Source organism: Garra rufa, chromosome 8 (genome assembly GCF_049309525.1).
Source record: "Garra rufa chromosome 8, GarRuf1.0, whole genome shotgun sequence".
In the NCBI taxonomy this organism is placed as follows: Eukaryota; Metazoa; Chordata; class Actinopteri; order Cypriniformes; family Cyprinidae; genus Garra; species Garra rufa.
In genome coordinates, this window is record NC_133368.1 from 22,483,313 (window position 1) to 22,551,706 (window position 68,394).

Consider the following 68,394-nt stretch of genomic DNA (forward strand, 5'->3'; position numbering starts at 1 on the left):
CTCGGTTGAAATGCCAACTCCGCTGAACAGCTGGAAGAGTTCTTGGGCGATATTCTTCGCAGTGGCTTTGCGGAGGGGAATGGCCTCAGGATACCGAGTGGCGTAGTCCATCACAACCAGGATGTGCTCATTTCCCCGGGCGGACTTCGGCAACGGCCCCAACAGATCCATCCCGATGCACTCGAAGGGCACATCGATGATCGGTAGAGGGATTAGAGGCGAGGGGGGAGGTTTCCTTGGGGACGTCCGTTGACTCGTGGGACAGGCTTGACAGAACCTTTTTACTTCTGCGTCGAGTCCTGGCCAGTGGAAACGGTCCCGGATCCGCTGGATGGTGTTCTCTCGGCCCAGGTGGCCGGCCATGGGGTGAGAGTGAGCTAGCTCCAGGACCGCTTCAGTCTTGGACCTGGGTACCACCAGGAGATGTTTTTCCTCCCCCCTTCGCTGTGCGACACAGTATAGCAGGCCATTTTTGACAGTGGAGTGCGGGGAAGGATGAGGGGCCGGCTGGACATCGCGGCCATCGATGCAGCGAACTTGAGTCCAGCAGTGCTTCAGTCTATCATCCTCCCGCTGTTCTCGTAAGAAGGAGCCCCCTTCTGTCACCTGCTGGAACACATCATAAAAGACGTTAGGATTTTGAGAAGGGGAGTCACCTTCTCTACCACTGTTGGATGCTAGCAGGATGGGATGGGACCGAGGCTTCTGGTTAGCGCTTCGTCTTGGGCGGCTCCCTCTGGGGCTGGCAGGCTGTGTGGTGGTGGCTAGCAGGCGGTCAAACCCTAGCCAGTCTCTTCCCAGAAGCACAGGAACTGGAAGATCCTTCACGAGCCATTCCTCCAAAGGCCAGGAACCAGCCGTAGCTGACACGGTAACTCGCCGAGCGGGCACCTGCTTCGTTTCCCCGTGAACACAGGTAACTGGCAAGACCATTCTTGAATCCCCTCGCGGTGGAAGGAGGTGGGACCGTACCAGCGTGACCGCGCTGCCGGAGTCCAAGAGGGCGCGAAAGGTCTTCCCGTTAATCTTCACGTCTGCCTCTGGAGCTCCTGGTGGTAGGTCGGAGTGCATGATGCAGCCTGCCAGCCAACTCTTAGGTGGTGGTGCCGGTGCCTCTGTCGGCATGGGCTCGTCGCGAGTTGAGGGAGCCACCGGCCTGCTATATGGTCGCTGTGTGCCCTCCGGCGTGCGTCGCTCCTGGACCACCCTCCGGGGAAACGGCGGCGCTCTCTCCCCGGCATCCCGCTGTTGGGGCACCTCATGCCTACAGCATGGCGATGGGTTCGAGGCAGAGCGCGCAGCAGACGATCTATCACAACGCGCTCCACTACCTGCTCGGCGGTGGGGTTCCTGTCAAGCAATCAGTGACGCGCCAGGCGGGCGAGCTCAACGACCTGGGCGCGGGCGGGGAGATGAGGCTTATAATCCCATTGTGCAAATAGCTGGGTGGCACAAACGGGCGAGAGCCCCATTCTTCCAAGTATTTCTCTCTTAACATCGTCGTAGCGTTCAGCTGAATCGGCGGGCAGTGAAAAGTAGGCACGTTGAGCCTCGCCGCTCAGTAGGGGTGCCAACGCCCGCGCCCAGTCCTCTCGCGGCCATCCCTCAGCCGTAGCGGTGTTCTCAAACATTTGCAGGTATGCTTCGATGTCATCATGTGGCGTCAGTTTTGGCAGCAACCGGGTGGCGTGAGCACGTGGGTCCTGCAGCGGAGCACGTTGGGCAGCGGCGGCGGCGGCGTGGAGAGCCGCTACTTCCTGCTCTGTCTCTCCTTGCCAGGTAGCGAGTTGCTCCACAATCTGCTGCTGGCGGATGCTGACCTCGGTAAGCCGTTGTAGCAGTTGATCCATCTCCTGGGAGGAGCGCACGCCGACTGCTCTGGTAGCGGACACAGTGAGAGAAGAGGGAAAAAATAAACTGGGTGAGTATAATTGAGCTTCTTATCCCATGAAATCTTCACCAATCTCCTCACATTCTCCACCAGGCTGTCGCGGGGTGAAGAAATACAGGACAGAGTACTCGGTTTAGAGCCCCAGAGGGTGGATTTTATTTAACAAAGGTGCAAAAGGAATGAATAGATACGGTGGAGTGAAGTGGTGAGTTGGCGTGCTCTTCAATCGTCCGTGCAGAGTGAGACTTCGGTGAGGGTGCGTGGATCGTGCTTCAGCTGCTATCTGGGGAAGTAGAGAGAAAGGAGAGTGTTACTCTTGCTTCGGAGAAAGCTTCTCGTCACCTGACGGTGTTGCGCCGCTTATGAGAACAACGGCTGATGAGGCGCAGCTGAAGCCGATCCAACTGTGATGAGTGAGAGCGGGTGCGGCTTGTTAGTTTCCAGGGCGACGCTGATGTAAGCTCGGGACGCTCGTCACAATATATATAAATCACTAAACTCTCTAAACACATGAAAGGACTTTAAAGGAGTGTTTTAATTGTGCTTCTATGATTAACAGGTAATACAATGTTGACAATAAAAAAATAAAATAAATACATATATATATATATATATTTTTTTTGGTCAGATATTGGGTTTGCATTAATGTAAAATAACAAATGTAAGGGAAATGGGTAAATTTACCAAGTCTTTCTGGTTATTGCTATTTTGTTGTTTTTGATTGCTTCCGTTGACCCCTTTTGTAAGTCTCTTTGGATAAAAGTGTCTGCTAAATGTAATGTAAATTTAGCTCAAAGGGAATAAATTACGATTTTTACTGGTATTTATGACAGAATGACTGATCCGTTGAATCGGTCAGAGATTCATTGAACAGGCCGTTTAACAAACTCTGCAACTGTGCTCTGGATATTATTATCCTAAGTATAGTGAAAACCCTATTTATTTGCACAGTAACAAGATCGGCAGTTTAAGACATTAACTTGTAAGCACAAAACACAAGATACTTCTCTTTTCAATATAAATAAGACTTTATTGAACAAATCCAAAACATAATCAAATCTAACATATAAACACACATACTCGCACATTTACACAAGTTGCAGAAAGAGAGAAAGTGAGAAAAGAGTTTAATTCAGTGAAAATAAGGAATCCCAAGTTTCTAGCAATATATACAATTGCAAAAACCAACAATCATTTAATTATCCCTTGCATTGAGTTTCTCAATAAGGCTATTGAACTTTATAATAAATGCGGTTGCAGTTCGGCTAGAATCTGTAGGTTTACTTGCATTGCCTGTGTTGGGGATTCCCCGTTTGTTGTCGTGCTGAAAGGAGTTTCCCAGGTTGTTGATTCGCTAGAGGTCTAGTAGCATCTGGAGTGATGTCTTGGGGAAACCAATCGTTGGGTGTTGGCTGAAGGATGGGTGCGAAGTCCTGTACGCTGCTTTAAGTTTTGAGGTGGGCACAGGCATCAACTGAGACATGGCTTTGCGACAAAACTTGACACAGAACAGAAAACTCTGAATGGAAAGAAAAAAAAAACAACAACATTGAAAGAAAGAAAGATGAAAAGATGAAAAGACAAGACTAGGTGGCTTATCTCCTCAATGTGGAATTTGTCTCTTTGTGTTGTTTCAACACTGTTCTGATCGAATCTTGAATTGTCTGATTTTCTCTGATATCCTACAAAAGGTGAAGCTTTTGTTTTTATTAAAGCAATTTTTATTTATTTCTATATTTTTTGTTTCAACAAACAAACATGCAAATGTTTCACCCTTGCTTTGGGAGTTGCATGCAGATATTTGTGTTAACATAGGTGCAACAAAATCCGATCTGTGTTAGATGTGACCAAAAAATCTTTTCATTTCTTGATGCAGACTGTCACACCCCCGGACTTTCTTGTTGGTTTTTCCCATTTTCCCCCGCAGTTCTGAGTGTTTTTGGTTTCTCCCTTATTGTCTGCACCTGTGTTTGTAATTAGTCTGTCTATTTAAGGTGTGTGTTTTCCCAGTACTCTTGTCGGTCTTTAATGTTATATGGATGTTTTCCCCTGGTGTTCCTGAGTCTGCCTGTATTCCGTTGGATTTATTAAATATACGTCTTTTATTTACGTCGTTGTTCGTGTGTTCCTGCCTGCATCGTGACACAGACTGTGTTACGTGACAACAGTTCCCTTCCGGAGGGAACTCTACGCTGCGTCCTGGTTAGGACACTTTGGGAACTGCTCTCAGCGTGACCGGTTCTGAAGCTCTTATAAAACAACGACAATGAACTTGACATTGACCGGCGCCAGCCCATGACGTCATTAACAAGGCGCCTGCTAGTATAAAGGGGCGCTTGTGAATACATCAACCATCTTTTTGTTCTTCAGCCGTACCTTGTTCTAAGCTCGAGTAGAATGATGATTCCTAGAGTACAGTTCAGCAAGTGTGCAGAATCCGTGTCAGAGAAATCCGACACCAGATGACGCGCGCAGCCTGTTTGTTATGTGTTTGGGTGTGAGCACGCGCGCTCTGTTCTTGAGAGTGCAGAGCGCGTCCATCGTGAGAGTTTCTCTCTAAGGAAACTCCGCTCTCGTTTGTCCCCTTTTCCGAGGGAATCGGGACATTTATCTGCCCTACGCGGCTCGGGTCCCGTTGCAGCCGAGGCTGCACGGAGAACGAGCCCGCGGTGGTTACAGATGAAGCGCGCACACGAGTTGAGAGATGTGTAATCTCTCACGCTCGTCAGCCGCGGACGAGGGCGAGCTGCGGGCGAAGGATGTATTAATCTCTAACATCCTTTGATACAGCAGCAAGTGCTCTACTGGTTTTAGCCAGGTAAGCAGGATGTGGCTGTTATGGGCGAAAAGTGATTTTCTGAGCTCTCACAGCCTGCCTGCCCCGCGTATGATGAGCTGTTGTCTGTTATGAGCCGCGCTGCGGTCTGCTTTGATCTGCGGTGAAAGCACGTGCAGGGGGAGGTTGCTCATAGCAATTTATATGAGCAATTTCACCCTGACCATAACAGACCAGTCCCCACATACATCCCATTCCCTCCTGATCTATATATTAGGATCGGGAGGGCATGGGATAAACCATATTCAGCCGCACTCATCTATATCAGCATGTTAGTTATGCTGGTGCAGAGTGAGTGCGTGAGTATGGCGGGGCATCGATGCCATCGCCTGAGGTTATGCTTGCTGCCTCTCGGCGTGGTGGCGTCGACGCTGAGGGCATACGCGGCAGCGGGTCAGGCTGGTGCTGCCTGCACGCAGTGGCAGTGTTGCAGGCGTACCGGGCTGATCTGCTGGAGGATGAAGACCCGTGGAGATGGCTGAGCTGTTTTCACACCACAGGCTTGTAGGTGAATTTTGGCAGACATCGGGGAGAAAGATGAGTGCTTTCTCCTTGATGCGCCAGTCTCGCCTTCCGAATCATTCGGTACATCCGTCGTTACGATGTTCGACTGACTCAGGGAGGCGGAGGCGTGCTCAGCGGCTAATAGATCCTTTGGGGTCTGTTATTTCTCACCGGTCCTCATCTCCACCCAAATGCAGGGGGAGCCTGGCCCCTCCTGGCCTGCGGGCTGGAGGCAGGGCCAGGCGGTTTGTGTGGCCACTCGAGACCCTCCTCCTGGGAGGGGTAGGTCTCAGAGGAGACGTGATGTGCGTTATGGGAGATGGGATCGTAGGGAAACGATCCTCTCCCTTCTCCCTCACGTCGTGCGGCCGCCCACCCCTTTTTTCCCCTTAAGACTCTGGGGCTGGGCTGATGATAGATTGATAAATTCAATCCGTTGGCCCGGTACATGAACTGACATATAGGTGTATATGTATATGTACGTATTCTTTGTCTACCAGCTCCGCTTGGGTGAGACTTTAGTATTTGAGCTACTGAGCTCCTAAGGTCCCTGAGTGTCGAGTGTAGCCAGGTCTTCCCTCGTTTGTGAGTTAGTGTACCAAGACCTCCACTCGTAAATAACTCCTGTAGGGGTTAGGCGTTGTCAGGCTTCCTCTCATTCTGAGAGTTATCCCTTGAAGCCTCCGCTGCTTTCGAGCTCGGCTTAGGCACTATTTATACCTGCATATGCATGTCTACACACCTACTGGGTGTGGCAGTCTACCCCGTCCCGTGGTAAGAGTCCCTCTAGACTCCGCTCGTCTGAGTGTGAAGACCGGGAGGTTAGGGTAGGTTCCCCACCCTCTTTTTAAGAAGATAGGAGCAACCCAGGGTTGAGCGCATGGGCTGCCTCTCTTTGTGAGTCAGTGCACTGAAGGCCCCGCTCCCCAGGGCCCTGTCAAAAAGGGAAAGAAAGAAGTTTCTTTAGTGAGAGAGGAAAGTTTAGAAACCCCCCCCCCCCCCCTAAGTGTGAGGATTTTTTCAGGCCTCCTCTCTCTGAGAGTTGCGCTGACGAGATGCCCCTCTATGGAGGTTCTTGTCTAGGCTGATTTCTCACAGTTCTATCAGATTTGGGCAGTTCTGAGAGCTGGTAGGCTCTCGTGAGCCTCGCTCTACACCGAAGCTTACAGTGTTAGGTCCTCCTTGGCGGAAGCCCTGGTCTGGACCTCCAGGTTTCACCTTTTGAACCCTGTATAGGCGCTTACAGCTCTGTCCAGATAGCATTTAGGGGGTTGAGTGTAGTAGGTCTCCCCTCATTATTAATGAGCTCTGTTGGTTAGCACCTCCACTCCTAGACTTTCCTGCCACGGTGAGCGTTGTCAGGGTGCTGCAGGCTTCCTCTCGACCGAGAGTCCTTCTGTAGGAGCCTCCGCTCTTCGCTGCTGCTGATCAGACCTCCTTTCGCCTAGTGGCGTCATGATGTAGGTCAGGCGACTGGTCTTCCCTATGGTTTAGACTTAGAATGGTTAGATGTGTTCTCCTGCTTGAGAACCATCCAGTTGCAGCCTTCGCTCCCCTCAGTGCTCCGCTTACAAGTACATACTCGTGGTATTTAGCTGGTAGGCCTGCTTAGGCCTCGCTAACTGCTGTGCTCTGTGCTTTGAGCCCTCTGCCAAAGCTGAGTATTGTTAAGGCTCTCTCTTTCCAGACTTGAAGCCTCCACTCTACAGATTCCTGTGATGTGGGTTCATGTACTTGTAGCGTTGAGTGTAGCCAGGTCTCCCCTCAGTGGGTTTTTTGTAAGACCTCCACTCTCGAGCATCTCTCGCTAGGGACTATTAGAATACCGCTCACCAAGACCGAGTGTTGTCAGGCTTTTTTCTCTCTGTGAGATTCGTTTCAAAGCCTCCACTCTACAGGGCCCTGCTCTGAGCATTTGGGCCCTGCTGTGAGTCCCGGTATTCTCTGAGCGTTGAGTGTAGCTAGGTCTCCCCTCACTAAAAATATTTGGGTGAGATCTCCACTCCATAGAGCTAGGAGATTGAGCGTTGCTAGGCTTCCCCTCATCCGAGGGTCTCTGTGAAGCCTCCGTTCCCCTGAAGCTCCGCTCCGGGTACTTTCAGACGTGAGTGTAGTTAGATCTCCCCTCACTGTATATTTGGTGTAAGATCTCCACTCTGTAGAGCTGGGAGGTTGAGCGTTGTCAGGTGTTCCTCTCTTTCTGAGAGTCTCTATGAAGGCCTCCGTTCCCCAGAAGCTCCGTTTTTAGTACCTCCAAGCGTGAGTGTAGCCAGGTCTCTCCTCACTTAGAGCGTTGAGGCCTCCACTCGTAAAGAGCTGGCGGATTGAGCGTGTTGGGGCTTCCCCTCTGGTGAGGCCCCCGTTCTCCAGAAGCTCCGCTTCCCGTCTTTCCCTCCAGGCGTGAGTGTAGTCAGGTCTCCCCTCACGAAGGGTTATTGAGATCTCCACTCCTAAGAGCTAGTGGATTGAACGTTGTCAGGTTTCCTCTCTTCCTGAGAGTCTGTTGTGAAGCCTCCGTTCTCCAGAAGCTCCGCCTTCAGTACTTTTGGCGTGAGTGTAGCCAGGTCTCCCCTCACTGAAGAGGTTATTTTGAGACCTCCACTCCTGAGAGCTAGTGGAGTGAACGTTGTCAAGGTTTCCTCTCCCTAGAGAGTCTTCTGCGAAGCCTCCGTTCTCCAGAAGCTCCGCCTCTGTACTTACAAGCATGAGTGTAGTCAGGTCTCCCCTCATACAAGGGTTTATGTTTGAGACCTCCACTCTTACAGAGCTCCAAAGCTCCAGGCTTTGCTGTCGCCTGTGATAATTATATGGTGTTTCCCTCGCTACGCTCTGGGCACCTTCTCAAACCCACAATAGTGGTGAGTACTCACGCGAAGCTTTTGAGCACTCCTTAAAACCCACGTAAAGTGGTAAGTGCACACGCAAGTCCTTGGGCACTTTCTAAAATCCACATGAGTGGTAAAGATTCCCCCCTAAGGTTGGGTTCTTTTGTAAAATCCTGTATGGTATGGGTTACGCATTATCCTCCGTTCCCATTCTAGAGTTGGTTCTAAAAACCCCTGGGTTTTTCCAACTCCACTACAGACAGCACTACTTATAGGATCGAGTGTCGCTAGGCTTCCTCTCATCTAGAGAGTCTTCTTGCAGAAGCCTCCACTCTCCTGAGAACTCCACTTAAGTGGTTCTATTGCTTAGGCTCCTGGAGCCTCATGGATCACCTCCAGTGTTGAGTGTAGTTAGGTCTCCGACCTCCACTCCCAGAGTTCCCCGCAAGCACAGAGTGTTGCTAGGCTTTCTCTCGTTTAGAGAGTCTCTTTAGAGCCTCCGCTCCTCAGAACCCCCGTCTAGTGTGAAGGCTTAAGGGTAAGCTTCACTACTAGCGGTGAGTGTAGGTAGGCCTACTCTCGCTTAGAAGTATCAGGCCTCCACTCCTAGGAGTTCCGTGCTTGGGTGGCCGAGCCAGCTGTGACGTCGGCCCGAGCGATTTTCGCCGGTAGTGGGGAGTGATGTTCCTTCTTGACTCCTCAATCAGTCAGTTGTTCACTTACTCCTCAGCATGGCGGCGTTGGTATATCGTTCCCAAAGTGTCCTAACCAGGACGCAGCGTAGAGTTCCCTCCGGAAGGGAACGTCTCAGGTTACGTAGGTAACCCTAGTTCCCTGAGGACAGGGAACGAGACGCTGCGTCTCGTAGCCATGCTTCGGGCCCCACTTACGTCTCCATCAGACAAAAAGATGGTTGATGTATTCACAAGCGCCCCTTTATACTAGCAGGCGCCTTGTTAATGACGTCATGGGCTGGCGCCGGTCAATGTCAAGTTCATTGTCGTTGTTTTATAAGAGCTTCAGAACCGGTCACGCTGAGAGCAGTTCCCAAAGTGTCCTAACCAGGACGCAGCGTCTCGTTCCCTGTCCTCAGGGAACTAGGGTTACCTACGTAACCTGAGACGTTTTCCATAGTACTCCCAAGCCCATGTGGCTATATTTCACACAGCAGCATGATGGTTTCTCATGCAATTTCCATCTGCAGCATTCCCTAAATCCTTTTACAAAATTATATATGGTAGTTGGTAACCTAAATTGAGAAATGTGATTTCATGGCTGATGATGCCTTTCACATATTCCTTAAATTTTTAGCACTTTATAACGACAGTGCTATTTTAAATTTGATTGACAGGCCTGTCTTAAAGGAAATTCAAATACTCGCTGTTAGTCTATTATCCAGCCACATGGTGGTAAAAGAGTTCTTGGCAAAGGAAGGGGTTGGTAAACTGCATATATGAATGTGGATTATCAAAAGAGATGGGAAAAGTTAAGATACTTATGTTGACATACAATTATTTCATATATTTCTCTTTTAAATAATAAAATATTGAACTAATAATGAAAAGTTGGTATAGTTTCATACCATTTCCAACCCGTGGCAAGTTTTGAACCCAGCCCCATTTAGGTCTCAGTCGGGGCTTGGGTTTTTAATCTACATAGACCCATGAAGACCACTAATTTGAAGACGTCAGGTTTGAATTGGCAGGAAATTTCAGACGTTATAATTATCCATGTTTGGCTACTATGGCAGCAGATATGGCAAAGATTTGTGATTCTTATCTTGCTGTAGCTAGCTGCAACCATTAGCATACCTTGCAAACCACTTGAAGATGATCTACAGATGTTTATAGAGAGGCCAGAATTCTGCAATGTTTCTTTAAATGTAGATATTTTTAACTTTTACTTTTATATTTTTATTTAGATACTTAGACACAAAAACGTTGGGCTTGACTAATTTCATTGTATGGAAAGAAAATACCAAGAGATTTTTCAAAATATTATCTGTTTTGTTCCACAGAAGAAAGTTATAAATGTTTAATTTAGCCATATTTACATTAAATTCTAATAAAATAGAATCACTTGTAATTTGACCAAAGGCTGTGAGAAACAAGCTTTTTTGATGCAGTTTAGTTTGGGTTTCATGTTTGGCTGGACCTTGTCATTTGAAAGCATTCATCCCTCATATTTACAGTACATACATCTTACTATAGTATAACATAATTCAGTAATTCCTGGCAGGTGTTATTTGACGACTGATGTAAATAATATTGACGGCAATGATTTTGAAGACAATGTTTAGTGTTGTGGAGGAATTATTTTATTAATATAACCCCTAGTACCAGGAGTGCATGATACGCCTCATGCTCATGAATCTCATGCCACCCATATTGCTGAAGCTCCTGTACTCTCCAGGGCCAAAGTACCACATCCTGCCTCTGTAGTGGGGCTGCTCATAGAAGAGCCAGTGGCCATCCATAATATGACAGGAATTGCAGTGAGACATGCGGTAACGGTCCATGACGCTGTCACAGTCATCCATCATCTCGTACATCTGACCCATGAAGTTGTCCCTCTCGTAGATCCTCATTCTGTAGGATCCCCTGTACTGTAATAAGAGAGAAGTATGTTATTTTCTAGTTTATCAGGTAGAACCAAAATCTGATGTAAACAAATAAAAATAACTGTATTGTTCTGCCTCATAAATTAGTATTCTGAAAGGATCCTCTGTGTTTTAAATTATGGATTTTAACATTTCTCTCTATGCGCCTCTAGACTAGCTTTTTGCTTTATGATTCCAAATGAATATAAATTGAATATTTAATTTAGAAGTATTCTTAATGAGGAGCTGTGGATTTGAGTGGATACATTACAAAGCAGTACATTTATGGAGCTCACCATAGGGATCATACGGCAGGACCTGATGCAGTTGTTCATTCCAAACATAGACATGTAATCAGCATACTCTCCCCTTCTGAAGAAATACTGATTTCCCATGTAGTTGGGCTGATCATACATCATCCAGCATCCACTCTCCACTCTGCAAGAGTGACAGCGGCTCATGTAGGAGGAGAAATCAGCACAGTCGCCCATACAGTTATAAGAGCGACCCTGGAAGTTCCTCTCTTCGTAGAAGGTGACCTGGAAATTCAAAATTTATAATTTAAGTGATTTAAAGTTAAAATGAACAAATCAAATAATTTTTGAGTTAAACTGTGTGTAAATTGGTGCGGGACCAAGGTTTACCTTCATGGTTGCGCTGGCTGATCCTCAGTAGTTCCACAAAGAAGAAGCTGAAGCTGATTCTGCTTGTTGACTGACTGTCACCTGTGCTTTTATACTAGACTAAGACTAAAGACTGCATGGCCTCTATTGTTAGTCAATTCCTGACTGTGCAAGTTGGTTTAGAGCCCATTCTAGTTAAAGCTCGGTATGTAGATCTTAGTGTTTACATTGTTTGAACTGTAGAATTTCTAAAGTATATGTTGCTAAAATTAAAGAATAAAATGAAAAAAAAAGAGCTTTCATTCTGATAAATTATTTTGTTCTGACTGACTGATTGCATTTGGTTTGATTTTGGTTTTTAAAGAATATAAAAACTCTGTCAAAAAAATGAAGTACTTAGGAGTTTTGATTCAAACATTCTGGCTATTTGGATTGGTTTGTTTTTGTTTTTTATTGAGGTTCATATCAAAATTATGCTTATAGGTAGGGCTGGGTACTTCACTGGGTACACTGTTTTTTACTTCACTGGGTACACAGTTTTCACCAGTTTCAACTTAAAAACTTAAGTTTAGCAGCTGCCTTAAAAAGTTACATTAAATCAACTTAAAGGGATAGTTCACCTAAAAATGAAAATCTGATGTTTATCTGCTTACCCCCACGGCATCCAAGATGTAGGTGACTTTGTTTCTTCAGGAGAACACAAATTAAGATTTTTAACTCAAACTGATGTAGTCTATCAGTCAAATAATGGCAGTGAATGGGCACCAAACCTTTAAAAGTAAAAAAAAACATGCACAGACAAATCCAAATTACACCCTGCGGCTCGTGACGATACATTGATGTCCTAAGACACAAAACGATCGGTTTTTGTGAGAAACTGAACAGTATTTATATAATTTTTTACCTTTGATACACAGCCACTTCCAACTGTGCCGAGCACGAGCTCATCATCCGGCTCGTTACATGCGTACGCGCTCTGGCGTAGTATACGCAAACGCCGTAAGGGGAAATTGGTGAAAAGTCCCGGATGAGTTTGCACAAGCAAACTTAAATCTTTTAGCATTAAATCGGTTTGAACAATCAGGATAAGTGCAAGTAATTACCATTTTGAATAGCCGCTATACCCACAATCTCTGTGCACTGTGTAAAAAATAATGAGTGTCGTTTACATGCAACAGATCGCTTCCGGCATTTGCAGTGTTGGGGCTAGTTACTCAAAAAAGTAATATATTACATATTACATATTACATATTTGTCACGTAAAGGATAAGGGTCTGGGTCCAAATGCAGGGTAAGTAAGATATATTTAATAAACACAAAATAAACATAAACCAAAAAGCCAACACGGCACAAAAACTAATAACCAGAACACAAAATAACAAAACCAAGAACAAGATCAAAAGGCCAGGGAATCAAGAACACAAAAGTACATAACAGACACAAGACAATGCAGACATGAATGCGGAGTGAGTAGTGGGATCTCTTATAGTCCAGATAGTGATTGTAAACAGGTGTGCGTGTAATCAGTGCAAATGACAAGACAAACGTGAACGATTAGGGGAGTGCAGTGCCAGGGGAACAGCGACCTCGAGAGGCTGAGGGAAGACCCACAGCCCCGATCATGACAGTACCCCCTCCCTACGGAACAGCTTCCAGACGTTCCCAAAGTCTGGAGGGAGGAGGTACGGAGGAAGGCAACTCAGGGGGAGGGATGGCGGGCCAGGTCCGTGCATCGCAGTCACCGTCGTGCCAGAAACAGAAAGCGCAGCCGTTTCCGCGCTAGGAACAAAGCGCGCGGCCGTCTCCGCGCCAGGAACAGAGCGCGCGGCCGTCTCCGCGCCAGGAACAGAGCGCGCGGCCGCCTCAGCGCCAGGGACAGGACGCGCAGCCGCCTCAGCGCCAGGAACAGGACGCGCAGCCGCCTCAGCGCCAGGAACAGGACGCACAGCCGCCTCAGCGCCAGGAACAGGACGAGCAGCCGCCTCCACGTCAGGGACAGGACACGCAGCCGCCTCAATGTCAGGGACAGGACGCGCAGCCGCCTCAGCGCCAGGAACAGGACGCGCAGCCGCCTCAGCGCCAGGAACAGGACGCACAGCCGCCTCAGCGCCAGGAACAGGACGCGCAGCCGCCTCAGCGCCAGGAACAGGACGAGCAGCCGCCTCCACGTCAGGGACAGGACGCACAACCGCCCCAGCGCCAGGAACAGGAGGCGCGGTCACAGGAACGGAGACAACGGACCCTTCCGCCTTCTCACGGAAGAGCCACTCCGCCCCCACCGCAAAGCAGGAACGCCGTTGCGCCATCTCGGCCAGTTGGAGGTAGATTATCTCCTCGAACCGAGCAGCCGACGCCGCCTCAAAAGATGCCGCCTCCTCTGAAAGGAAAAAAAAATTACTCCCCGCTGGACCCATAGCTGATGTCTGCATTCTGTCACGTAAAGGATAAGGGTCTGGGTCCAAATGCAGGGTAAGTAAGAAATATTTAATAAACACAAAATAAACATAAAACAAACAGCCAACACGGCACAAAAACTAATAACCAGAACACAAAATAACAAATCCAAGAACAAGATCAAAAGGCCAGGGAATCAAGAACACAAAAGTACATAACAGACACAAGACAATGCAGACATGAATGCGGAGTGAGTAGTGGGATCTCTTATAGTCCAGATAGTGATTGTAAACAGGTGTGCGTGTAATCAGTGCAAATGACAAGACAAACGTGAACGATTAGGGGAGTGCAGTGCCAGGGGAACAGCGACCTCGAGAGGCTGAGGGAAGACCCACAGCCCCGATCATGACGCAGTGTCCTGCGTAGTGATGGGTCGTTCTTGAACGATTCGTTCATTTTGAACGAATCTTTAATGTGACTCGGGAAGAACGAGTCGTCTCGGGGAGTGATTCGTTCAGTCGCGCATGCGCAATTGCGCAACTATGAACGAACGACTCAAACGCGTTACACCCAACACTGGGCATTTGAGTATACTACACCAGAACGCGTACACATGTAACGAGCCGGATGATGAACTCGTGCTCAGGACATATTGACATTGCTGTGTATCAAAGGCAAAAAATGATGTAAAAACTGTTCAGTTTCTCACAAAAAAAACGATCGTTTCGTGTCTTAGGACAGCAATCTATCGTCACGAGTCGCAGGGTGTAATTTGGATTTGACTGTGCATGTTTTTAACTTTTAAAGGTTTGGTGCCCATCCACTCATATTATTTGGCTCACAGACTGCACAGCTTTGAGTTAAAAATCTTTGTTTGTGCTCTCCTGAAGAAACAAAGTCACCTACATCTTAGATGCCCTGGGGGTAAGCAGATAAACATCAAATTTTCATTTTTGGGTGAACTATCCCTTTAAGTCATTTAAACTCACAAGTTAAATCAACTAATTTTTATTGTAATAAGTTAAAATAACTTGTAGTTTTAAGCTGATTTAACTTTAAATTTTAAGGCAGCTGCTGAACTTAGGTTTTTAAGTTGAATCTGGTGAAAACTTTTTACAGTGTAGTTTGATACTTTTAAGGCACTGACCAAAGTTTCTTGATACCATGTCTTGCCATTCAGTACCATATTTTGATACCCAAGGGGTTAATCTCATCTCCAAGTGAGATTTGATTGGCCGATGGCTTGATTACTGACTCTGGTGAGGAATCAAGAAAAAAGCATGTTACATGACATTCATTCACCATGTAGCATCATTGCTGTATACTATGCTTTACTGATAACTCACTTTAAACCACCACTGAGTGTTTGTAATAACTTCCAGTTGCATTCTAATGTGTGGGCTTTAGTCATATAATGTTGCAGAAATATGTTATTTGTAGCCTTTTATATCAAGCTGATTGCTACACCTGCCTTTCAAGTGAACACACTGAATTGTTATGGAAATAACAACAAGTGTGTGGGCAAGTTGGTTAGAAATATATTTGACCTGAAATCATAGATATTTCCTAATCTAGGGAAAATAGGAAAAAAATATGTACCGAACTTTTATTTTATTGTCTATTGTTTCCGGCCAGTGACTCCTGAGCAATGTCTAATCCATACTATACATGTTTGGAAATAGTTTTGGGAAGTTTGGGAGCTTAAAATAAAACAAAACATTTCTGTGGACAACTTGCATTAGTGTCATTAATGATTTTCAAGACAATATTTATTGTTGTAGAGACAATATTTTATTAATGTATACACTAGTACCAAGAGTCCATGATACGCCTCATGCTCATGAATCTCATGCCACCCATATTGCTGAAGCTTCTGTACTCTCCAGGCCTGAAGTACCACATCCTGCCTCTGTAGTGGGCATGTTCATAGAAGAGCCAGTGGCCATCCATAATATGGCAGGACTGGCAGTGAGACATGCGGTAACGGTCCATGGTGTTGTCACAGTCATCCATCATCTCGTACATCTGACCCATGAAGTTGTCCCTCTCGTAGATCCTCATTCTGTAGGATCCCCTGTACTGTAGTGAAAGAGAAGTACATTATTTTCCAGTTGATCAGGTAGAACCGACTTCTAATGTAAACAAATAACTGTATTGTTCTGCCTCATAATATATTATCATCAAATATTCATAGATCTCACCATAGGGATCATACGGCAGGACCTGATGCAGTTGTTCATTCCAAACATAGACATGTAATCAGCATACTCTCCCCTCCTGAAGAAATACTGATTTCCCATGTAGTTAGGATTATCGTACATCATCCAGCATCCACTTTCCACTCTGCAAGAGTGACAGCGGCTCATGTAGGAGGAAAAGTCACCACAGTCGCTCATACACTCATAAGAGCGACCCTGGAAGTTCCTGTCCTCAAAGAAGGTGACCTGAAAATTTACAGTTTAACATTTAATGATTTCATACTTTCATCTTTATTGAATTCCACATTGAAAATGTTAGCTGGTATGAAGTTTACCTTGCCCATCATGGTTGCGGTGGCTGATCCTCAGTAGTTCCACAAAGAAGAAGCTGAAGCTGATTCTGCTTGTTGACTGACTGCTGTCACCCTACCTTTATACTAGACTAAGACTAAAGACTACAGGGCCTCTATTGTTAGTCAATTCCTGACTGTGCAAGTTGGCATAGAGGCTGTTAGTTAAAGCGTAGTATCTAGATCTTAGCACTCTGTCAAAAATCTTTCTGAAGTTAATGTTTGTTAATATTTAAAACCAGAGCTTCACAATTGACACTGAGAATCACTTTTTTTGGCCTGTAGTTCAGGTCAGTGATTTACAAAACCTTACTAATTAACTGTACAAAACTAAATAACATGTAATTTATATAAATTCTAATTTTTTTTGGTGTGTGTGTGTGTGTGTATTAGTCAGTTTTTAAAAACCCAATAAAAAGTAGGACTTTTATGAACTCTGTTAAGGTAGTGGTAGATTTAAATAGAAACACAATAAAAGTTTTGCATCCACATTAGGGCTGTCCCCGACTATGAATTTTCATAGTCGAATCAGAATTTTCGAATCTTTCTATAGTCGACCGATAGTCGAATCATCTAGGCCTATGTGTGTGTGTGAATGGGTTGGGAGGGGCACGACACTATAGTCAGCAGGAGGGTAAAACAGTTTTTATTTTATTTTACACACTGCACACAGCAACAACTTTTAATAAAGCGACCAAAACTGCCTGCCAACTGACAGACGAACTTATTTAGGTTTAAATAAAAACACAGAACGCGTCTTTTAGTTCTAAAAATGCGAGGCGCACAGCACTACCTTTTTTGCTAAGCAACGACCGAAACAGCTGTCCTGTCAGTCAAATCAAAGGATTATAGCGCGAACGCTCTAAAATCTTAGTTTTTTGCTGTTAAGTAAACTGTCATATTAGCAGAAACCCTAAATAATACAGCTCCTGGTTACCCACGATAGACACCAAAGGTTTCTCCTCCATTTCTTGCAGTCTCCGGACTTTTTAAGCAACGGTAAACTTTCGCCATCACAACAGAAGGCCCGCCTCTCCATTCATTCGATTGGACAATGGAAAAGAACGCGAATGACGTCGAGTTGATTTTTTTTTTTTTTTTCAACTTCAGGCGCTCAGAGCGCTCCTGCAAAAACGTGAGGCGCGGGGGGCGCATAAACAGAGCGCAGAACGCTCACTGCCAACAGAAAACCATTCAAAAGAGGCGCCTCCAATTGCAAAAACGCGTTCGGTGTGATCGCCGCCTAATCCCTGCCGTCAAGATGGTCCGCATCTCATCATGGATCAGGGCAAGTGAAAATTAAATCTGTCACAGGGGTGGTTAGATTTATTCACAAACACGTTAAAAATATTTATTGAACGCTTCTTTCTTTTCACTTTTGTTTTTACTGCATTATCATAATCAAAGGCTGTATATAACGTAATATAACCGTACAAAACCAGTAGTTCTGTGTGCAATTAGACATTGAGCACCCCCGTATTGCCAAAATGGTATGATGCTCGTTTCACCCGCGAAGATTCGACTGTGAGATCGGTGGTCGAATCAGGCTCCGCATATCGATGCATCGAATCTTCGACTATTCGGGGACAGCCCTAATCCACATTTAGTATCATACAGCAAATTAATTTTTTAATGAATTGGTTAAACAAAGATTCAGTAATAACAATTTGTTCATAAATGTGTTCATAAATCAACTTTATAAATGTATTAAAATTTAAAAAACTGAAATAATATACACTGCATAAGTATTCATAACTCGGTATTTAGCTGAAGCACCTTTACAGCCTCAAGTCTTTTTGTGTATGATGCAACAAGATTTGCACATCAACATTTGGCAATTATCTGCCGTTCTTATTTCTCTCCTCTCTTTACCTCTCAAGCTCTGTCAGCTTGGATGGGGCCTGATAGACATTTTCAGGTTTCTCCAGAAATGTTAGGTTGGGTTTAAGCCCAGGCTCTGGCTGGGTCACTCAAGGACATTTACAGAGTTGTCTATAAGCCACTGCTGTGTGCTTAGGGTCATTGCCCTGTTGGAAGGTGAACCTTCTGCCCAGTCTGGGGCTCTGAATGCTCTGGACTGGGTTTTCATTAAGGCTATCTCAATATTTTGGTGCATTGAGCTTTTATTCTACTCTGACAAGTCCCTCAGTCCCTGCCACTGAAAAACAGCCCCACAGCATGAGGCTGCTACCATCAGAACTTTGCTGTTGGGATGGTACTCTTCAGGCGATGAGCAGTGCCTGGTTTCCTTCAAACATGATGCTTAGAAAGCATCAGACCACAGAATCGCACAGTCTGAGGGTCCTTTAGATGCTCATCTGCATATGTGATCATGCAGCTCAACTAGAGTGACCATCAGGTTCTTGGTCACCCCTCTAGCCAAGGCCCTTCTCCATCAATTGCTCAGTTTGGCCAAGAGGTCAGCTCTAGGAAGAGTCCTGGTTGTTGCAGTCTTCTTCCATTAAGGGTAACAGATACTACATGCTTCTGTGAATGTTCAATGCAGCAGAATTTGTTGTGTCTCTGAGCTCTACATGCAGTTTTTTTTTTTACCTCACGGCTTGGTTTTTGCTGTGTAGTGTAGTAACATCTACAAACAATATGAATGCTCCTGAGCTAAATTTCAGCTGTCACAGACAAGGGTGTGAATACTTATGCAATAGAATAATTTAAGTTTTTTATTTTTAATAAATCCACAAAGATGTTAAAAACCTGTTTTTTGCTTTGCCATTAATGTGCTTATTGTAAGTGCCTTTGGCAGTGGACAGGGTTCACTCAAAAAATGATTTGTTGGATTTACTTAATAATGTTACGGTAAATTTATAAAAGTTTATTACTTAAAATGAACACATTTATTCATGTAAATTAGCTTATTAATTTAACCATTTGCTTTATAAGTGCAAGTGGAAAACCATTAAACAACAACAAGCATATTTCTAGAAACAAAATAATTTATTTTCTTCTCAAGGTCTTACAGTGAGCAACTTCTTCAAGAAATTGAAATCATTCTCAGTTCAAGGTAGGCAACAACATTCTTGTCAATAGTAAAAGTTGGTCCTAAGGTCTTTCAACATGATGCAGATTCATGCTGTATATGGCACTCAAATGCAGAGCACAAGCCTAGGTAACATCTCCATGCTTCTGAAGCACTTTACTCGATTCCACAATCTGATGAAGGGTCACAGACCAGGTTTGATTTTTTTGTAGAAACCACTCAGTTAAGCTGAGCAAACACTGTGCGATTTTGGCTATGATTTTGAAAATCCTAAAAGGCTCCTATAATCATAGGCTAAAATCTGTAGTCTTTGATTGTTAGTTTGACATGTTCACTGACAGTCGATTAATGGCTGTTGCGATCAAATTTCACCTCCAACGAAATTCTGGCAGTGTCAGAAGTTTTGGCACACAGTCCTGCAGTGTAACATCTCCTACGACGAACTCCAAACTGTTTTAATTTTTCAAGACAAGCCATGATCAGATTTAATGCTAGAGATTTCTTCTATCCACATAATCTCCGCTGCTCCCGTCCTCCGCTCACGGAATTCATCTGATATATTGCCTTTGCTATGATAAACACCGGTTGCGCCGCTGTTTTCATGTGGGTGTGTAATGCTGCTTACACTATTCTTCTTAAATACGCCAGTATTGCCACCGTTTATATAATTTTCATAATAACCAACATTTCAGCCCTGCGTGTAATGCAGCTCGTAGCCACTGAATGGTTATAGGTTGATCATGTAAAACTACGGACAAGTTATCTTGCGCTCCCCCATTTTTAACATGTTGTGCAGTCTGACATTAATAACAAATGAGATCCCACAGCGTAACATGATCAGCACGTTCGTACAGTCTGACAAGTACAATCCTAAAGGACTTTTAAAAAATCGCAGTGTGTGCCCGGCTTTACATTACGTCCATGTCATTACATGTGTTTTTTAAGTAATGTGAACAAGGATGTATAGAGTGAAATGCAGTCCCATTGGCAACTATCTTTGATGCACTGTGTGACACCTTTCTATCATGGCCAGCATTAAGTTTTTCAGGAGTTTGAGCTACAGTAGCTCTTCTGTGTGGTCAGACCTGATGAGCTAAGTCTTCACTCTCTACATGCATCAATGATTCATTGGTGCCCATGACCCTGATGCCAGTTTACTGGTTGTCCTTTCTTGCACCACTTTTAGGTACTAATGACTGCATAATGGAAACATTTCACAAGATTTGCTGTATTTGCCCCATCTTCTAGCCATCACTATTTGGCCCTTGTCACTCTGATCTTTACTCAGATCTTTTCATTTGCCTATTTTTTTCCTGCTTCCAACACATGAATTTAAGAACTGACTTTTCACTTTCTGCCTAAAATATCCCACCCCTTGACAGGTGCCACTGTAATGATATACTGTAATTAGTGTTGTTCACTGTACCTGTCGGTAGTTTAGTGGTGTCTACTTTCTGATTTCCCTCTCCAAGTGAAGCACGGCTACAAAAGGCAATGTCTTGTTTGACTGATTGTACCTTTAAAGTGTGGTATGATGACAGTCCAAAATGTTTAGAAAACTTTTGTGTTTGTAAACAGAAAAGGTTATGTACTGTAATTAGGTGTTACATGTCATTTATATAAGAATTGTTGTGACTGTGCAGACTGATTCTGACTTGTACAGTATTGAATATGTGATCATTTTCCTTTTTTTCTCCCCACAAAAATGGTTATTTACTTGATTTTTTTTTTTGTTCACTCTCATCTATAGTTTTGGTAACACTCTTCAGATATCATGACAAGTTGTACAGTATATGTCTATTACTTTTACTACATTTTACTGACATTTGGGTTTTAGATCCTATCGGTCAGATCACAACTACTTTGTCTTTAAATAAGCTATTTGACAACGCATGGAAACCAAATTTTTTAAAGTCTTTGGCCTGTTGGTTCCCAAAACATTCTACTTCAGTCAGGAAACATAGTGTTAGCTTTAACTCTTGAGGGACACACACAGCTCTATGTTCCAGACTGCATAACATTTCATTTCCACCATTAAAACATGCTTTGCACTGAAAGAACTGGGTGTCATTGTTTGTTTGTAACCGCTCATTATCATTTTTTACATTTTTTATTTTGTTTTGAATTTCTGTTTGTCTCATGAAAAGTTTGTTTGTGCATTACTCAAGTAAATAAAAGTGGCATTAATGATTTTCAAGACAGTATATTTAGTGTTCTGTAGAAAGAGTTTTATTAATAGAAACTAGGAAATTAGTACCAGGAGTCCATGATACGCCTCATGCTCATGAATCTCATGCCACCCATATTGCTGAAGCTCCTGTACTCTCCAGGCCTGAAGTACCACATTCTGCCTCTGTAGTTGGGCTGCTCATAGAAGAGCCAGTGGCCATCCATAATATGACAGGACTGGCAATGAGACATGCGGTAACGGTCCATGACGTTGTCACAGTCATCCATCATCTCATACATCTGACCCATGAAGTTGTCCCTCTCGTAGATCCTCATTCTGTAGGATCCCCTGTGCTGTAGTGGAAGAAAGCTCCTTTCAGTCCTTTAGTTTAGAAAAACCTATTTATGATTATATGTTAAATAAGCTAAAATAAAGCTTACCATAGGAATCATACGGCAGGACCTGATGCAGTTGTTCATTCCAAACATAGACATGTAATCAGCATACTCTCCCCTTCTAAAGAAGTACTGATTTCCCATGTAGTTGGGATGATCGTACATCATCCAGCATCCGCTCTCCACTCTGCAAGAGTGACAGCGGCTCATGTAGGAGGAGAAGTCACCACAATCACCCATACACTCATAAGAGCGACCCTGGAAGTTCCTGTCCTCAAAGAAAGTGACCTGAAATTCAAATGTAACATTTTAGTGAATCAAATAATCAAATCAAATAATTCTGGAGTTAAACTCTGTGGACCAAGGTTTACCTTCATGGTTGCGCTGGCTGATCCTCAGTAGTTTCACAAAGGAGAAGCTGAAGCTGATTCTGCTTGTTGACTGACTGTCACCTGTGCTTTTATACTAGACCAAGACTAAAGACTGCACAGCCTCTATTGTTAGTTAATTCCTGACTGTGCAAGTTGGAACAGAGGCCATTCTAGCTTAAGCTTGGTATGTAGATCTTAGTACTCAAAATTATTATAACATACAAGTATACTGGGCAAAACGAATGTGGTTCTGATAAATTCTTAAGAAATGATAATAATACTTTACAAGAATGTTAAATTTGTTAATCTTAGGCTATGCTTTAGATATCATGACCTAACAGTGAAAAATATTTAATCTGTGTTAATTCTAAAATCTTCCCACCATTTTTAATGCATAATTTAAACATAAACATTATGTAATTTTAATGTACATTGTTATTGAAATACTAATAATTGTGAACTCCACAATAACAGCATAAGATGTATCCTTTGCCAAGTATGTCAAACTTGACTGTGCAGTTCTTAGCATTTGAGCAGGAGAGTGAAATAGTTTGAAAGTTGCAGTTTGTGGTCAGTTTTTGTATAAATGTTTGTGACCAACTTTATTGTGATGAAAATTTGATTTTAATTCAGAAATCGAATGTTCATTTAGTTATCACCAAAGCAATCTTATAGACTGTTATGCCGATTCAGAATCCTGTCTGAAATCATGTGCATGACTGTCAAGTCATAATATAATAAGGCAGCTGGCTAAGCTTTTAGTAACCGCCTATGTTTGTATCTTTATCATGTGGCTGTTGTTTTAGATTGAGAACTTCTGTCTATATAGATTTGGATTTTTTTTAAATGAGAATGCATTTTGGAATCATGCTTAGTTGTTTTGAACCTGTCTCCTTAGCTCTGTTCATGGGATCAAAGTAAGGAGACAAAACCAAGTAAGTAGCCAGTCTGTAACCCGAAATGGCACATAACTGATGCTAGTTTTTAGGGTTGGTGGTAAAATTGGTGGAATTCTTTAAGATGCAGTATAGTGTGTGTTGCCCATATCACAGTTATGTAAAAGATTACAAAAGAATTTCATTGGAAAATTCAAGATACGTTTAATTAGAAGGAAATGGAGACTGACTGGAAGTTGTGCTTTCAAACAAAGTGTTGCTAATACGACTCATTGTCTGCTCTCTGGGTGCTGACATAAGATAACATATTGGCATATTGTGTTCCCTTTGATAAATTTTCTGTATTTTGTGATTTTTTTGCTTTTTCAAAATATTTTTTAAAAACTCTTCATTTTACCTTCATAAAACCTACAGAAACCCTGATATGCAGACTTTAACCATTTTAGGATTTTGTACAATGGAGAGACTAATTAAACAACAACTCACCTAGGTTTAGAGCAAGGAAAATTTATATTTGGCCCCATTGACTAATTTGTTCTGTTCTGTTCTTTTTTTAATGATGTAGCAAACTTGAAAGCTTGAAAGTTGAAAGCTAGTTTGCTTGTTTAGTTATCTTTGAAAATGATTCAATATATGTGGAAGGAAGCAACTTTATTTAGCTTTTTGGCTGCACTTTAGATAGAGGCAAAATGTAGTGTCCTTTGAAAGAGACCTATTATGCCCCTTTTTACAGGATGTGATATAAGTCTCAGGTGTCCCCTGAATATGTCTGTGAAGTTTCAGCTCAAAATACCCCATCATTTATTATATCATTTTGAAAGTGTCTATTTTGAAAGCAGAAACACACTGTTTTCGTGCATGCCACTTTAAATGCAAATGAGCTGCTGCTCCTTGCCCCCTTTTCCAAAATAGGACTGTGCCTTTACAGCTCATAACTCAGATACTTTGCCTAAAAAAACACATGTTTGGTATTGATTATCATGTCTATCACGCTGAAATTATGCATTTTAAACCATATTAGTTTAAACTTCTGATAAACGTTTTATTGAGCACACACATCCAAAGCACACAGACAGAAAGCGGCTGTCATACAGCATGTGAGTACTTTACTAAAGTTCTTTTATTGTGCTTAAACTGTCGAATGCACATAAGTTCATGTTAAAAACACACATGAGTTACAAAAACAGTCTGTGAAGGTAAACAGCTGGGAAATAAATCACGTTTATATTAGATCTGTGTGGCAGTAGTGTTATATACAGTAAATAAATCAATAAATCCACTGCTCTCTTGTCTCCAGTTAGGCTGGGACTCTAAATAGTGTTCTGTGCTCATCTGTTCAGCCAACGACAGAACAGTTAGCATGCTTTGCTTGAATTTTTGCCATGGCGTTAGAACTTGTACCATGTTGTCGCTTGCGAAAACAGAACAGCGGCACCGTGGGTGGAAACATGCAGATTAAGGGCCGGGAATATTATAATTTAGATTTTAATGTCACAGGGTGAAGTGAAATTTAAGCGGCTTGTTTTTTCACCAGCTTGCAGAGAAAGGCTTCTAAAAAAATTTACTGGTTTGTTCTTTTTCACATTTTCTGAGGGAAAAGTCAGATTTTTATGATATGTCACCTTTAACGTATCCATTCCATATTCTCTTTGGTCATTTTAGTAATGGAACATCCTTAATGCTGTTGGCCACAGTGATTGCAAATCATCTGGGCTACCATGTTTGAAAGAAAATTATAAAATAAAAATAAATGTTTAATTGATATACATTATTGTATATAAAGGTATTGTGTAAACTGAGTAAAACTGAGAAAAAAATTTACATTAAACAGCTGTTGTTTTCATTTCAAATACCTCTTGTGCATCTAATAAACAACTACTGCTCACATGGTGTTAACCTTTGATAAATTGCTAAGTAATGTGGTTCATAACTATTTCCTGATGCTGCTCTGCGACACCTCTCTCAACACATTCACAGAAAGGAATGATGATAGAGAAAATGTTAATATGTTCTATAAATCTTTTAGATTTGGATTGTCTCAAGGCATCTGTTGGACTGTCGCCAGTGTGTGAAATTTGGATGTGATAGGTAATGTTAATGTGAAAGCTTGCAATTATGTCCATATCCAAGTTTTAAGTTCTAAGAAAATTGAGTGTGGCATGTTCAAACTCAAATTTCATGGGTCATGCAGTGTAAACTTTAATTTAAAAGAGAAAATAGGTTGAATGTTCTAGTCTCCAGTGTCTTCTACCAGGGGCACATTTTTAGGGGGCAAGAGTGGCAGCATTGACTAATTTCTCATTCATTTAACATTTACTGTATATGTATAAAAAATTTTTTTTAATGATTCACATTCACTTATACTTGTGGGTTTTTTTTTGGCATTAATTATTTTCAGAACACACTGTTGAGTTCTGCAGAGAAATGATTTTATTTCGTTGTTTTTGTTATTAGTGCCATTAATGATTTTCAAGAGAGTGTTTAGTGCTGTAGAGAAATTATTTTATTAATATAAACTCTAGTACCAGGAGTCCATGATACGCCTCATGCTCATGAATCTCATGCCACCCATATTGCTGAAGCTCCTGTACTCTCCAGGCCTGAAGTACGACATCCTGCCTCTGTAGTTGGGCTGCTCATAGAAGAGCCAGTGGCCGTCCATAATATGACAGGACTGGCAGTGAGACATGCGGTAACGGTCCATGGTGCTGTCACAGTCATCCATCATCTCGTACATCTGACCCATGAAGTTCTCCCTCTCATAGATCCTCATTCTGTAGGATCCCCTGTACTGTTGTGGAAGAGAAGTCATTTTAGTCCTTTAGTTAAGATAAACTAATTTATGTTTATATGTTAAATAAGCTGAAATAAATCTCACCATAGGGATCATACGGCAGGACCTGATGCAGTTGCTCATTCCAAACATAGACATGTAATCAGCATATTCACCCCTTCTGAAGAAATACTGATTTCCCATGTAGTTGGGATTATCGTACATCATCCAGCATCCGCTCTCAACTCTGCAAGAGTGACAGCGGCTCATGTAGGAGTGCATGTCAGCACAGTCGCCCATACACTCATAAGAGCGACCTTGGAAGTTCCTGTCCTCAAAGAAAGTGACCTGAAAATTCAAATGTAATATTTTAGTGATGTAAAGTGAAATATAGCAAATCAAATAATTTTGTGTGGAAATTGGTGCTGGACCAAGGTTTACCTTCATGGTTGCAGTGACTGGTCCTCAGTAGTTCCACAAAGGAGAAGCTGAAGCTGATTCTGCTTGTTGGCTGACTGTCACCTGTGCTTTTATACTAGACCAAGACTAAAGAATACAGGGCCTCTATTGTTAGTCAATTCCTGACTGTGCAAGTTGCCATAGAGGCCATTCTAGCTAAAGCTTGTTATGTAGTTCTTAGCACTCACATTTATTAAGACCCCAACACTTAGGAAGTTGAAACATTTCTAGTACTCTGTATTAGTGACATAATTACAAGTACAAATAACCAAAAGTATTAATTCTCTAAACTAGGAAGTTCTAACTTTTATATTCAGAGATTCAAAGAGAAAAAAATAGCTAGGCTAGACCTTTAGTCACTGACCTCTTATGTAGTTTTATAAAATACAGTGCTTCTACTGTTCTCAGTATTTTAAACAATCCGTAATTAATGCCTTTGCCATTTATAGTTTGTTTTGCAAATGTATACAGTATTTGCAGTATTTAGTAATATACAGTGTCCCTTTGCCAAGTTCTGACCTAATGGTGTTACTGAACAATTCTACCCATAGCAACTGTTGTCTGCAATTTCATTTGCTTTTAGCTGTTGCTCTCTTTTAATGCAAGACTAAAGAGTATCCATTTGTTTGGATTATTTCTATGAAATTGTGTATATAAAATTGTCCTAAATGTTGTTGCTGGGTGATTCATATCAACAACACAAGGTACCCACACAGAATGCAAGCATATTTCTTGTTGTTTGTTTCTTTGTTCTTTAATTTCCCTTCTCTAGTTTTAAAAAAATGTTGTGGATTAAACTGTGTGTTAAAGCCAGCTAAACAAATTTCACAAAAATAAGAGCACTTACATTTGCACCTATTTAAATTAGTTAGTAACCTAACATCATTTCATGGATGTACTGATTTAGGTCATTGTAGTGTAACGTTTACAGTGCCATAGTGACTTTGTTGCAAGAAATGTTAGAAAAAGTTCTGTTCACTTAGACTGGTATATCATCAAATTAGGCTTTTTTCTTTTACACTGACTGTGAGAAGCTTTTTATTTGCAGTTTGTAGTTTTAAATAACATTACTGTAGCTAAACATGCTATGCAATGTCACAAATAATTTCAACCTGCGTAAAAATATTAGAAAACCTACATAGGTTCATGAAACTTGTTTTAATTAGTCCATGCTGATTATCAATATTTGCTTTGTGTACATTTTGATAGCCTACAGGGAAATGCTTTTGATTTACATATAGGACTGTTAATCATAATGAAAGATTGTGTGTGTCTGGGTCTGTTTGTACTGGTTTAGCCACATTTACCTGATGAGAACTAAATGTCCTCATTAGCTTAGTGTAAGACCATTATGCCTATGAAATGTCCTCATAACGATAGCCATACCAACTTGTGTGTGTGTGTGTGTGTGTGTGTGTGTGTGTGTGTGTGTGTGTGTGTGTGTGTGTGTGTGTGTGTGTGTGTGTGTGTGCCTGGTATTCATCACGTTGTGGGGACCAAATGTCCCCACAAGGATAGGAATACCAGTAGATTTTGACCTTGTGGGGACATTTCTCAGGTCCCCATGAGGAAACAGGCTTATAAATCATGCACAATGAGTTTTTTTGATGAAGTAAAAGTGTGCACAATCTCCTGTGAGGGCTAGGTTTAGGTGTAGGGTAGGTGTAGGGCGATAGAAAGTACGGTTTGTACAGTATAAAAACCATTACGCCTATGGAATGTCCCCATAAAACATGTAAACCCAACAAGATTAGTGTTGTACATTTATATTTACTAGGATCAGCCAAAACTAGTAGTTAATGAAGAACTGTATATTTTTCAATTATGCAATCTTTGTAGTAAATAAAGTAAACAAAGAAAGTGTTTAATTCAAATAATTTATTTCTTTTAGATTTTTTTTTTTTTTAATATTCAGATGCATTCAGGTCTTTTAAGATGAGGATCCCTGATTTTTTCTCATAAATAACATTTAGTCATTCTCATAAACCTTAAACTCTAGTCTGAAGTACCTCATACTGCCCTTTTGAGGCCTTTAGTTGTGTAACTCTCTTCACACCAGTTTTTTTTTTATTTGCCAGCCATCACCAGCATTTATGATCATTTTTTTTTTACAAAACTTTCATGCCCCCAGAATATTTTGTTGTGTGAATATATGAACTTGCAGTATGTCAAAAAATAAGATTAAAACAATAGATTCTATACTTTTATGCAAACACCTTTTTATAGCTTAATGAACTTTAATGTAAGTTTAAGAATCACATTTTTGTCAAAGACTATATCCGGATCGGTGATCAAGACAGAGATGGAGTAGATCACTTCTATACCTTTCAAGTCCTATACCACTTCCTTTGTCAATATTTCATTCAGTAATGTGAGGCAGTTTAGATTTGTTTGCTGTTTAATGTTTGATGATAGTGTTGTTTTATATATGCACCTGCTTACATATGTTATCGCTTATATCGTTTATGCTTCTTCGCCTGTGTTTTGATCAGGAGATTCTGTACTCTTTCAAAAAATGTGTAATAGCACATTTACTATATAACACTGAAAACACAAAATGTAAAAAAAAAATAGAGTAGAGTAGATAGCGTTGTTTTATAAATTACAGAAAATTCTATCAATGGCGGGGAATGAGTTAATAATAGTTATAAAAAAAAGTAACCAAGAAAAGTGTATTTGCCTTCAGCATGTAAATTATTTTGTTAACTTCAGTGTGTTTTTGTTGTATACTCATTTTCACAACACAGTGTTTGCTTTTGTAGAGAAATTATTTTATTTAAATACTGGAACCCTAGTACCAGGAGTCCATGATACGCCTCATGCTCATGAATCTCATGCCACCCATATTGCTGAAGCTTCTGTACTCGCCAGGCCTGAAGTACGACATCCTGCCTCTGTAGTTGGGCTGCTCATAGAAGAGCCAGTGGCCGTCCATCACATGGCAGGACTGGCAGTGAGACATGCGGTAGCGGTCCATGATGCTCTCACAGTCATCCATCATCTCGTACATCTGACCCATGAAGTTCTCCCTCTCATAGATCCTCATTCTGTAGGAACCCCTGTACTGTAATGGAAATTAATTTTTTGTCACTTTTGAATTGAATATTCCTTTAAGACAGTTGTCCTGAGTGTATTGACTTAATCAAAACACATTAAAATTTTCATGGAGCTCACCATAGGGATCATACGGCAGGACCTGATGCATTCGTTCATTCCAAACATAGACATGTAATCAGCATACTCTCCCCTTCTGAAGAAATACTGATTTCCCATGTAGTTGGGACGATCGTACATCATCCAGCATCCACTCTCCACTCTGCAAGAGTGACAGCGGCTCATGTAGGAGGAAAAGTCACCACAGTCACTCATGCACTCATAAGAGCGACCCTGGAAGTTCCTTTCCTCATAGAAGGTGACCTGAAAAATCAAAGTTATTTGTTTAATGCTTTATAATTATATCTATTCAATTAAAGTAATGTGAATTAAATCTAATGTAAAATTTACCTTGCCCATCATGGTTGCGGTGGCTGATCCTCAGTAGTTCTACAAAGAAGAAGCTGAAGCTGATTCTGCTTGTTGGCTGACTGCTGTCACCTGTGCTTTTATACTAGACCAAGACTAAAGAGTACACTCTATTGTCTATTGTCTGTCAATTCCTGACTGTGCAAGTTCAAACTGAGTTCATTATAACTAAAGGTTATTATGTAGATGTTAAAATATATTTCTAATTTTTCTAGCGTTTCTTATTTTTATTCCAAAATAAAAAAAAATAAACACACAGATTAAGTGGCATTTTCTTGTTAAATGCCAAAATATAGTATAGCATAGTGTAGTAGTGTACTGTATTATTTAATATTAGTAAAACAAATAACCAAAGATAACATTTGACTATTTAAATGTCAGCACACTTAAAAGTCATTAAGTAATGTTATTAAAATGTCTAAAATATTTTGTACCACATTTAAAAAGTGTTCACTGCAACTACTCACAAACAAAGCTGACAATTTTCAGATTGTTTTACACAGAAGAAAATTAGCTGTTACACTTAAAAAAAAAACTTTTTTTACAAGTACATTTTACAATTACAAAGAAATGGCAAGTAATGTTGAATTAAGTGTAAAATGTGTATATGTGTATTTAATGTATATGTTTTTAAATAGTATTTGCAATAATTATTAATAATAATTACAATAATTATCTTTGTTTTATTTACAGCTTACAGTTAGTGTCTTGTGTGGCCTTGTTTGTTTTGCCCATTTGAATAGCTGAGTGTTTTGTCTCAGTGGGAGAAATAAAAAATGTGAGATAAATCAGCTAATTAAAAAAACTAAAAATAAATGACATAATAATAATAAGAAGAAATTCAGTAGAGCAGGTTCCCTAAAATAACATTCAACATTCCAGCTACTAATTAAATCCTGGTTCCCTGAGATAAGGGAACGAGCGTTGCATTGCACATTATGGGGAAACACCTGTTTATCCCAAATACCTGATTTGTTCACGTTGGTGTAGATGCACAAACAAATGATGCTTTAACCCATCAATTGGGGTAGAACTGACTGCTATTCAAGTTGTCTCTGAGTGCCTTTTTGTGAGAATCTTTCGATTGATAGCAACAGTCACCAACTCGCATGCAGCCTTATTGCTTGGCAGGCTACGAAACACTAATTTCTTTATCTCAGGGAACCAAGGTTAAGTTAGTAATGCTACATTAGTCTCTCCCTTTACGTTGCACAATAAAAGAAAACAAGTGTCCAAAGGGGTAAAAGTGTCCAAAATAAACAGGGTATCTGGTGTCCTCGAGTGCTGGGGATTCCATGAAGGAGGGGCAGTGTTCAGTAGGGAAGGGTCCAGGTAAGGGGCGGAGTCCAGCGGCCGCACACGCTCCCCGTTGCAGTCCGGGGCGCGAGGGGTGGCGGCTTCTTTAGCGGCAACATCCTCCTCTGCCTACGTGGCACCTCCAGAGATTCACGGCCCGGCATCCTGGCCCGTCAGCCGTCACATGCGGTCATCGTCCGGGCCGCGGGTCCGGCAGCTTGTCTCTTGGCGGCGCTGGTTCCCTTTACGCCCCTTCCTGGACCCACGAGGACACCACCGTGCATGCACGGGGAAGAGACCGGTCTCCCGAGGAGAGGCGCGCTCGGCATTTAAACAGCGGCGGTGATGAGGCTTCATTCAATTCAGGTGATCCTCATCACACGCCGCCAGCCCGGGATGTTTTTGCGCCCCTTCTCTCCCATACACACCCACTCCCGTCTGGAGCCTGGAAAAGGGTGGCGAATAAGGGACGGGGTGATGATGATAATTAGGGGGGAGGCAGCCGACTCGTCACACATGCTATAAGCAAGTGCAGAACAAAGCCAGTCTGCCAGCCCCGCCCCGGTGCGCACATAGTGAGGTCTTCTACATACATGAGCTGAATATGAGACGCAAGCCACCAGGCTAAAGCCAAAAGGAGGGAACCAGGTCTTAAGCAGCAGTGCCACAAGTTGGCCGACTGAAGTGGCTTGAAGGAAGGAGTGATAGGGCCCTATGGACTATAGATAACTTCCAGGTCACCACAGTATGAGGATGAGGTGAATTCAATCTCCAAGCTCCCCTCTGAAATGCCACATATACTTTGAGCATGAAAGGGATGCGTCCATTATCCAGCAATTATTTCAGAAAGGTTAATATGGAAGACACAAGAAGACAATGGTATCGGCCAAGAGGCTCCCGATACCAGCTGAATTAACTCAGGGAACCACATCTGATTCCTCCAGAGTGAGGCCACCATGAGGACCAAACATCTGACTTCCCTGACCATCTTATGACCTATGGAAGTAGGGCAATCAGGGGAAAGGCATACAAGTGAGTGCTGAGATCACACTGCTTTGAGAAATAAATTGGGCAGTGAAAGTTGTCTTCTGAGGCGAAGAGATCCACCTCTGTTCTCCCGAAGTTGGAGCAGATCGTCTGAACCATTTGGGGATGTATTGTGCTGGTGCTACATTGCCCCTGGACAGCATGTCCACTCTTTGGTTCAGTCTGCCCTGCATGTGAACTGCTTTCAGCGAGAGGTTGCACTGTGCCCATAAGAGGAGGCATCTAGCCAACCTGTGGAGGAAGTATGACCTGAGACCGCCTTGGCAATTTATAAAGGCTACCACCATCATGTTGCCCAAATGGACCAGGGTGTGGTCCCCCTAAACGGTTTTAGGGCTATAAAAACCAGCATTATCGGGTGGGACGGTACATGGGCTTTGAGCCAATATTGGAGGGACAGCATGTGAAACAGGCCCAGAGGAAACACAGAGGAGGGGGATGACATCAGGCCTAGCATCCTCTGGAAAACTGAGGGGATACAAAGTCCTGAGTCTACAGAACGCCACTAGCTGCTAAATTTTCAGGTGTGTTTCAGCATAATCCATGCCCGCATCTGGGCTGAATCGATAATTGTCTCCAGAAAGATGAAACGCTGAGTGAGAGAGAGATGGTTGAGCAGCAGCTACCTGTGAGTGATGAGTTATTGTTACGATCTGCCTAGCATAAGCCAGTCATCGAGGTACATTGAGTTCATAATGCGGATTTCTATTTGTCTCAAAGGGGAAAAAGCCATGTCCATGCACTTCGTAAAAAGTGCACGGTGCCAGAGATGCCAGGTCCAAATGGTAGGACTATGTATTGATAAGCCACCCCTCGAATGTGAATCTCTAAAAATCTGTCTGTGATGAGGGGCTATCTGAATGTGAAAGTAAGCATCTTTCAGATCCACCGATACAAAACAGTCTCCAGGGCATATTTGTGCTAAGATCTGCTTCAAAGTCAGCATCTTGAACATCTGTTTCATAAGCGTGCGTTTCAGATGCCTGAGATCAAGGATGGACTGGCAGGAAGAGATGGAAGAATCACACTGCCTGTGATGACTTTTGTGCCGCTGTAAAACACTCACCATACCCATCCACAGCAGTTCTGAACAGTCTCTTGGGAGGTGATCTTGTCAGCTTCCTTGATCTCGATTAAGTTTAGCCAAAAGTGGCACTCCAGCACCACTAGATTGGCCATGGCCTTGCCAGTCACCTACACATTGGCCTTTGTAGTGCACAGAGACAGGTCAGTCACTGTGCGCAGCTCTCTGAAGATGTCAGAACTCTGGCCAGGCTCGTCTATGGTGCAGAGAAGTTTGGCCTGAAGAGCCGAGTTTGCTGCTTCAGAGAGAGGGTGTCCGAGTCTTTGCCGGAACAAGCCCACTCTTCCGCATCTGAAGCCGTCACCGACATGGAGTCATCAGCGACAACTTACTCCTCATACCCACCAAAGGAGATCAAGTCCGATGGTTAAGACCTGTTGCCCTGCTGTTTTTTATCCTCCTAGGCTTCTGGGAGAGAAGAAACAGGGGAGAAAACCAGGGAGAACTGCCTTCATGAGGCAGATCCATGAGTGATCCACGAGTGAAGCAGAATGTTCTCATGTTTTTTACAATGAGAGCACTCTGTCCCAGTGAGTGCAGCCTCAGCGTGAGCGTTGCCCAGGTAAGCGATGCACTCAACATACCTGTCTGAGTCATGCAGGAGTTGACTGCAGGAGCCACACTTGTGGTATGACATTTGAAACAACGTCGCTAGGAAATTTGCACCCCTTTTTGACAGGTTGAAGCGGCATGTATTCGTGCAGCTACACAAACGTGAACAAATCATGCTTCAGTATTCCGAGTAGTTCCCATTTATTTTCATAGTATTGAAAAAGAGCAGCCGCAAACTTACTTTTGTGTGCCACAGAAGAAAGAAAAAGGTGAGATTTTGGTTAACTGGTTAACGCAGACAAATTTTTTACATTTTGACATAAGACTCTGTTGAGTGAACAATTTTGGCCAGTGCTGTAAAAACTCAGTACAGTACAGATGTGTTCATTGGTTTACCAAACTCTGAATCAACAAGTATTTTGTAGTCTTTATAATGAGGGCCTAAAGGGGAATGTTTTTTAGAATGACAGATGTTTCTGTGTCCGATGTAAAAAATTAGATATTTTGATAATAGATATTTTAGGTGTTATGCTAAAATGGAGCAGATAGCCATAAAACAACTGACCACACTATTTAAAAAAATGCTGGTGTGCTTAATGAATAAAATGATTCATAGATAAAATGTCTCCGCTCTGAGAGGGAGACAGTCATGGGGCAGCCGTGGCCTAATGGTTAGAGAATCGGACTTGTAATCCAAAGGTCGTGGGTTCGAGTCTCCGGTCTGGCAGGGATTGTAGGTTAGGGGAGTGATTGTCTATTGCTCTCTAAGGTGAGATCCTTGTTCACTTCTTACTGCTGTGTGTGTGTGTGTGTGTGTGTGAACAAATTTCAAGTATGGGTCACCAAACTTGGCCACACATCATGTCCTGTCCTGTCCTGTCCTTTCTTTCCTCTCAGCTGTATATGAGGTTTAGGTGCTCTGCTCAAGGTTGCAATATGCTGGTGGTTTTTGAATGATTTTTTTAAAGACATTTATAATCACCTGCTGTGGACGATATAGTGATTTTAAAACTAGCTGATATTTTAATGTTTGAGATTATTTAAAGAATTAAATGTTGTTGGCTATCATCTTAAACAGGCCTTGAATTATCAGTTATATGTTTCAAACTTCATTTATGTTATTTCATTTATTTATTCACAAGTGAAGCACTGGTGTGTTTTTGTGGCCATTAATCAGGCAAATATAGGTGATATTCATTTTCAAAACACAATGTTTAGTTACAAGTTATTTTATTGAAACTTGGAACACTTAATACCAGGAATCCATGATACGCCTCATACTCATGAATCTCATGCCACCCATATTGCTGAAGCTCCTGTACTCTCCAGGCCTGAAGTACCACATCCTGCCTCTGTAGTGGGGCTGCTCATAGAAGAGCCAGTGGCCGTCCATAATATGACAGGACTGGCAGTGAGACATGCGGTAACGGTCCATGGTGCTGTCACAGTCATCCATCATCTCGTACATCTGACCCATGAAGTTCTCCCTCTCGTAGATTCTCATTCTGTAGGATCCCCTGTGCTGTAGTGGAAGAGAAGCCCTTTTAGTTCATCACCCAACCAAATTTATGTTCATATGTTACCTTATAAGCTAAAACTGAGCTCACCATAGGGATCATACGGCAGGACCTGATGCATTCGTTCATTCCAAACATAGACATGTAATCAGCATACTCTCCCCTCCTGAAGAAATACTGATTTCCCATGTAGTTGGGACGGTCGTACATCATCCAACATCCGCTCTCCACTCTGCAAGAGTGACAGCGGCTCATGTAGGAGGAGAAGTCACCACAGTCGCTCATACACTCATAAGAGCGACCCTGGAAGTTCCTGTCCTCGTAGAAGGTGACCTGAAAAGTCAAATGTATTCTTTTAATGTTTTATATCTATGAAATTAAAGTAATGTAAATTAAATCTAATGTAAAATTGTTGTTGGAATTAAATTTACCTTGCCCATCATGGTTGCGCTGGCTGATCCTCAGTAGTTCCACAAAGGAGAAGCTGAAGCTGATTCTGCCTGTTGGCTGACTGGTGTCACCTTTGCTTTTATACAAGACCAAGCCCAAAGACTGCACAGCCTCTATTGTTAGTCAATTCCTGACTGTGCAAGTTGGCATAGAGGCCAACATAGGACAAACATACATGCTTTTGTTTTTAGTATTTTCCTGTCAATTGTTCTTCAGAATAACTTTGATCATACCTTTGTGGGTGTAATGTACTACAATTCTTGTACAAATGTTGTAGATTCAAATGTGAATGTCAAGTGTGTGTTAACTTTTTTTTTTATTGTGCAGTGAATTTTATGGAATTAGCACATTCTGTACAGTATGTGGGCTTTTCTTCAACTAGGGGAAAGTTGTAGAAAAAAAAAATGTTCAAAAGTCACATAACACAGTCTCATAAGTTTAAATAATTTGTCTAGTTTTAAGGTCTGTAAAAGGACAAACTTAGATTACAAGAGAAATTGTTAATATTTTACATTTTTTCCGACCTGCAGTGAACAAATGTCATTTCCACCACATCTCAATATACAGGTGTTATTTAAAAATAGAATAACTTATTGTCTAAGATCATTTTATGATCTCATAAATTGTGGATACATTAATGTGTGATGACAAGTTTTTAAATATTTATTTAAAATGTGTGTGGTGGTGGTTGAAATGACAGGGTGTTGTGGTAATGACAAGGAATTAACGTAAATGTTCTTTTTCGACACTATCTGACTCAATAAAAAAAAAAAATTTCCTCTCTTGTCTGATCTTCCCTTTCTAGCCCGTACTCATCTAACAACGCCTGTCATACGGTATTTTTGAGCACTTCCTATGTTGATCTGCCTCCTTAGGATGAATCACTTGTTGTATTCCCAATTGTAAGTCGCTTTGGATAAAAGCGTCTGCTAAATGAATAAATGTAAATGTAAATGTAAATGTAAATGTAGGGAAGTGTCATCCCAATGCTGGCACATGACTGTTTCTGGATTGAAACATTTGCAGTCATGCAAATCTACTCTCGCAATCCATATCGATTGTACTTTGTAACCATAAATGTAATTTCCACCACATGCTGTCATTTCCACCACAGATAGCAATGTGGTGGAAATGACATTTCTGTAGTTTTTTGTGAAAAAATGGAAGATAGCTTCACTGGTTGGCTTTGAATTGATACTTAGCATTTCATGTATGTAAAATACTCTTATTTAACTTAATATTTTTTGCTTTTTAATAACACCCTTGACGGTACAGCATGTGGTGGAAATGACGTTGAATAAATATATTAACTGATCAGGCAATATTTACTCTGATGTTTCTTCATTTGTTGTTGATGAAAATTTTCATTCCCTCCATGTCCAACATGTGCTCTAATGTCACTGAACATTTCCATAGAAACCACCTAAAAAATCTTTTACACAAACTTTTTAAAGATACATTACAGTGTTGTGGTGGAAATAACACCAATACTGTGCGACAGATATATGTTGTATAAAAAGTAATATTGATAGAGGTCTCACATTAAATACTATAATGTATTTTAATTATTTCACTATGCTTAATTCAAGTACATTAATAGTTACTAGATAAGTCATAGTTTTAAACTGCAGCATTGTTGAAGTTTAAAAGTCTGGGTGTGCGACAAGGAGAAAACTGTGATTTTGACACCTATAAGGAGGTTGAAAAGTAAGAAAAATTATAATAGAAAGGTAGTAAAAAGTTTTTAGGGTGATTCTGTTGTTAGCTTGACAAAGGAAGAGGAATTTGTCTAAAATTATATGTATTTTTAAAAATATGACCAAATAACGTAAAAGTGCCCCTAGTCTAAGAATCACCCATGTATTACAATGCCCTTCATTAAAATTGGCACTAAAAAAGGGGTACTTTTTATTCCTGTTTGCACCAAACTAAAACCCTGTTTGCTTGGTGTTCTGAAGAGCAGAGCATTGGTAGCTATTCCTTTGGCCTCAGTCACTGCAGCCACTCTCAAAGTGTACCTCCCTGTGTCTGAAGGAAGTAGGAGATAATAATAATACTTTTTATGTATGATGAACATAGGGAACATGAACATGGTCTTCCTCAACCACTACTGGATGTTTTCGGTTGAGGGCAGAACTTCATAGGTTGCCCTAAGCAGGAAGTTGATTCTACTTGTCTCCATTTCCCACGGTTCCTCCAGCGGATTTTCCTCTTCTCTATGCTCTTCCAGTCTGTCCACTTTTTCCTACTGGGCTTGACACAGACCCAGACTCCCCTGACACAAACCCAAACCTCCTCTTCCCTGTTGAATATGGCTCACAATATTGGTGTGCTGGATTGCTGATTTTCCCTGTTGTTTGGTTTCATTCTCTGTCCTGATTTTAGATGCAGTTCTGCAGTCTATATTGATCTGTCGCAGGACTCTGAGAGGGTCATTTCTAACCCTGCTTTGGTGCATTCAAACTTCTCTACCAGACTTGGAATAAACAGTTTTAGAATGTAGTGTGCGTACAGAGCAATGCTACTTAGACATCTTGGAACAACTAACCATTTCCTCACATAAGTGCTTATAATTCTCTCTATCTTCTCCACTTCTGTGAGGAGAATGTCAACTATGGTTGGAGAGGCCAAATCAGTCTGGGCAGCAGGCCAAACTGTAGGTACCAAAGCTTTAGCTTTACAAGGAGCATAGACTTATCAGTGATCTTAAGACCACTGCCTACATCCTGCTTTAGCTCCCAGATTTGCTCACTGTCCTTGAGGCTTAGCTGTCTTGCTGTGACGTAGCTTCTGTTGGTCATGTCTTCATGTGATATGACTCTGCAGCTCAGAGGGCCCTGAACTTCACATTTGCAACACAGTGAAATGTGAAACTTCTTTGCATAAGCTTGTACTTCCATTCTCCTAATGCCCATTTTATTCTTGTTTACCTACACTGTAGCTATTCTCACACATGGAAATAGCTTGCTTCTGCATTGAAAAATAATGTGAATCAAGGACTCAAATACAGGGCTGACAACCGTATTCTGCTGCAGTGTTTTGTAAAAAAAAAATATGAATTGGACTTGAATTATTCAGGTGTGGAGCATTTCTCTATAAACAGAAGCTGAGTTTGTTATGAAGTTGTGTTCAAATACAACTCTATGATCATCCAGTTATTAATATCAACAATGTAAATATCTTACATTGTTTTTCTGATGATGAAAGAAGGTCTTACGGGTTTGGAACAACATTAGGGTGAGTAATTAATGAATTTTAATTTTTTGGTGAACTATCCCTTCAAATAAATCATGAACTTGATATAAGTACTAATTAAAGTGTCTATGTCCATAACATAACAGAAGCATCAGGTTTATTATTTTGTGTGCACAATTTACTTAAAACGAGGAAACGAATTAGTAAATTATGTGCACAATTTAGTAAACCGAGGGAACAAATTAGCAAATCGTTCCCACAATTTACTTTTTTTTTCTTGAATGGTATATGTGGGGCTCTGTAAATTACAAAGATCTGAATAAGTAGATACTCAAAAGATTTTAGTCAGGTTTTTAAAGTGGATAGAATTCACTGTTCTTTTACTTACAATGAAATGGTTTTAATCACATTATAGTCATAAGAAGCTTTGAATGAAGAGTCAGCAAAGGGAGAATGTTTGTGCATCATATTTATTATGATGTCATAGTAAATATGAAATTTTAACTGAATGATTCTAGAAGAAGCAATGTGCATGGCATGGTATTATTTAATTTATATATCCAGACATAATATTATTGGATAGAATGTTATTGTAGGATCTCAGCGCGAATCAGACAATTCAGGCGATTCGATTAGAAGTTTTGAAACACTTCTACAGACCCAAATTCCACAAGAGGCCCAGCATGACAAGACTCCTGTCGTAAAATTTGTCATTTGACACCCTGGCGCCAGCCAGCTTGAAGCAAACCTAATCAACTAACTAGGAGCTTTAAACAACTTTCAACATTAACACAAAAGAACACTTGTTGATAATCCTAAGGAAGGAGATTGTCAATTTTGGGCAAGTAACCAAGATTAATGATCATAGAGATGCACGTCATGAACATCACATTAGGAGAATCATTAGAGATTTCGGTTGGTGGGCTGTAACCCACACATTTGTCTATTATGTTTTAATCACTCACTGTGCATGTCCTTTTTGATAACTATTGAATAGCTTAATGGTTTATATTGGTGTTTGGTATGCCTGAGCTTGAAGTTGCATTCTTGAAATGTTTCTATAATTCAATTCTTTGTAAAATGTATTATAGTCTATGTATTATAGAAATCACGTCCAAATTTGACTCTGCAAAGAGCGGGAAAATTGGGATCACGTGACTGATAAGATAACATTGTGATTTATGTTTTGGGAGGAGAAACCAGCAGTACCCCGACTTAGGACAATGTTTTAATTGGTCAAGACACCATTTGGGATGTGTCCAAAAGCTGAGTTTAAATACTCAGGACACCATCAACTCTCTCTCTCTTACTTTTTGTGCTTCGTGCCGCCGCGTTTCGACGCTGCTGTTAGCGTTCGTTGAACGCTCCCCGGCCTGCATGTCAGCCGGTCCTCTAAAGGAAACATGAGGAGATCATTACACTTCTGTCTTTTATTCTTTTATTTCTTTTCGTTGAGAGTTTCGTGTTCTAGTTAAGTTTTGCTGCAAACCGTGACCCAAACGTCTGTGCCGACCTGAACTCTAACCAGCGCACAACTCCGCATCATCAGCCAATGCCCAAGACATCACATCGAACGACCACAGAACTTCCAACCAATCAGCAACCTCGGGAAATCCCTTTCTGGAACGACGTGACGAAAGGAATTCCCTTAACACAAAGGCAACGCAAGTACAACCTCCAGACTCTAGCTGAACTGGTGCATTTGATATAAAGTTTATTAACCTCTTTGAGAGACTTAATACGAGGGTTAATTAAGTGATTGATGGTTGTTCAGGTCTAAGCAATTGCACATATTGCTATAAATTTGGGACTTCATATTTTCACTCTTCTAAACATTCTTTCCTCACTTTCCCCACAAATCGTGGGACACATTATCTGTGTATTTACCGGAATCGCTGAGTGAAAGAGGCTGAAGTTGACGTGCCACTGGTCTCTTATATTAACGTTGTTCGGAAGCCTGTGTAATGATGTAGCTTGACATCTATCAACTGAACAGGGTTTTCTCCACTTGTTTTCGTGTTGTTGTTGCTTAGCAATGGCATGGACGTGATGTTGTCGAGGTTTGACAAAAGGAGGGTGGGACGGTGGTTGCTGCTCTGGGTGGTGACTGAAGGCGGTGACTGAGTAGATCGGACGTCATATTTTTACGGAAGTTACAGGGGCTCGTGAAAAGGAACGGCTACTTTATTCAGGCTGTGTGCAGTTTGCTGTGGACTGACTGTTTTGAAACTTATATGGTAGTTACATAACCCTTAGACCTCAGTTATCATGAAAAAAGCCAGGAAATTTAGATTTTGACAATATGGGACCTTTAAACTGCCGATCTTGCTACTGTGCTAATATAGTGTTTTCACTATATTCTGGATAGTAATATCCATTGCAGAGTCATGTTGTACGGCTAGTTCCATGAATCGCGCGCCGACTCTAAACATCCGTAAAACAACGACTCTGTTCAAATTCCCTTTTGAATCATAATCGATTCCCTTTGAGCTAAATTAATTATGTACATTATCATTACATTATTTTATTAAATTATTAAAGTATTTGTAGTATCTGTATTTTCTAAAGGTTATTTTTATGGTGGTAAATTGTAAAACAAATTTATTATGAAAATAAAAAAACATGTAAGTATTCAGAAACTGCATGTTATTTAAAGTCTTCAGCATGCATTTTACAGTTTTATTGTTATAATAGTATAATTTATTATTTTAAATATACTAATTTATCACTGTTGTTGTCAAAGAAGATGGATTATGCTTCCCGTTATAGTATTATAACCAGAAACATTATGGATTAGGCTTCTTGTCCATGGTATCAGTATTAAAAAAAATTCATAGAAACAGTAAATTGAGAATAATTTTAGACTAATTTTATTGAAACACTGGAACACTAGTTACAAGACTCCATGATACGCCTCATGCTCATGAATCTTATGCCACTCATTTCTCTGAAGCTCTTGTACTCTCCAGGCCTGAAGTACCACATCCTGCCTCTGTAGTGGGGCTGCTCATAGAAGAGCCAGTGGCCATCCATAATATGACAGGACTGGCATTCGGACATGCGATAACGGTCCATGATACTGTCACAGTCATCCATCATCTCATACATCTGCCCCATGAAGTTCTCTCTCTCGTAAATCCTCATTCTATAGGATCCCCTGTGCTGTAGAGGAAGAGAAAAGTTATATTTAGGTTTAACAGGCTAAGCATCTAAGTTTGAATGTAAAAAGATTAATAAAGTTATGATAACATTTGCAAATACATCCAAATGTTTGTGGAGCTCACCATGGGGATCATACGGCAAGACCTGCATTCACTCATTCCAAACATAGACATGTAATCAGCATACTCTCCCCTCCTGAAGAAATACTGATTTCCCATGTAGTTGGGACGATCGTACATCATCCAGCATCCACTCTCCACTCTGCAAGAGTGACAGCGGCTCATGTAGGAGGAGAAGTCACCACAGTCGCTCATACACTCATAAGAGCGACCCTGGAAGTTCCTGTCCTCGTAGAAGATGACCTGAAAAGTCAAAGTCATTATTTTATTAATTTAAACTTTTTAATAAGGAAAATTGTATGCTTTATATAATATCATTAAACACAGTTTTTATTTATTTACTTATTTATTTTTAGTTTGTGAGTTGTTGTAACTTTAGATTGCGTAACTTACTCTGCCCATGGTCACAGTAGTGGTAGTTGCTCCTCAGGACTGAGTGGATGTGCCAGTTACACTGACGCAGTCTGTTTGAAGCGCTCACTTTTATACCAAAGAATATGTGCCCTGCATTGTGAGTTAGCTCCTGACCCAGCAAAAATACATGAAGGGCCTAATGCAAAGTGAGATCTATAGGGATATTTGTCAGCATGAGTGGTACAGTTGTGAGTGGGCCACGCAGTTCCCTTTTTAGATGTGAAACGATAGAGAATTCACTGTACATGTAAATTACATAATATTTAAAAAAAATTGCTTATTTACAGTTGTTGAGTAGTAGGGCAATTTGCACAGTATGCTTTAAACAAAAAATATTTTTTGCCTGTCTTGGTTTTTTTTTTTTTTTTTTTTGTAGCCAAGTTTGGACACCCATCGGAAACTGGTAGTGGGACTTTCTGTCATATTTCTAATGAGTGTCAATCAATTTATATTATGATATGCTGTATATTCTGTAATTCTGTATTATGTAAAGAATAGTGTACATCCAGCTGGTTGTTATTGCAGAATATACCTTGGCAGGGTTTTAGGTGGTGTTACAGTATTTAAAAAGTTTGGTCTCTTACACTGACACACTGTCATTTTGCACATTATTGCAAAATTATTTGTTATATGTATTATATTTTATTTCTCAGAGCAAGTTGGACAAAAATTAATGAATGCGACGTGACTAAATAACTAAATTAAAGACGTTTTGTCAACAAAAACAAAACAATTTGAGTTTTTTTTTTTACTTATGGTGTAGTGTTCAGACTGAAAATTAGTTGGTTTGATCAACCCAAGTACTGAGCTTTGAGCTGTCACCATTGTGTGGTTGAGCAAGACAATTACCCAAATTCACTCTAGGGGGTTTCTTTAAGTGTATTGTACTGTCTCTAAAAAAGAGACATCTTGAGTAGTTTGACAAACGGTTCCCTACAAGTGCTGTCACATCCTCAGAGGGAGTAAAGAAGAAGAGCTGTCTTCTAGGGGTGCCCAAGTACTAACCATTAATAATAGTTATTCTTTGTCTTAGGTATTTTATTGGTGTACACTGATCAGCTGCCTAATATCATGTAGATTCTCTTGTGCTTCCAAAACAGCTCTGGTGCATCGAGGCATGGACTCCATATGACCTTCCTCCACTGCTTCATGGTCTAGTTTTGATTGTCACGTAGGCACTATGGACAGTAGACAGGGGTCATCATGGGCACTCTGACCAGTCTGCAGCTGCCTAGCCCCATATGTAAACTATGCGATGCATAGGGTCTTTGAAACCTTTCTATCATGGCCAGCATTACGTTTTTCAACAAATGGATCTACAATACTGTAGCTCCTCTTTGTGATTAGACCAGATGCGCTTGCCTTCACTCCCCACATGCATCAATGAGTTTTTGGTGCCCATGATGCTGTTCACCGGTTGTCTTTCCTTGCAAGGCTGTACATACACATTTTGAGAATCAAGTGTATGTAAACTTTTGAACAGGGTCATTTTTATAAATTCAACTATTATTTTGTATAATGTACACATACTTTATGTGAAATGTATTATTTGGGTCAGTACTAAATAAAAACATGCATTTTGTATGATCCCTCTTGACGAATGGGGAAACACAGGAGAGAGCAAAACAAAACACTGGTCACGAATTAGAAGTACAAAAATGGAGTACAAAAAGCTGTAAAGAAAACTTGGTACTCGTGAGACTTTTGGTTGATTATTTTTATGTTTTATTTTACAATCTCCTGGCAGAGAGATCTGTATCATCTGTATATTTTGCAAAAGCGTTGAACCTTATCACACATTAGATGATCAACATAATGAGATGTTACTGGAATAATTCAGATGCATGTTAACCAACATTTGTCAGTACAGCTTCTTCAAAAAAGCAAAAGCTGGTTTTGTCATACATTTTGTTTAAAAATCTAACATGGAGTAAGTGATCTTTGATATTATACTGTAGATCCTAGGCACATTTGAGATAAGTGTCGCAACATTATTTGAAACCCATGTGTTGTCTTTCTTGTAGCAAGTGTAATTTCATTCAACAGGACTCCATGATGCGTCTGATGGAACAAATTTTTACTGGGCCTAGACCCATATTATTAAAGTTGTTGTACTCCCCAGGCCTGATGTATATCATTCTGCCTTCGAAATTTGGCTGTTCATACAAAAGCCAGTGGCCATGTGTGACATTGCAGGACTGGCAATCGGGCATGTGAAAACGTTCCTGGACTGACTCACAGTCATCCATCAACTCATACTTTTGTCCGACAAAGTTCTCCCTTTCAAAGATTCTCATTCTAAATGTTCCTTTATGCTGCAAGGAAAAAATGTCATTATTTAGTAATTCAATTACATCAATTTACTTCACAAAATATATATATATATTTTTTTTATTATTACCATAGGGATCATTCTGCAAGATCTGATGCAGTCACTGATGCTTGCACTCATGATCTGCTGGTTATCAGGATACTCTCCTCTTCTTACCAGCATTTGGTTACCCATGAAGTTTGAGCGCTCATAGACCATAAAACAGCCGCTTTCCACCCTACACGAGCTGCAGCGGCTGAGGTATGAGGTCACCTCAGGGCAGTCACCGCTGGTCTCGTAGTTACGACCATGGAAGTTTCTGTCCTCATAGAATATTATCTAGGAAGCATAGTGACAAAAAGACATGCTTACAATGGATAAGCCACTCTTTGTTCTTTACTTTGCTTGTTAATCCATTGAAAGTACATTGTCCTTATATTACTCCATTAACAGCTGACATTGTAAAATCAATATAGATCTTATTTCAGATGGGATTTGGTCTAAGTATCTTACTCAAAACCACATTTGCCTTCTTCAACATAGTTATCTCTTACCTTTCCCATGATTTTGCATTGGTTTCTTTAGTGCCAGTGTTACTGTGTCGCTTTTATACTCAACTTGATTGCTAAAAAATCTATATCCCATTGTTTGAACTTCTTACTCAGCAATTCTATTTTTTCTAAACTAGTCTACAAGTAGTTACCAGAACAGTTTGCTCCCTGTGCCAGCTGTGTCTTTTCTTGGTTGTAGGCCAGGGGGAGGAGGACAACTGCTGATGTGTCATTTACTGTACAGTTAAACAATAGAGACATTTCAGCAATAAAAGATATTTTGTAAGGGTTTTTTTTCTGCCTAAAACTGACCTTGTCAAGCATACCAGTCCTGCCTTAGGGAAAATGGTAACTGAAGTTCTACTAGTGCCATACTGGGTTATTTTAGCTTATTCTCTTAGCTGTTATGTCTGTGTTTGTTTAAATATTTAGTTTGAGACTAGGAAAGTAAACTAAAAACAGAAAGATTCAGTTATGAACCAGAGACCATGGATGTCCATAAGTTCAAGTCTAATGTAATCTTTATAATTTGGTTTGTTTGGGTAATATATACAGCAGAATTAACAAAATCACCTGATACCATGACAAAATCAACAAAAAAATTAAATAATTGCAACTTTTTATCTCACAATTCTGACTTTTTTCTCGCAATTCCGTTTTTTTTTTTTTCTTAAAATTGATCCAACTTGCAATTCAGACCTTTTTCTTGCAAGTTGTAAAGTCAGAATTGCAAGATATAAAAATCACAATTCTGACATTTTCTTCTCAGAATTGCATGATATAAACTCATAATTCTCATATATGACTTTTTTCTTGCAATTCTGACTTCATTACTCCCAATTGCATGTTATAAACTTGCAATTCTGAGAAAACAATCACAATTGCAAGATATAAATTTTGAGAAATTCTGAGAAAAAAAGTCAGAATTGTGAATTTATATCTTGCAATTCTGTCTTCATTTCTCAGAATTAAGAGATATAAACTCGCAATTGTGAGTTATAAAGTCCAATTTTGAGGGGGAAAAAACTGATATGTTCTCGGAATTGCGAGTTTATATCTCACAATTCTGACTTAATTACTCGCAATGGCATGTAATAAAGTCAGAATTACGAGATATAAAACAATCACGATTGCAAGATATAAATTCACAAATTCTGAGAAAAAAGTCAGAATTGTCAGATAAAAAAAAAAGTTGCAATTACATTTTTTAATTTTTTTATTCAGTAGTGGAAATGGGCTTCCATAGTTTTAAATAGTTGATTTCTATCAATGTCTTAATAAAAAGATCTAGTTCATTTATGTGTGTAGAACAGGTTCATTATTCTGAAGTGTGTTTTACCGTATGACACACTATCTTTACATTGTGGTACACAAGTATTTATTACATGCATGCAGATATGAAAATAATCAATGTCTTTTTTCCCCATGTCTATTTTTATGTTATATTTTGGGTGATTTTACCTTATTTGACTGGACAGGAAGAGAGGAGAGAGATGAACAGGACTGGGAAAGGACCTCAACATCTTAGGTTGTGAGGCACATGTTGGAGTGCTTCCCACAAGGCTATTGCTCAGATGCCCCAGTGATTTAACACAGTCAATATGGCTGCATGACATCTAACTAAAATTATTAATATATAAAGCTTTAGAATTATGGTTTAGTATGTATAATGATTGATGTTGTAAACTGAACTGATGCTACAAATGTTTATTTTCCATTGTTTTGCATAATTTTGGTACATTGTCACTAATGGCAGACCTCAAGTGGTAAAATCACAGGCCAAGACAACAGAATAAATGCATGGTGAGAAATTTATTATTTATGCTTGTATTATCGTTTACGTTTTTCAGACTGTGAATTTAACACAAGTCCATGATTCTTCTAACAGAGCTGAATCTGACGTTGCTGTATCCCATATCCCTGAAGCTCCTGTACTCTCCAGGTCTGAAGTATATCATCCTTCCTCTATAGTGGGGCTGCTCATACATGAGCCAGTGGCCGTCCATCACATGGCAAGACTGGCAGTCGGATATGCGATAATGGTCCATGAAGTTATCGCAGTCATCTGTCAACTCGTACATCTGACCTCCGAAGTTCTCCCTCTCATAGATCCTCATTCTGTAAGGTCCCCTGTACTGTAAGATAAAAAGAAATGTATTGATTCAATCTGATTCAATACTATTATAATACTAACTGTTATCATTACTGTTTTATTTTTTGTTACCTGAGGAACCATGCGACAGGACCTGATGCCATCACTCATACCCATGCGCATGCCATCAGCATACTCGCCCCTCCTCATAAAGAACTGGTTTCCCATGTAGTTAGGACGGTCATAGACCACAAAGCAGCCGCTCTCCACTCTGCATGAATGACAGCGGCTGAGGTAGGTAGACATATCAGAGCAGTCACTGCTGCACTCATAGGAGCGACCCTGGAAGTTCCTGTCCTCGTAGAAGATGATCTACCAAGAGAAAAGTGAATATTAAAATCTAAATCCTCTCTCTATAAGCAATAATCTTTAACAGTTGAAAAAACGTGTTTTTTTTAGCTTGTATTACACACCAGGTATGTCTATTAGCGCTTGTTTATGTAGCAAATGTTGAATATGATTACAACTAAAACATATTTATGAGTTTGACTGTTTTCACTTAATAATGTTTATCTTTGCATTTAATGCATTTCTGGAAGATTTAGCTGTTTTGGCAGGTCAGCTTAAGGCCACCCAATACATACCTTGCCCATGTTTGCTAGTCTTCGTGGGATTCTGTCCAGTTGCTGTCTGTCTGACTGCTGCCTTTTATACTTTATAGGCTGATAATGGTTTTTGTCATTCAAATACCCTGGAACCTGATGATCAAGCAGGTCTGTGTCATTTCTGTTAATTTAAATTGTGCAATCACAGCCTACATGAAACAAATAGAATGAAAGACAAACAGAAACAGAGCGTGACAGAGAGACAGCAAATGAGAGTGAGCAAGAGATTCACGTTGAGCTAAAGTTCCAAGTCTGAAGAATTTCTTTAGGTAGCAACCATTTTCCGAGTACGTTTATTGAAGTAAATGTAAATAAATGTCACTTTCATGTCAAACAAAATGATGCTTTATGTAATTTTTGCATCAGGTGATCTGCAGGTACAATCTGCTTTTAAATGATTTTAGTTTTCACTTTACATAACTATAGCGGTTTTAACAATTCTACCACGAGAGGTCACCAGAATTAAAAAATAATGTGAAGCAAAACTTTATGTACATATTTTTTATATTCAGTCTTTAATGTGTCAGCTTTGACAAAGTACACCTCATGTTTCTTTCATATAAGTCCCTCTTTTCCCATTCTGTACTTTGAGCATTTGATTGCAGTAATAATATTGGAAATTTCTAGTTTATTTAATGGTTGATTAGACATTATGCAGATATGTTTTATCAAACTCTGTCCTTAACATGTGAAGAAAACTTTTTTAGGGGTGTTTTTTTAGGCACAGTTTTGAGACCTGTACCTCAACCTCTGCATATGAAATGGGTTATTAGTAATGTTCAAGAGAGTGGAATGGGTTAAATGACGACTGTGTCTTGCACTCACAATTTTACAAAAAATGTGGTTCAAATGTCAAAGAGAATTATTTATAGTACAATTACTTTTACTACTTTTGACCAATAGGCTGTGCTGTTACCAAATTGATAGAATATTGTCATAGCATTGTGGCACTAAATAAAGCAACATATTTAATGTCAGTAGGCCAAAGCATAGTAAATGTGATAAACTTATTACAGGTTTAATAATACATTATTGACTAAATTCAAAATGGCGACATACTGTACAGTGTGTCCAACATTGGTATTATTGCACTACCATTAATTAAAGGAATCTAAAGCATCATGAGGTTAATTAATTAATAAAAACCTGTAAGCATGTATTATATATTTAGTGTTTTTTTAGGTACTGCCATAAATATCTTAGGTATTCTCAGGGCATAATGCTATGATGGATATACTGTAACTTTACCTCCACGCTGTCACATTACATGAAAAATTATTTTGTGTATAAGGAGATTAAAATTTTTGCCACAGTGATCTTTAAATAGATTAGTTCACCAAATAATGAAAATTCAGTCTGTAATTACTCACCCTCATGTTGTTCCAAACCCGTAATACCTTCATTCATCTTTAGAACACAAATTAAGATATTTTTTGATGAAATCTGAGAGCTTTCTGACCCTCCATTGACAGTAAGGGTCCTACCACATTCAAGGCCCAGAAAGGTAGTAAGGACTATTAAAATAGTCCATGTGACATCAGTGGTTCAATACTGTTTGTGTGCAAAAAAAAAGTAACTTTATTCAACAATTCTTCTCTTCTGCATCACACTAGCGCCATGTTGGTATCACATAAACATAAACAACGCATGGTGCACATGTGCTCTATGTCTGCAGCATTCATTGTTTACATGCGAGGAAACTGCACACATGCGTCTTGATACTCCAAAATGGTACTAGGCTGACGCAGAAGAAAAGAATTGTTAAAAAAAGTTGGTATTTTTGTTTAGTTTTCTATTCAAAACCTATTCTCGTAGCTTCATAAAATTACGATTAAACCACTAATGTCACATGGACTGTTTTGTCGAAGTTTTTGCTACTTTTCTGGGCTTTGAATGTGGAAGGACCCTTGCTGTCTATGGAGGGTCAGAGAGCTCTTGGATTGCATCAAAAATATCTTAATTTGTGTTCTGAAGATGAACGAAGGTCTTACTGGTTTGGAACCACATGAGGGTTGGTAATTAATGACAGAATTTAATTTTTGGGGGAATCATGCATTTAATAGTAGAGTTTGTAATGTACTTTTATAATCTTTGATCGATTCAAAAGTTATTAGCAAACATTAATAAAAAAGATGTTTCAACATTATCTCATATTCTAACATATTTTATAAGGTGGCTAATTCGTATGAATTTTTACGACCTCACCCGTACGATTTTGTACAATTTCTGTGAGAGGTAAGTTTAGGGAGGTCATTGGCATGAATTCCTACAAATTCTTTTTACAAATCGTACAAATGTATATGAGTGATATTGTACGAATTCGTAAGAATTAGCCACCTCGTAAATTGTGCGTGAATTGCTGTGAGATTGGGTTGGACATTTTCAGACACTACCAAAGAACTGTGAATAATTGTGAAAAACTTTTTAATCACACAGTTCTAGTATCTGTATCATGAGAGTTCTGCCCACACAGGACATCTATTTTCATTCTACTGCACCACTTTTTCATTTCCATATGCAAACATGCACTAGTTGGACATGTTTTGCTCTTGCACTCAAGTCTTGTGTTAATTAAAAGTGTTTTGTGTGATTGGCCCCTAAGAAACAGATGTTGTTTTAACACCAGTGCTGATAGTGTGAGGGTGCTGTTGGCAAACATTTGAATGCATATTTCTAGCAAGATAAATAATCAGCCTGAGCTGGCTATGTAGACAAACACTAGTTTAATCAGTGCATAGTGGCATGTTGTACAAGCCTGAGGTTGGGCTTCATTGGCTGAGGTTGGGATGCTGGGTACTCACAATTTAATTGTTGAACGAATCTATGATTCAGTGCTTTCGAACAATACATTGAGCTTAGATATTTTTTTGAATTGCTGATTAAATTTTTTACAACCTGTGCCTTTGTTTAGGACTTGTATAAAGAGCACAGCACGGTTTGCTATCCAACATTTCACATCTGACAATGACGACTGAGAGCGTAAGTGCCTCTTTCTCCCTGACTGTCTGTGTCATGATGTTTTAGCACAATGTAAACTTTCAGTGTTGTGTTTCATCTGACAGATTGTGTTCTACGAAGACAGGAACTTCCAGGGAAGATCCTATGAGTGCAAGGGAGACACAAGTGACCTTCATTCTTTTTTTAGCCGCTGTAATTCTGCAAAGGTGAAGGGGGGCTTTTGGGTCCTGTATGAGCGGCCAAACTACATGGGCTATCAGTATATCCTGGCCCCAGGGGAGTATCAAGATTATCACCATTGGATTGGCTTCAATGATTGCGTCCGATCTTGTCGCCTACTCAGGCATGTAAGTCCAATGGCACCACAAATTGCTCTCAATGAGTCTGTGTTTAAGTTAGCAGTGTGGTTAGTTCTGTATATAGAAACATCGTTTGTATCTCCTCAAGGTTGCTGGACATCTCAAGCTGAAGCTCTTCGAGAGGCCCAATTTTGATGGCCAAACATGGGAAGTTACAGAAAGCACCCCGTCCATTCAGGAACGTTTCCTCTGCAGAGAGGTTCATTCCTGCAAGGTCCAGGAAGGTCCCTGCGTGTTCTTCGAGCACGCAAACTACCGTGGACGTCAGTACCTCCTTGAGAAGGGAGACTACAGACGCCACACTGAATGGGGGGCCATGCATCCCACTGTGGGCTCAGTTCGTCAGATCACCACAGATTGTTGAATTGAAAACCTGTTGTCGCTACTACTGAAAAATTAAATTATTTGAAGAGGCATTCATTTATGTGAGTCGTGTCTATTTTTGTCTGTTTGTCATAAAACAGTATAAAGCTAGAATGCTCCTAACATACTTTAGTTACGTTAAAATATAATTCCAAGCTAGTTTATTATATATAGTTCTACAAATGACTGTCAAATCAGATGAAGTCACCTTTATTTTTATAGTGCTTTATACAATAAAGTTTGTTTCAAAGCAGCATCACAATATTAAACAGCAAAGTAACAGAATCAATAGTCCTTTTCACACATACGGTCTTTAATAACAGGTTAAATAACAGGTAAATTACCTTCAAGAGATCATATGTGTGAACAGGACCTTTTCAAAAGTAGTGGTTAATTCATTCTGGCAATTGTAGTTGTAACATTACCAGTAAATTACTGGTAATCTGCTCGGTATAAATGCAAAGCGAGATAACCGGGAGGAGCATAAATGTCTAAAGTTGTCTAATACGATGTCTTTGGGCCAAAAGCAGCTGCATGAATGTGAACATTTGAGACAAAAATAAAAAAAACATCAACAAAAACACTGACCATGTATATCATTCTATGTTTACAAACACAACACCGGTTAGAGGTTATTTCTGGTTAATGATACGGTTATTTAGAAACTGATGTGTGAATGGTGCTTTACCGGTAAAAAGATGGAACAGCACATTTTTGTATTTACCAGTATGGCCATTCCAGTAATTTTGCGGAAGATTTTACTGTTATTACTGTGGAAAATGGGCTAATGATGAAAACTTTAAAAATGAGGCAAATCCAAATTCTGCTGTAGCGAAACAGTAGTTGAGTATTTGTTCACTTCAGTTATGTAACTGCACTTCAAAATATAAAAGTTCCAAAAGTTATTATTTTTTTTTTTTTGCAGCAATGCCATAGAAGAACCAATTTTGTTTCCCCAAAAAACTTTTCGGTGAACAGTTCTTAAATAAACCTTTTTGAAGAACATTTAAAAAAATCTAAAGAACCTTTTTTGACTATAAAGAACCTGCATTTTCTGCATTTGAAAGGTTTCATGGATGTTCAAGGTTCTTCATGGAACAATCGATGCCATTGAAGAACTTTTATGTTTAAGAGTGTGTTAAGTTCAGTGTGTAGTTTAGTTATTCAATTTAATGTTGAATGTTGATTCACTTCAGTTTAACAGCAAAATTTGATGTAGCTACAGCAGCTCTGCAGAGTGTTGTTATTGTTGTTACTCAGTTCAGTTAAATTTAAGTGGTGTTCTCATTCGATAATGTCAGTGTGGTAATATTACTGAATATTAAGTGTCAAAAGCAACTGTGGTAAGGAACCCAAACTCCCTCAGGTGACAAAAATGTAGAAAAAAATGGCCTAAATGAACACAATGTGATATTGAGCACTGTGTAATATTTTTCATACAGTGTGCGCAGCTCTTTAGCAGATATAGTTACAAGTAAGCAATTTTACATATTTTATATTTTGATTTTTTTTTTAATTTCTTAAACTAAACCTTATGAACAAGAGTTGTTGAACTCAGATATCAGACAAAAACAACAGTAGTCTAATTCCTAAACAACTTACAAAGCAAATCAAAATCAGTTATTTTTATCAGATTCTGTTACATAAATGTAAGATTATATAAGGTTATACAAGGTTAGAATATGAATTATATACAACATTGTATATGACATTCTTATCAGACAGTTTGTATTTACATTGATATCAAAAGATTAGATTAGATTAGATTAGATTCAACTTTATTGTCATTACACATGTACAAGTACAAGGCAACGAAATGCAGTTTAGGTCTAACCAGGAGTGCAATAAGCAGCAAGTGCAGGATAAAGGTATAATTTATAAGTTATAAGTGCACTTATAGGAGATATGTACAGGGGGAAGCTATGGATAATATTTACAAATGAAGTACTCTGAACATAATTTACAGATGATAATTAACTACAATTAGAATGTACAAATAGATGAACACAATATACAGGTTGCTATTAACTATAATGTCAATTGCAGGTAGATTTGAACATAATATACAGGTTGCTGTTTACTAAAGCAGAATTTACAAATAGACATGTGTAGATATAGATTTATCACAGATTTACAATATGTATATGTGTAAAGGAAATGTGCATTTACAAATGGGTATGTACAGTGTAGTGCAATGAATATTAAGTAGTGCAATGGTAGTGGGGAGAGTGTAGGGTGTGTGTGAGGGGGGCAGAGGTGTCAGTGGGGGGCAGAGTTCAATAAGGAGACAGCTCTGGGAAAGAAGCTGTTCCTCAGTCTGCTGGTTCTAGTCCTGTGGCATCTGAAACGCCTGCCGGTAGGCAGGAGAGAAAACAGTTTGTGGGCGGGGTGAGAGGAATCCTTAAGAATACTGCGTGTTCGACGCAAACAGTGCTTCTTCTGAATGTCCTCAATGGATGGAAATGGAGTCCCTATGATGCGTTGGGCAGTTTTCACCACCCGCTGCAGTGCCTTACGCTCCGCAACAGAGCAGCTTCCGTACCAGACTGTGACACAGTTTGTAAGGATGCTTTCTATCGTGCAGCGATAGAAGTTCACCAGGATAGCTGAGGACAGCTGGTTCTTCTTAAGTGTTCTCAAGAAGAAGAGGCGCTGGTGAGCCTTCTTGACCAGGCTGGAGGTGTTGGTGGTCCAGGATAGGTCCTCCGAAATGTGGGTCCCCAGGAACTTGAAAGATGAAACAGACTCAACAGCCATCCCATTGATGTGGATGGGTTCGTGTGAACCTCTTCTTCCCTTCCTGAAGTCCACAATGAGCTCCTTGGTTTTGGTGTTATTAAGGAGCAGATTATTGTCTGTGCACCACGTGGCCAGGTGCTGAATCTCCTCCCTGTAGGCAGTCTCATCGTTGTTGCTGATGAGACCGATCACCATAGTGTCGTCTGCAAACTTGATGATGGTGTTAGATCCATACACAGGCCTGCAGTCGTGGGTGAAGAGGGAGTAGAGGAAGGGGCTCAGCACACAGCCCTGTGGTACACCAGTATTGAGCGTGAGAGTAGTGGAGGAGATGTGGCCTGACCTAACGTGCTGAGGTCTATTGGTCAGAAAGTCCATAATCCAGTTACAGTTACAGTTACAAAAGGCTATTTTCTGTAATTCCACACACCATGATCAGATATTTGACATTATAATTGCATATTCATTTCTATAATTGAATATTGCTTTATAATAGCATATTATTTCATAATTTTTTATTTACCTAGCATATATGGAAATATGAAATTTCTACTCAGCTGTTTTCAACATAATAATAATAAATGTTTTTTGAGCACCAAATCAGAATATTAGAATGATTTCTGAAGGATCATGTGACTGGAGTAATGATGCTAAAATTCAGCTTAATGCTAAAATTCAGCTTTACAATCACTGTGTTATAGTTATGTCAGTTTATGTACTTGGTTTTTCCCATTGTCTCTCCCCATTGATCAGGCTCCGCCTTGGCCCTCCGGATCCTCGGTGTCGCCCAGGATCTTTGGCTCTCCATTTCTGCCTCGGGCTCCTCTGCCAGCTGCTCCGCCTCTGTCGGTTGGCAACCTGGAGTCGTCAGCCCTTCCTCCACCATGGCTCCTCCCTCCGTCAGCCAGTGTCCTGCACGTCCTGCACAGGTGCGAGAGCCGGCCACTACATCCGCGACGGTGGAAGTCAGCGTGGAGCAAGTGAGGGTAATGGAGAGCCCTGCCCACTGCACCACCGCTGGGGGTGAGATGGAACAGGATTCTGGGGACTTAATAGACTTCTTTTCTGAAGTTTTGGAAGACAACTCTGGTGATTTAATAAACTTCAATACCGAATGATCTACCTGTCATGATCAATCTGTCTGTATGAAATTCCCACCCACCCCCCCTCTTCTGCTTATGTCTCCGTCTGTCTGGCCACCGCTGTCCCCTGACAGCCCCTCTGCTCACCCTCAGCCCACCACCTGTGCAGTGGGCTCACCGCGGGTCTGCCAGCTTCCATCGGTGTCAGGGCTGGAGGATCACTCATCTCCGCCTCCAGCCTCAGAGTCCAGAACTCCACCTCGGCCCTCCGACCCTGCGGCTCCATCACGGCTCTCAGCACCCTTGTCTCCATCGTCACCCATCGGTCCACCAGCTCCACCGGGCTCCCTCGTCTCTCCGGCTCCGCCCTGGTCAGTCGTCGTCCCTCCGTCACCTCAGGACTCTGCTCCTCCGTCTGCGCCTCGTCACTCCCTCCCACCAGCTCCTAAGGACTCCTCCCTCCCTCCGGCACAGCCTCCATCCTCTGTCGCTCCGGCTCTGCCGCAGACCTCCGGATCTCCGCCTCCGCCTCGGTCGCCAGAGCCTCGGGCTCCGACTTGGCCCTCCAGATCCTCGGTGTCGCCCAGGATCTTTGGCTCTCCATCTCCACCTGGGGCTCCTCTGCCAGCTGCTCCGCCTCTGTCGGTTGGCAACCTGGAGTCGTCAGCCCTTCCTCCACCATGGCTCCTCCCTCCGTCGGCTCCACCGTGGGTCGTCATCATGGCTGCGGTCTGGGTCTGTCTCAGCCTCTCCTGCTCCGGGTCCCTCCTGTTTTCCCCTTGGCTCCTCCCACAATTGTCTCCTCCTTGGACTGTCTTGTCTGCCCTAGGACTCTGTTTTTTGTCCCCCTCCCTGGGTTCTGTCCTCCGCCAAAGCCTCCTCCCTCATGGACTCTGTTTTTTCTGTTTTTTCCGCCCCTCTTGTCTGTTTTGTTTCTGTTTGTACGGTGCGAGGACGCGCCTATGCGGAGGGGGGCGTAATGTTATAGTTATGTCAGTTTATGTATTTGGTTTTTCCCATTGTCTGCCCCCATTGATCAGTGTAACTTGGTTTAACCCTCGTTAGAGTCATCCCCTTCACCTGTCTGTAATTATTAGTTCCCCTTTAAAGTCTGTCTCTGTGTTCAGTACGCTGTCTGTCTTTGTATGTTACAGCTACGTGTGTGGATGTCATTCGTGTTCCTGATCAGTCTGCTCCTTGGATTTTATTAAAAGACTCTTTTTGTTTGTTAACTCGTGTCATGTTTCGTCCATCCAGCACCAAACCCGTAACGCACTGGAATTAATTAAAATATATTCAAATAGAAAGCAGTTATTAAAATAGTACAAATATTTCAAAATTGTACTATTTTTGCTTTATATTGGATCAAATAAATGCTGGTTTGGTGAGCAGAAGAGACTTCTTTAAAAACATTAAAAATCTTATTACTCAAAGACTTTTGACTGGTGTGTATATTAATGGTTTTAGTTTCTATTTTAGTTTATGCTATTTATACCAGTTTATAACTATAATAAACCTGGTTTTAACCCAGGTATCACCTGAAATAATGGCAGCTATATATATATAATGTACAGCTTATACACAGTTTCTGTGTTACTGTGCAACTAAGTAAACCTGTCTAACAGCAGAGCAAGAGTTTGGGGTGGAGCGCACAAACATATATGCATCAGTTAATTTGGGACGTGTTACACCTCATCCAATATGAGCATCTGGCTAGACGCCAATACTCCTCCAGCTATGCCAGCATCTGGAAAACAATTTAATTAGCCCAATAAATATTTTCTGGACTCAGCCATTGCAGAATCAAAAGGTCAGGGTACAATGGCCGCTCATTAATCTGCAGGAACAATCTAGAAACATTCGCAGTATCAGCTGTTGCTGCAGCCATTCATATAACAATGATGTGCCTGGCAGAGCAACTCAATGTGAAAGATATAAATCACGCTCATTGCCCTTTAAATACACAGCATATATCAAAAGGAGGAAAGAAATTAGCCCTAAACATGGACAGATTGGGAAAAGTAAGACATTTTGCTTGCTTAAACTGGCTCTGTGATCTTTTCCTTGCCTTAACTATGTTTCTACATCTTCTTCCATACAGATTTTCTTTTATGAGGACAAAAACTTTCAAGGACGTTGCTTTGAGTGCAGCATGGACTGCCCAGAGTTATCGTCCCACTTCAGCCGTTGTAACTCCATCCGAGTTGAAAGTGGGACCTGGGTTTTGTATGAACGTCCAAACTACATGGGCTGCCAGTACATCTTAACCAGAGGAGAGTATCCTGATTACCAGCACTGGATGGGCTACAGTGACTCTATAAGGTCTTGCCGCAAGGTGCGAAATGTAAGTCATCCCTGTTTGGAGAACCTTAGCTGGGCTATTTTTGCACTGTAATTGTATTTGGCTTTCCATTCTGTCTTTTGTAGCATACTGGCAATTTCCGTATCCATCTGTATAAGCGGCCTGACTTCCAGGGTGAGATAATGGAGTGCAGTGAGGACCTGCCCTCTCTCTATGACCAATTCCGTCACCGTGAGATACATTCCTGTAACGTTCTGGATGGGGCCTGGGTCTTCTATGAGCATCCTAACTACAAGGGACGTCAGTATTTGTTGGAGAGAGGCGAGTACCGCCACTTCACTGACTGGAGTGCCATGCATCCTACTGTCGGCTCCATCCGCCGTATTCAGGAGATTTAGGTCTTTTGTGTAGCGTATAGTTGAATGTTTCTTAACTGTTTAATAAAAAATGACACTGAGCTCACCTAAAGCTCCTGTCTCCTGGTTTATTTTGGTCCAATTAAAAGTCTGCTGGTCTTTAAACAAAGCATTTATGAATAAAATAAAATAAAGAAAAATATATTATTATTGTTGTTAATTATTTATTATTGATTGTAAAAAGTGATCTATACCTGTGATAAAGCTGAATTTTCAGCAGCCATTACTCCAGTCTTTTGTCATATGATCCTTCAAAAATCATTCTAATAAGCTGATTTGGTTTTATGCTTTGATGAAAAGAAATTCTTAATTGAATAGAAAGTCTTTATACCATCTCTTTTGATCAATTTAATGTCTCCTTGCTGAATAAATTACCCTCAAATTGTTACAAACCAGAAAACCAATTTTTATTTTTTGGTAAACTATTTTTTACATTTATTTAAATAAAATAAAATAAAATAAAATAAAATAAAAATCAATAATAATAATAATAATAATAATTTACTGACCCTCGAGTTGTTCCGAACCAGAATTTTTATTTTTGGGTAAACTATCTTTTAAAATAAAATTAAATAATAAAATGAAATTTAAAAAAAAATATATATATATATATATATAATATAATATAATAATTAAATTAAATACAAAATAAAATTGGGTAAACTATATTTTACATGTATTTACATGAAATAAAATAAAATGTACATAATATATAAAATAAAATAAATCAGTAATAATAATAATAATTTAGGGACCCTCAAGTTGTTCTAAACCAACTGAACTACCTTTTACATTTAAAGAAAATAAAATTCAATTTAATCAAAAAATTAAATTAAAAAATAAATAAAATAAATCAATAATAATAATAATAATAATAATAATGTACTTACCCTCATTTTTTTGTAAACTATCTTTTACATTTATTTAAATAAAATAAAGGGAAAAATTAAATTACATTAAATTAATAATTTACTGACCCTTTAGTCAAAATAAAGTTCAAAATTAGTTTGAAAATAAAATAAAAATGTAAAAATATATAAAATAAAATAATTCAGTAATAATAATAATTTACTGATCCTAATGTTGTTCCAAACCAGAATTTTTATTTTTGAGTAAACTTTCTTTTACATTTATTTAAATGAAATAAATATAGAAAAATGTGTGCGCACATGTATTTGAAATGTTAACCACTTATTGATTGTCATCTCATAGCTTTCAACATCTACTGTTGATATAACTCAATACTCCCCTCTGTAGGCTTATTGCTTCTGAATGGCCTCTTATAAATTTAGATTTAACAATATAGTTTAGATTTCTGTAACATTTCATAAAATAAATAAATAAACATGAATGTACATGTTTTTGAGTGCTGTCATGATAAACTGTACATTTCACAGTAAATAAACAAACAATTAATTAAGTGAAATAAGTTAAATATGATAAATACAGTTGCATGTAAAAACGTAAGTTTTTTTTTTAAGTGTATTGCTAATCTGCATGACTGATAAGGAATTAGGCTGAAATAAATACTTTAAAAACAAACCTCCTCTTCAGGCTTTTTGCTGTACTGACACTGAGGTCAGGAGTTTTGTTTTTGCTACCAGTACCTGTTCACATGAATATACATACCACACATGTTTTTTAACCATTTGTATGTTCAAAAGAATGAATGCTTGTGTGTTTGCTTAGACAGAGAGCATGAGATGCCAGTTGTGTGAGCAACTGATGGTCAATAGTCCGTGCTAAATCTCCTCATACAATAGTTCAGGCCGTGTTGATGACTCAGGAGCTTTGCCAGAGTCCAGCATATACCCAAAGTCCACAATGCTGATGCAGGCCAGAGAGGAACAAGGGTATGCCGAAACAAAGGGGCTTTTCTGCACAAAGGCCACCAGCAAGCACTTTTTCACCAGTGGGCCCAAAGGCCAGCACGTATCTGTTGGTCCAGATTCCTCCATAGGCCTCCAGCAGTGAATGGAAGGACAGTTCACAAAGTTCACTCACTAGTAGTTGAGCTACTACTTTTTCTGTTAGCCTGACAGCGCCCTCTTGTGGTGCGTTTTTATAACTTTTTAACATATGGTGCTCGGGTTACCTGTAATCATAAATAGGCATCTTCTACCGATTGCTAGTTTGGATTATTTTGGTGTTATTCAGAAATCTATTATGTACTGTAATAAGATTTTTTATTGATTATATATTATATTATATCACTAACTTTGTTTTAAAGCAGCACACTGTTTAACAGCAGGATACAATTAGTTTCAATCTTCAAACATGCCAAAGTCACAACATTGTGGCAACACAATTAAACCCATTGCTGTTCTCTTACGAGAGGTCTCTCGTACTGCGTAAGTATCTTACGCTAGGGGAAAATCCTTTTCTGTGAGATATTGAAGCCAAAAATTATCCTTAATTTTGAAATAATGTAAAGCGCGTTGCAGCAGCATACAGACATAGGCGAAACAGCTTGCGCGCCTATTGGCTGCTCTGCGGCAACTGCAGGCGTGGTCTAGGCCTATAAAGAACGCTCGTAGGCAGCTATTATCTGATTTTTCATCCTTCAAGCGAAGCACACGCATCGCTGGAGCCGGAGAAGAAGCCGCCGTCGACTGCAAGCATCTCAGCGGGACGAGCCACTGAACCTGCTGGCCACGCCGCCTTCCGTGCCTTCCTGCTGCGCTTTCCGGCGCCTATATCCTTTATAATCCACAGTGTGTGTCGCCGCTGCGATACACACTGTTTCTCTAAAAAGAGCAAAGCGTCTTTTTAAAGATGCCTTCATACGGCTCGTGCAGATGCCAATGGCGACTCTGAGGACTTGCCTTGCCTTCTTCACTGAGACTGCTCCCCCGCCCGCCGTGGTGTCGCGCCGTAAAAAGCGCCGTGCCCCGCGGGCCCCGGATCCTTCCCCCAGCCGACAAAGCTCGCCGGTTCGCCCGCCTGCTTCATCGACCTCGTCAGCCTCTGTTCCAGACGTAAAGCGGCCGCTGTCTGCCACCGCTTCAATCGACGCCGCTGACGAGGGGGCCGTGAAGGAGGAAGAGGATTTCAGGAACGCGCATGCTGCTCAGAAGAGGCGATAGCAGCCCACTTATGTCTGCCCTCCGCTGGACGGCGTGCTAAGTCGGCCCTCCCCTCTAAAGCTTGCCTTCAGACGTCAAACCTGCTCCGCCGCGCTTTCGCCGCCGCCAAGCCGCGTCAGCGCTGCGTAACATGGCCTCTCACCGTTGCTGAGAGGCACCCGTGGCTAACGCTTTCTGACGTTTTTCTCGTCTGGCCGCCGCCCCGCCAGACGCGGCCCGCGGCCCAGGATTGAGTTGAAACCTGAGCCTCCGAAATCGTCCTAGCACAACTAGGAAAACGACGGTGTACGAGTCCCGCTGTTGCCGGACTCCCACCAAAGTTATTCGCTCGTTCAGTTCCAGAAAATGTGACTGTTCCAGTGTTTTCTGCAGCCAACAAACCGGCTCCGTCGCCCGTTTGCCTGCACACAAAAGTCGTTCCCACGGCTACACAGATAAACCCCCAATAGAGTGTATTGTCTGGTGTCCCGGCCACGGCCGATGGTGTTTCACGTGTCGTAAGAATGCCCACTACTTAGTGCCCATCACTACACACAAGCACAACCTGTCACACATGCGTCTCGCGCACATAAAATCGACTCAGACCGATTGCGCTTCACATGTGGTAAACGTGCCCACTTCACAGTGCCCACAGACATCACATTATGCACGCCCCAAGGTTTCTGTAAAAACGAAACCAAAAGGTGTTCCCTATATGCAGACAAATGTTGTTTGCAGTGTGTTAAATGTGCCTGTGGCCACACAACCACATCCACACACAGACATAATAGTTCCCGCTATCAGTGCTCGCGCCCCGAATGTCATGAGCACGTCTCTTGTGCCGCAGCACACCGAAACCACTCCGTTACTGAACGAACGGAGCGCGCTTCGTATTCAACCTCTAGCTATTCATGCAAACGCATGGGAAAAGCTTCCAGGGGTTTCGAAATGGGTGCTGGACATTATAAAAGGAGGCTATTCGCTACAGTTTCACCGACGCCCGCGCCGCTATACAGCGCGCGTCGAGACCACAATGCAGACAGAAGCAGCACACCTGCTTCGAGCCGAAGTGGCGAAACTATTGAGCAAAGGGGTCATAGAGCCCCTTTCTCAAGCTCAAAGCGAAGGAGGGCTGTACAGCAGATATTTCCTGGTACCGAAAAAAGACGGTGGTCTCAGACCCATTTTAGATCTAAGGCAGCTGAACAAAGCGCTGGTGAAGCGTCGGTTCAGGATGCTCACGACCAGAAAAATCCTCGCGCAAGTTCGCCAAGGAGACTGGTTCGTGTCAGTGGATCTGAAAGACGCGTATTTTTAAATACAGATAGCATCACATCACAGGCGGTTTTTGAGATTCGCCTTCGAGGGCCAGGCATATCAGTACACAGTCCTGCCGTTCGGTTTGTCCCAGGCACCCCGTACATTTACGAAGTGCATGGACGCAGCGCTCGTTCCTCTCAGACTGAAAGGCGTGCGCATACTGAACTATTTGGACGATTGGCTGATTCTAGCGCAGTCTCGCTCAGTGCTCGTACAGCACACGACCATGTTACTCGATCACCTCGAGAATTTGGGTCTCAGAGTCAATTGGGCGAAGAGCTCTCTGTCCCCCAGTCAGAAGACTTCCTTCCTGGGCACAGAATTGGACTCGCTGTGATAGCGCGGCTGTCACCACAGCGCGCAGCAGACATTCAGCGCACAGCGGGCTCGTTCCGCTGCGGCGCCTCCGTCCCGCTCAAAAAATTTCAGAAAATGCTGGGTCTCATGGCCTCAGCGTCATCAGTTCTACAGCTGGGTCTGCTCTGCATGCGCCCACTGCAGTTCTGGCTGAAAGCGCGCGTCCCGCGTCAAGCATGGGCGGCTTCGTCTCACGGTCAATCAAAAATGTGTCACAGCCCTGAAACCGTGGAAAGCAGTCGACTGGTTCCAGTCAGGTGTAAGCCTGGGGACTTCCTCGAGAATAAAAGTGGTGTCTACGGACGCGTCCACCTCGGGATGGGGGGCTCTGCTCGAGGGCAGACCGTCTTTTGGCCAGTGGTCAGAACGGGAAAAGCTCCTGAATATCAACTGCCTCGAAATGCTGGCAGTGCAGAACGCGCTGACGCGCTTCTGTCCCCAAATAAAAGGAAACCATGTACTAGTTCGCTCGGACAACATGTCAGTGGTTTCCTATATAAATCGCCAGGGCGGTCTCAGATCCAAAAACCTATACAGACTTGCAAAACGCCTCCTGGTATGGGCTCAGCGCAACCTGCGCTCGCTGAAAGCAGCGCATGTGCCGGGGCTTCTAAACATAGGGCCAGACAGACAGTCCAGGAACAATGTTCCAGCAGGCGAATGGTCTCTACAACCACAGACAGTTTAACTACTGTGGAAAAAAAAAAAGAAAAAAAAAATTCGGCAGAGCGGAAGTAGACCTGTTTGCGTCTCCGAACAACGCTCACTGTCTGGAATTTTACTCAAAAAGCAGAGACGCGCTGGCCCACGATCTCTATGCTTTTCCCCCCGTCTCTCTCCTACCTCAGGTGATAGAGAAGGTCAGGGAAAAAGGATGTTCAATACTGCTGGTAGCACCGTTTTGGGAAAACCAGCCCTGGTTCCCAGCGCTGATGCAGCTGACGAGCACTGCCCCGTGGCCGATACCAGTGAGGAGAGACCTTCTCTCTCAGGCCAGCGGCTCGATTTGGCATCCTCACCCAGAGCTGTGGTCCCTTCATGTCTGGGCCACCAGCGAATATATGATGAACTCCCTAAAAGAGTATTAAACACGATCACGCAGGCTAGAGCCCCTTCTACGAGACGGCTCTATTCCTCAAAATGGTCTGTGTTTTCGGGCTGATGCTTCCCACGGCTCGTCACCCACTAACTGTGGTGTGATGGAGGTGCTTTCCTTTCTACAAGAGCTGCTGGACAAGGGCAGAACCCCTTCCACGCTCAAAGTCTATGTGGCGGCCATAACAGCGTTTTCGACAACGCTAGGTCAGTCAATAGGAAGGAACGATTTAATTATTCGCTTCCTGAGGGGAGCTAGAAGACTGAATCCCCCCAGACCTCCCACAGTCCCCGTATGGGACCTTTCTGTGGTACTAGAGGCCATGAAAGGTGGACCATTCGAGCCTCTGCAGAGGATTGATTTGAAATACCTGTCTCTTAAGACTGTATTTCTACTGGCTCTCGCTTCAGTGAAGCGCATAGGGGATTTGCACGCGCTCTCTGTGAGCGCGACGTGCATGGAATTTGGACCTAATGGCTCTAAAGTCATACTCAAACCCAAACATGGTTACTTTCCAAAATCACTCAACACACCGTTTAGGGCACAGGTCATTGCGCTGTCAGCCCTACCGGTCACTGATGAGGAAATGGACGCGAGCCTCCCATGCCCAGTCAGGGCATTGCAAGCTTACGTGTCTTGCTCGTCTGCTTTTAGACAGACAGAACAGCTTTTTGTTTCGTTTTACGGGCGTCCCAAGGGACTGGGACAAACAGAGCTTATCCAGATGGATAGTTGATGCTATTGCGCTGGCATATGCTTCCAAAGGCATGCAGTGCCCGCTAGGTGTCAGAGCACATTCCACGAGGGGCATGGCCTCATCGTGGGCTTGGTCGAGTGGGATTGCCTTGCAAGATATTTGTACGGCGGCGGGCTGGGCCTCTCCGTCTACATTTATAAGGTTTTACAACCTGGAGGTTCCCGCCTTACAGGCCAGACTGCTGTCAGTCCAGATATTCAATGTTGTCTGACCTGATGTTATCAGCTCGGAATGCTGTGTCTACTGAGCACAGCTCTAGGGTCGACAGTGAAAGTAATAGCACAAGATGTGCCTGGGCAAACTGTGTGAAGACCCTTATTCTTACGTCAGCTCAGGCCGTAACCCCGCCCTGTATGTACGTTTACTTAGCGTCTGAGTGACGCTGCACTATGTGGAAGAGTATGGCGTTGCCCCTCCCTCTTCCCCGGACTCCCTGTGAGTTCTCTAGGTGATTATGAACCCCGGGCTTTCGCCAGGCCTCGCTCTATAGGCTGCTGCAGTTGCCGCAGAGCAGCCAATAGGCGCGCAAGCTGTTTCGCCTATGTCTGTATGCTGCTGCAACGCGCTTTACATTATTTCAAAATTAAGGATAATTTTTGGCTTCAATATCTCGCAGAAAAGGATTTTCCCCTAGCGTAAGATACTTACGCAGTACCCGTTCCCTCTCTAGAGAGAACAGAGGTTACGTTAGTAACCGAGTACGATTGTATTGGACATTTATAAGCATTTTCACTAATCTCAAGTTAAGTGACTAAAATTGCCAGCATTGAATGTTTAGTTATTACAGAAAATGCACAGTGGCTTTCATCTTTCAGTAAATTATTAAAAAAGTACTCCAAATAATTGTCGAACAAGATTAACTAAATAAAGTGTCAAATTAGTTTACTGGGAAGACTTATAGAAAGTCAAAGCATATGGGCTTGTAGTTTGTATGTAATTGTAGTGAAACAATTGTTTTCACTAAGCGTCATCAACCGCTATATTGGCCACACGGAACGTAAACAATGCCACTGAACCAAACGAAACTCACATATTTTGCTGATTATTGCTGCTCAAAATGGTCAAATATTGTCATGTTTGGGCTGTGCTAATCGGTCAGGCCAGGAAAAACATTTGGAGTACTATAGACTGCCAAAAGTTGTAAAACAAATCAAGGTAAAGAGTGCAAAAAAACTGTCTGAGGAACAAAAGGCATTTGTGGTTGGCCAAACTGAACCAGGATTTCCAAGGCAAGACCCTCCAAAAAAGTCACCCAAAGCAAAATATGTCTAGAAATCACGATTTTTATACTGCCCTCCAAAGGCAAAGCGCAGTACCTACACATTTGGTCAAAATTGAGTTAAAGTGCCCCTATTATGCCTTTTCAAATATGATATTTCATATAGTGTGTCATGTAGCTGTATGTGAACATAAACTATCTGCAAAGTTGTGACGCCGACAGTGCACTATAAATAAAGTTTTTGTCTATCAAAAAAAAGAGTCGGCTCACATTCGCCTAAACGAGTCGTCAGCAATTCGAATCTTTTTTCTGTAACGGCCACACGTCACGAGCTACACATTTGCGTAATGTCCGCCCACATTCAATTTCGCGAACAACTTGCCCGCCCACAAACAGTAGGCCTACCATTTTCACGTGGATTACATCATGTCAAGAAGACGCCCTGCGCTGTGACAGCCTGTGAGAGTGAATTTGTTTTATATGCCCTTCCGAAAGATGAAACTATCAGTGGTTAACATTAATTTTTTCAACACCTCAGCAGTCCAATGCCAATCTTGTGTTGTGTTCGCGTCATTTTACTGATGACTGCTTTTCTAATCTTGGGGAGTAACGTTACAACGCGAGATTCACCAAATGCTTGGTTTTAAAAAATGGATCAGTGCCCAGTTTATTTGGACCGGCTTGCTCCTCTGAACTTCTACCTGTAAGTATGATTAATAATTGTATTTTCTAGCGATCGTTCAAAATACGTTTTTGTGTAGGTTATGGTGTGTAACAACCCCGCACATGTCTTGGTAACCGGCTAACTTGCGTTTCTGTAGTTCTGTTGTTCAGCTGTGAGTGCAATGTAGTCTAAAAAGTCTTGTGATTGATGCAGCTTGACTGTCTGTCTGCCTTATTAGTTTAAGTAATGATAATGATAAACGATGGCTTAACGCAGTGTTATGGATTGTACAGTGTTGAAGTTCACAACGTAGAGGTGTGCCCGGTTCGCTTACAAAAGCAAATTGCAAACACTTTCCACAGTTAACATATGACACCCACTGAGAAACGTCCTGCTCCGGTCGTGCTTGCAAAACAGTTTCTTGTCGATGTGACACTTCAACCGTTTCATCGTCAGACTCCGGCTCGAATTGATAGGGTAAAATCGAGGCTATCTTTTCTATGCATTAACAGGTCTCCGCAGCTGTCATTCAGTTATGCCAATGGGCGTTTCGTTTTGCGCTGTAGCGGTAGACCAATCCAAAAGGACTGCACCATCTGACCAATCACAGCAGTGAGGGCTCACGGAAAGGAGGGGTTTAGAGAGACTGATTCTTCGAACTGCTTCAAACGAGTCGTTTACGAATCATTTAGAAACGGGGGGAAAAAAAATCTAATTTTGGAGAAAACTAAAGTGTTTTTTGAACTTGCATACATGTAAACCTGTTTTAAGAGACTATTACAACAATATTAACTACCTTTAAAATGGCATAATAGGGGCACTTTAAGGCTTAAAATGGGCTCTGTGACAACTATTTTGTCTTGTGGCAAAGTCTCCTGGTTCAATTGTGTCCCGTTTCAGAGAAACGAGAGTGTCAAAATTGCAGTAACTACAAAATCCAAACTAATACCAAGGCAAACTGCAGTAAGTGATGTTACTGTGTTCTAGCTTTGTTTTCCCGGCTTTGACACTGCATCTGCAGTTTGCCGTTACACAATATCCAAAGATGGGTAAGGAGGATAGCAAAATGTTAATTCCTAGCAAGGCAAATGACAGCTTTATAATCATTTTACCTGAACTAGCCAGCCGCTAGCAAATTAAACAAGTGTTTTAGCCTACCTGCACTGCTCCATTGAAGGCAATTATCCACTCTGACAATGTAATGATAATCTGATTTATAATCGCGTTAATGTTTTTTGATTTGGACATCTCTCCATGTTTCAGGCAGCTTATCAAATTGTAGTGACAGTGGTAACTCCTTCAAAAGTTAGCTGGTGCCGGTAAAGTAATATTGTTAGGCAAAGTTAGCTATGCTTCCATAGCAAAGTGACAACTGGACTAGCGCCCCCGGCATCAACAGTATTGAAATAGCTGTTAATCTGCCTGTGTTTGCAATCCGCAA

The 68,394-nt window shown here is 41.3% G+C and overlaps 11 protein-coding genes across 13 annotated transcripts; 2 read left to right on the forward strand and 9 right to left on the reverse strand.

Moving 5' to 3' along the window:
• Positions 1-10,350: 10,350 nt before the first annotated feature.
• On the reverse strand, positions 10,351-11,353 carry LOC141341108 (gamma-crystallin M2-like). Its single transcript, XM_073846253.1, has 3 exons — positions 11,300-11,353; positions 10,952-11,194; positions 10,351-10,661 (listed from the first exon to the last, which is right to left on the reverse strand). Exons 1-3 carry the CDS (start codon positions 11,303-11,305, stop codon positions 10,389-10,391), a joined length of 522 nt encoding a protein of 173 aa, XP_073702354.1. The 5' UTR covers positions 11,306-11,353; the 3' UTR covers positions 10,351-10,388.
• A 4,125-nt stretch (positions 11,354-15,478) lies between these two features.
• LOC141340324 (gamma-crystallin M2-like) lies at positions 15,479-16,217 on the reverse strand. The gene is made up of 3 exons (XM_073845252.1): positions 16,206-16,217; positions 15,874-16,116; positions 15,479-15,751 (listed from the first exon to the last, which is right to left on the reverse strand). The coding sequence occupies exons 1-3, from the start codon at positions 16,215-16,217 to the stop codon at positions 15,479-15,481; spliced, it is 528 nt and encodes a 175-aa protein (XP_073701353.1).
• Positions 16,218-21,421: 5,204 nt separating this feature from the next.
• Positions 21,422-22,157, reverse strand: LOC141340121 (gamma-crystallin M2-like). Its single transcript, XM_073845051.1, has 3 exons — positions 22,152-22,157; positions 21,826-22,068; positions 21,422-21,738 (listed from the first exon to the last, which is right to left on the reverse strand). The coding sequence occupies exons 1-3, from the start codon at positions 22,155-22,157 to the stop codon at positions 21,466-21,468; spliced, it is 522 nt and encodes a 173-aa protein (XP_073701152.1). The 3' UTR covers positions 21,422-21,465.
• Positions 22,158-25,493: 3,336 nt separating this feature from the next.
• Positions 25,494-26,315, reverse strand: LOC141340323 (gamma-crystallin M2-like). Its single transcript, XM_073845251.1, has 3 exons — positions 26,262-26,315; positions 25,926-26,168; positions 25,494-25,838 (listed from the first exon to the last, which is right to left on the reverse strand). The coding sequence occupies exons 1-3, from the start codon at positions 26,265-26,267 to the stop codon at positions 25,566-25,568; spliced, it is 522 nt and encodes a 173-aa protein (XP_073701352.1). The 5' UTR covers positions 26,268-26,315; the 3' UTR covers positions 25,494-25,565.
• A 2,713-nt stretch (positions 26,316-29,028) lies between these two features.
• On the reverse strand, positions 29,029-29,842 carry LOC141340322 (gamma-crystallin M2-like). Its single transcript, XM_073845250.1, has 3 exons — positions 29,784-29,842; positions 29,454-29,696; positions 29,029-29,343 (listed from the first exon to the last, which is right to left on the reverse strand). The coding sequence occupies exons 1-3, from the start codon at positions 29,793-29,795 to the stop codon at positions 29,071-29,073; spliced, it is 528 nt and encodes a 175-aa protein (XP_073701351.1). The 5' UTR covers positions 29,796-29,842; the 3' UTR covers positions 29,029-29,070.
• A 5,151-nt stretch (positions 29,843-34,993) lies between these two features.
• Positions 34,994-35,800, reverse strand: LOC141340738 (gamma-crystallin M2-like). Its single transcript, XM_073845832.1, has 3 exons — positions 35,729-35,800; positions 35,388-35,630; positions 34,994-35,302 (listed from the first exon to the last, which is right to left on the reverse strand). Exons 1-3 carry the CDS (start codon positions 35,738-35,740, stop codon positions 35,030-35,032), a joined length of 528 nt encoding a protein of 175 aa, XP_073701933.1. The 5' UTR covers positions 35,741-35,800; the 3' UTR covers positions 34,994-35,029.
• Positions 35,801-41,789: 5,989 nt separating this feature from the next.
• Positions 41,790-42,754, reverse strand: LOC141340737 (gamma-crystallin M2-like). 2 transcript variants are annotated; one of them, XM_073845831.1, is made up of 3 exons: positions 42,617-42,754; positions 42,227-42,466; positions 41,790-42,104 (listed from the first exon to the last, which is right to left on the reverse strand). In XM_073845831.1, exons 1-3 carry the CDS (start codon positions 42,623-42,625, stop codon positions 41,832-41,834), a joined length of 522 nt encoding a protein of 173 aa, XP_073701932.1. In that variant the 5' UTR covers positions 42,626-42,754; the 3' UTR covers positions 41,790-41,831. The 2 variants fall into 2 exon arrangements, with proteins under 2 accessions (XP_073701932.1, XP_073701931.1); XM_073845830.1 differs by lacking the exon at positions 42,617-42,754 and having other exon boundaries at positions 42,227-42,484.
• Positions 42,755-44,339: 1,585 nt separating this feature from the next.
• crygm5 (crystallin, gamma M5) lies at positions 44,340-45,525 on the reverse strand. Its single transcript, XM_073845726.1, has 3 exons — positions 45,503-45,525; positions 45,039-45,287; positions 44,340-44,952 (listed from the first exon to the last, which is right to left on the reverse strand). The coding sequence occupies exons 1-3, from the start codon at positions 45,509-45,511 to the stop codon at positions 44,677-44,679; spliced, it is 534 nt and encodes a 177-aa protein (XP_073701827.1). The 5' UTR covers positions 45,512-45,525; the 3' UTR covers positions 44,340-44,676.
• Positions 45,526-47,292: 1,767 nt separating this feature from the next.
• crygm3 (crystallin, gamma M3) lies at positions 47,293-48,297 on the reverse strand. The gene is made up of 3 exons (XM_073845727.1): positions 48,236-48,297; positions 47,724-47,963; positions 47,293-47,634 (listed from the first exon to the last, which is right to left on the reverse strand). The coding sequence occupies exons 1-3, from the start codon at positions 48,242-48,244 to the stop codon at positions 47,359-47,361; spliced, it is 525 nt and encodes a 174-aa protein (XP_073701828.1). The 5' UTR covers positions 48,245-48,297; the 3' UTR covers positions 47,293-47,358.
• Positions 48,298-51,167: 2,870 nt separating this feature from the next.
• crygs4 (crystallin, gamma S4) lies at positions 51,168-51,993 on the forward strand. Its single transcript, XM_073845725.1, has 3 exons — positions 51,168-51,235; positions 51,319-51,561; positions 51,662-51,993. Exons 1-3 carry the CDS (start codon positions 51,221-51,223, stop codon positions 51,935-51,937), a joined length of 534 nt encoding a protein of 177 aa, XP_073701826.1. The 5' UTR covers positions 51,168-51,220; the 3' UTR covers positions 51,938-51,993.
• A 5,647-nt stretch (positions 51,994-57,640) lies between these two features.
• Positions 57,641-58,527, forward strand: crygs3 (crystallin, gamma S3). 2 transcript variants are annotated; one of them, XM_073845752.1, is made up of 3 exons: positions 57,641-57,778; positions 57,859-58,092; positions 58,185-58,527. In XM_073845752.1, the coding sequence occupies exons 1-3, from the start codon at positions 57,656-57,658 to the stop codon at positions 58,455-58,457; spliced, it is 630 nt and encodes a 209-aa protein (XP_073701853.1). In that variant the 5' UTR covers positions 57,641-57,655; the 3' UTR covers positions 58,458-58,527. The 2 variants fall into 2 exon arrangements, with proteins under 2 accessions (XP_073701853.1, XP_073701855.1); XM_073845754.1 differs by having other exon boundaries at positions 57,733-57,778; positions 57,859-58,101.
• The last annotated feature ends 9,867 nt before the right edge of the window (positions 58,528-68,394 follow it).

What these genes read in the sequence shown, in the direction of transcription:
- crygs3 (XM_073845752.1), top strand. Translation starts at nt 57,656, where the DNA reads ATGATGTGCCTGGCAGAGCAACTCAATGTGAAAGATATAAATCACGCT. An exon ending in ACATGGACAGATTGGGAAAA is followed by an intron (nt 57,779 to 57,858) that starts GTAAGACATTTT and finishes TCTTCCATACAG; the next exon opens with ATTTTCTTTTATGAGGACAA. An exon ending in CTATAAGGTCTTGCCGCAAG is followed by an intron (nt 58,093 to 58,184) that starts GTGCGAAATGTA and finishes TGTCTTTTGTAG; the next exon opens with CATACTGGCAATTTCCGTAT.
- LOC141340322 (XM_073845250.1), bottom strand. An exon ending in CCTGCCGTATGATCCCTATG is followed by an intron (nt 29,344 to 29,453) that starts GTGAGCTCCATG and finishes TTTCCATTACAG; the next exon opens with TACAGGGGTTCCTACAGAAT.
- LOC141340323 (XM_073845251.1), bottom strand. An exon ending in CCTGCCGTATGATCCCTATG is followed by an intron (nt 25,839 to 25,925) that starts GTGAGATTTATT and finishes CTTCCACAACAG; the next exon opens with TACAGGGGATCCTACAGAAT.
- LOC141340324 (XM_073845252.1), bottom strand. An exon ending in CCTGCCGTATGATCCCTATG is followed by an intron (nt 15,752 to 15,873) that starts GTGAGATCTATG and finishes CTTTCACTACAG; the next exon opens with TACAGGGGATCCTACAGAAT.
- crygs4 (XM_073845725.1), top strand. An exon ending in CTTGTCGCCTACTCAGGCAT is followed by an intron (nt 51,562 to 51,661) that starts GTAAGTCCAATG and finishes TATCTCCTCAAG; the next exon opens with GTTGCTGGACATCTCAAGCT.
- crygm5 (XM_073845726.1), bottom strand. An exon ending in CTTGCAGAATGATCCCTATG is followed by an intron (nt 44,953 to 45,038) that starts GTAATAATAAAA and finishes TTTTCCTTGCAG; the next exon opens with CATAAAGGAACATTTAGAAT.
- LOC141340121 (XM_073845051.1), bottom strand. An exon ending in CCTGCCGTATGATTCCTATG is followed by an intron (nt 21,739 to 21,825) that starts GTAAGCTTTATT and finishes CTTCCACTACAG; the next exon opens with CACAGGGGATCCTACAGAAT.
- crygm3 (XM_073845727.1), bottom strand. An exon ending in CCTGTCGCATGGTTCCTCAG is followed by an intron (nt 47,635 to 47,723) that starts GTAACAAAAAAT and finishes TTTATCTTACAG; the next exon opens with TACAGGGGACCTTACAGAAT.
- LOC141340738 (XM_073845832.1), bottom strand. An exon ending in CCTGCCGTATGATCCCTATG is followed by an intron (nt 35,303 to 35,387) that starts GTGAGCTCAGTT and finishes CTTCCACTACAG; the next exon opens with CACAGGGGATCCTACAGAAT.
- LOC141341108 (XM_073846253.1), bottom strand. An exon ending in CCTGCCGTATGATCCCTATG is followed by an intron (nt 10,662 to 10,951) that starts GTGAGCTCCATA and finishes CTCTTATTACAG; the next exon opens with TACAGGGGATCCTACAGAAT.
- LOC141340737 (XM_073845830.1), bottom strand. Translation starts at nt 42,484, where the DNA reads ATGACTTTGACTTTTCAGGTCATCTTCTACGAGGACAGGAACTTCCAG. An exon ending in CTTGCCGTATGATCCCCATG is followed by an intron (nt 42,105 to 42,226) that starts GTGAGCTCCACA and finishes CTTCCTCTACAG; the next exon opens with CACAGGGGATCCTATAGAAT.